This window comes from Carcharhinus amblyrhynchos, chromosome 9 (assembly GCF_965287045.1).
Source record: "Carcharhinus amblyrhynchos chromosome 9, sCarAmb.v2.hapA, whole genome shotgun sequence".
NCBI classification, from domain to species: domain Eukaryota; kingdom Metazoa; phylum Chordata; class Chondrichthyes; order Carcharhiniformes; family Carcharhinidae; genus Carcharhinus; species Carcharhinus amblyrhynchos.
In genome coordinates this window covers 110,795,869-110,867,957 of record NC_137332.1, presented here as the reverse complement: position 1 = coordinate 110,867,957, position 72,089 = coordinate 110,795,869, and the positions used below count along the sequence as shown (strand labels likewise).

The 72,089-nt window shown below is 45.2% G+C and overlaps 2 protein-coding genes across 2 annotated transcripts in view; both read left to right on the top strand.

Moving 5' to 3' along the window:
- LOC145348554 (allograft inflammatory factor 1-like) overlaps positions 1 to 6,773 on the top strand; it is a 22,699-nt gene extending 15,926 nt beyond the window's left edge. Inside the window, exons 3-6 of the mRNA XM_080196746.1 lie at positions 1,853 to 1,919; positions 3,207 to 3,248; positions 4,154 to 4,316; positions 5,899 to 6,773. Of these exons, the coding sequence (XP_080052872.1) occupies positions 1,853 to 1,919; positions 3,207 to 3,248; positions 4,154 to 4,316; positions 5,899 to 5,983 (357 nt within the window). The 3' untranslated portion in view covers positions 5,984 to 6,773. The remainder of the gene's footprint in view (positions 1 to 1,852; positions 1,920 to 3,206; positions 3,249 to 4,153; positions 4,317 to 5,898) is intronic.
- Positions 6,774 to 40,497: 33,724 nt separating this feature from the next.
- LOC145348693 (uncharacterized) lies at positions 40,498 to 55,585 on the top strand. The gene is made up of 6 exons (XM_080196850.1): positions 40,498 to 40,750; positions 42,753 to 42,875; positions 45,624 to 45,642; positions 47,094 to 47,128; positions 48,848 to 48,882; positions 55,227 to 55,585. Exons 1-6 carry the CDS (start codon positions 40,498 to 40,500, stop codon positions 55,332 to 55,334), a joined length of 573 nt encoding a protein of 190 aa, XP_080052976.1. The 3' UTR covers positions 55,335 to 55,585.
- The last annotated feature ends 16,504 nt before the right edge of the window (positions 55,586 to 72,089 follow it).

Sequence of the window (72,089 nt, the reverse complement as noted above, 5' to 3'; positions counted from 1 at the left end):
AATCCTGAGGCACAGAGTACAGACAATCCAGAGAATTTTAGGGGCCGGAAGAGGTTGCAGAGAAACAGGGAGAGAGTGAAGGTGAAGGGTGAAGTAGATTAAAGAGCTGTGGTTAGGTGAGGTCACACAGCAACTTCAAAAGCCTGTAGATTGTAGAAAGGCAGCAAGACTGAGGAACAGAAAGTGATCTTCAATTGGAGAATAATGGGATAAAATGAGTTAGAGAACGAGATAGCATAATGAGGCAGGTTAGAAGTCTGACTTTGGCGGTGGTACAAAACTTGCCTTATCTCATTGATGATCTGTATGTTCAATTGCCTGTGTTTGGTTGTGCGAGTCTGGTAACTTATCTATGCTCACTGTGCTCGATTAGTTAAGCCTGGGTGTTGACTCAGAGCAAAGTAAACAGAGTGAAACTACCAAAAGCTGGGCTGCAAGTGTGAGTGCAGACTATTTGAGACTGCAGATAGACACAAAAACACTGCAAATAAATATTCTTGCACACTAAGAAAGTTGTGTCATCTTTACGCTGCTGTAAGATATATAAAATATACAATGCATCCATCACATTTTATTGGATAATCACACGACTGAAGCAGCTTGGGACACTTTGCATTGAAGATGCTGCAAGATTTGTTTTCATTCATTAGTGGGACATGGGTGTCACTGGCTGGCCAGCATTTATTGCCCATCTCTAATTGCCTGAGGGCAGTTGAGAGTCAACTACATTGCTGTGGCTCTGGAGTCACATGTAGGCCAGACCAGGTAAGGCATAGTGAGGCAGATTTCCTTCCCTAAAGGACATTAGTGAACCAGATGGGTTTTTCCAACAATGGTTTCATGGTCATCAGTAGATTCTTAATTCCAGATTTTTTTTATTGATTTCAAATTGCACTATCTGCTGTGTGGGATTCGAACCTGGGTCCCCGGAATATTAGCCACATTTCTGGATTAATAGTCTGGCGATAATACCAGTAGACCATCACCTCTCCATACCGGTTGTTGTCGAGAGAATGTCCATCCAAAATGTCGTGTTCTACCCCTCAGCACTAACCACCCTGACATTGATGAGTACAGAATGAAAAAGTGGGAGGTCAACATCATGTCATAACTGAAATAATGTTGCTTCAACAATTCTGCTCCTCCAAATACTTTGCTACGGGTGGCCCAGTGGCACAGTGGTTAGCACTGCTGACTAACAGTGCCAGGGATCCTATTCCCAGCTAGGGCCACTGTCTGTGTGGAGTCTGCACATTCTCCCCGTGTCTGCGTGGGTTTCCTCCGGGTGCTCCGGTTTCCTCCCACAGTCCGAGAGACATGCTAGTTAGGTGCACTGGACGTGCTAAATTCTCCCTCAGCGTACCCGAACAGGCACTGGAGTATATGGACAGGGGGATTTTCACAGTAACTCCATTGCAGTGTTAATTTAAGCCCACTTATGACACTAATAAATAAACTTTAAAAACCTTAAATTGCCCGATAATATCCAAAACAGTCTGAAAGATGTGCTGGTTAGGGTGCATTGGCCATGCTAAATTCTCCCTCTGTGTACCCGAACAGGCGCTGGACTGTGGCGACAGGGGGATTTTCACATAACTCCATTGCAGCGTTAATTTAAGCCCACTTATGACACTAATAAATAAACTTTAAAAATCTTAAATTGCCCGATAATATCCAAAACAGTCTGAAAGATGTGCTGGTCATGGTGCATTGGCCATGCTAAATTCTGCCTCTGTGTACCCGAACAGGCGCTGGAGTGTGGCGACAGGGGGATTTTCACAGTAACTTCATTGCAGTGTTAATGTAAGCCTAACTGTGACAGTAAAATAAACTTAAATTTCTCCTTTTGTAGGATTTCTTGGTTAACCCGAAGTACAGCTCTGATGAAGATCTGGAAGATAAACTCAAAGCATTCAAACGTAAGGCTTTTGTTCACTGCTGGTTTGGTACAGATTGATGAGTGCGAGCTTTAAATGTGGGGCGGGCGGATTTTAGCTTGTTCAGTTTGGGGGAAGAAGGTGAGGTGGGGTAGAACTCACTAAATTGCTGCTCAGAAAGTTCAGGCAAAGAGTGATGGTCATCCTCATGCGTGGGCCTACCTTTGCCCTCCAACAACTGTATGACAGTCACTCAGGCACCTGCGCACCCAAGTCCCATGTGACCCACATTGACCAATACACACACACACACACACACACACACACACACAGAGCAATGCCTCAATTTTAGAGTTTTCATCCTCAATGTCAAATCCCTCCCAATGCCTCGTCCACAGCCTCTCCAAGGAACAGCCGTCAGTCTCCCATTACTTAGGGATCTCTGCAATCCTCCAAGTTTGGCAACTCGGGCATCCCTGACGATCGTCCTTTCTCCAATGATGGCCACGCCTTCATTGGGCTGCATGCTGGCGCAGTGGTTAGCACTGCTGCCTCACAGTGGAGGGACCCAGATTTGATCCCCAGCTTGGGTCACTGGCTCTGTGGAGTCTGCATGTTCACTCCGTGTCTGCGTGGGTTTCCTCCGGGTGCTCCGGTTTCCTCCCACTGTCCAAAGATGTGCGGGTTAGGTGGATCGGCCATGCCAAATTGCCGCTGAGTGTGAGGGGGGCTAGCTAGGGTAAATATGTGGGGTTACGGGGGTAGGGCCTGGGTGGGGTTCTGGTCAAGGCAGATTCGATGGGCTGAATGGCCTTCTTCTGCACTGTAGGGATTCTATGTAGGGATTCTTTGAAATCATGGGATGAGTTAAGGACATAATGAAGAAAGACATTGAAGAGGGTGGCCCAATGGTTAGCACTGCCGCCTCACAGTGCGAGGGATCTGGGTTCAATTCCAACCTCGGGTCACAGTCTGTGTGGAGTCTGCACCTTCTCCCCATGTCTGCATGGGTTTCCTCCAGGTTCCTCCCACAGTCCAAAGATGTATGGGTTATGTTGATTGGTCGTGCTAAATTGCTCCTGAGTGTCAGGGGAACCAACAGGGTAAATGCATGGGGTTACGGGGATAGGGATGGGGTGGGATTGTGGTCAGTGCAGAGTCGACGGGCCAATTCTACGATTGCCCTGGGCCGCAAGCGTTGGAATTCCTTCCCGAAATTCCTTCTCCTCTTTTATGGTGCACTTAAAATGTTTTTTATGAATTAATTTGTATTTATATTTAATTCCCATCGAATCTCAGCAAACACTCTTTTCTTCTATTGCTTTCCAGAGAAGTACATGGAGTTCGACCTCAATAACCAGGGAGAGATTGGTGAGTTTGACATTTCTCGGTGGTCGCCGGACATGGTGAAAGCGTTTTGTGATTCTTCTCCCATTACCCTACATTCTGCTCCCGTTACCGTAGACCCATAGAATGCCAACAGTGCAGAAGGAGGCCATTTGGCCCATCAAGTCTCTGAAAGAGCATCTTATCCAGGCGCTCTTGCATGCCCCATCATCTTAATCCCATGAGTTTACCATGGCTAATCAACCTAACCTTTCGATATTATTGGGCAAGTTAAAGTTTTTAAGCTTATTTAAAAGTAGGCTCACACTAACACTGCAACGCTGTGAAAATCCTCTACTCGCCACACTCCAGCGCCTGTTTGGGCACACTGCGGGAGAATTTAGCATGGCCAATGCACCTAACCCAGGTCCCTGGAGCTCTGAGACAACAAGTGCTAGCCATTGTGCGCACCGTGCCACCATGGGACTCTGATGGGAATTTCCGAGGAAGGCGATTGGGAGTGACGGCAGATGCCGAGGACTCAAGAGGTGGGTATTGGAGGTCGGATGTGAGCTAGGCTGTGTCATGTCGACGCATAGTCAGAAGATTTTTCCCATGGTGGAAGAGTCTAGGGAGTGTAAGTTTAAGGTGCGAGGGGCAAGGTTTAAAGGAGATGTACAAGGGGAGTTTTTTTACACAGAGGGTGGTGGGTGCCTGGAACTCACTGTGGGGGAGGTAGTGGAAGCAGATATGATGGTGACTTTTAAGGAGCGTCTTGTCAAACAGGATGGGAATAGAGGCATATGGTCCCCAGAAGGGTAGGGGGTTTTCGTTCAGTTGGGCATCATGGCTGGTACAGGCTTGGAGGGCTGAAGGGCCTGTTCCCGTGCTGTAATTTTCTTTGTCCTTCGGCACAATGTCAAAACTTTTCCTGTCCTCCTCTCACTCAGATATCATGGGGCTGAAGAGGATGCTGGAAAAACTGGGAGCAGCCAAGACCCACCTGGAACTGAAGAAAATGATCAAGGAGGTGGCGGGAGAGATGAGCGAGACCATCTCGTACTCGGACTTTGTGAAGATGATGCTGGGAAAACGGTCTGCCATTGCCAAGATGTAAGTCCAGCAATTCCGAGAGCGTGCAGTCGGCCGATTCCTGGGATGAGGGGGCTTTGTCTTAGAGGGCAGGTTGAGCAGGTTGGGCCTGTACTCATTGGAGTTTAACAGGTGATCTTATTGAAACATTAAAGATCCCGGGGGGGCTCGAGAGGGTGAATGCTATTTCCTTCCTCTGGACGTCTAGACAAGAGAGGACATGGTTTAAAATTTAGGGCTTCCAATTTAAGAGGGAGTTAAGAGGGAATTTTTTCATTTGGAATGTTGTAGCCATCTGGGGGTAATTGTTGGGGACAGTGTAGTGGGAAATCTAGTCTATATCTAACCCCGTGCTGTATCTGTCCTGGGAGTGTTTGTTGGGACAGTGTACCTGTCCTGGGAGTGTTTGATGGGACAGTGTAGAGGGAGCTTTACTCTGTATCTAACCCTGTGCTGTACCTGTCCTGGGAGTGTTTGATGGGACAGTGTAGAGGGAGCTTTACTCTGTATCTAACCCCGTGCTGTACCTGTCCTGGGAGTGTTTGATGGGGTCAGTATAGAGGGAGCTTTACTCTGTATCTAACCCCGTGCTGTATCTGTCCTTGGAGTGTTTGATGGGACAGTGTAGAAGGAGCTTTATTCTGTATTTAACCCCGCGCTATTCCAGTCCTGGGAGTGTTTGATGGGGTCAGTGTAGAGGGAGCTTTACTCTGTATCTAACCTTATGCTGTACCTGTCCTGGGAGTGTTTGATGGGGTCAGTGTAGAGGGAGCTTTACTCTGTATCTAACCTTATGCTGTACCTGTCCTGGGACTGTTTGATGGGGATAGTGTAGACGGAGCTTTATTCTGTATCTAACCCCGTGTTGTACCTGTCCTGGGAGTGTTTGATGGGACAATGTAGAGGGAGCTTTACTCTGTATTTAACCCCGTGCTATACCTCTCCTGGGAGTGTTTGATGGGGTCAGTGTAGAGGGAGCTTTACTCTGTATCTAACCTCATGCTGTACCTGTCCTGGGAGTGTGTGATGGGGTCAGTGTAGAGGGAGCTTTATTCTGTATCTAACCCCGTGCTGTACCTGTCCTGGGAGTGTGTGATGGGGACAGTGTAGAGGGAGCTTTGCTCTGTGTCTAACCCCGTGCTGTACCTGTCCTGGGAGTGTTTGAGGGGGGCAGTGTAGAGGGAGCTTTATTCTGTATCTAACCCCGTGTTGTACCTGTCCTGGGAGTGTTTGAGGGGCAAGTATAGAGGAATCTTTACTCTCCATCTACCGCTGTGCTGTATCTGTCCTGGGAGTGTTTGATGAGCACAGTGCAGAGGGAGCTTTACTCTGTATCTAACCCCGTGCTGTACCTGTCCTGGGAGGGCTTAATGGGACAGGATAGAGAGAGCTTTACTCTGTATCTAACTCCTTGCTGTATCTGTTCTGGAAGAATGTTTAATGTTGAAATAAGTTATTCAGAAGATAAAATCCCTTCTCACTTTTTAGGAATAATACATTCCTATAATACTTTCAGTGGCTGAAGTGAAGGTGTGTATTTGAGATTCAGTATGTACTGGATTAAGCGAAGATGATGATATTATTTCTGATTCTCTCCGCACAGAATTTTGTTGTATGAAGAGAAAGCAAAGGACCCCGAGAAGCCCACCGGCCCCCCGACAAAGAAAACCTTCAGCGACCTCCCATAATCCTTCTGTTTCGCCAGCGTTGACCTCAAGATGGAGCTTCTGACCCACACACGCCCTTCATCATCAAGATTGCCTAATTCCACCTCTGTAACATTGCTGGCCTCTGCTGGTCGCAACCGCCTCAGTCCATCTGATATTGAAACCCTCATTCACACTTTCTGTCCACACAGTGTTGTCCACTCTCATGCTCTCCTGGCCAGCCTCCAACATTTGGCCCTCTGTGAACTCCGACCCATTTAAACCCCTTCTGCCATCTTTCTCCATGTCCCATTTACCCCCTGCCCCGCTCTGCTCACTGGCCTACACTGGCGCCTAGTTGGGCACTGCCCTAATTTTTAATGCCCTGATCCTCCCTCTGGGACTTCTCCTGTTCTTAGATATTAGAGTCCTGATGGTGCAGAAGGAGGCCATTCGGCCCTTCGAGTCTGCACTGATACCAATTTCACCCAGGCACCATCGCCACATATTTACCTTGTTCAACCCTTGACATTAAGGGGCAATTTATCATGGCCAATCCACCTAACCTGCTCATCTTTGGACTGTGGGAGGAAACTGGAGCACCTGGAGGAAACCCACTCCGACATGGGGAGAACATGCAGAGTCCGCACAGTCATCCATAGCCGGAATCCTGGCTCCCTGGTGCTGTGAGGCAGCAGTACTTACCATTGTGCCACAATGCTGCCCACCTAATAGTCCAAGATCAATATTTTAAAATAAATTAAAACATAATTGATATTTCATTTAAAATGATGTAATAAGTAAACAGTGTGATTAAAATCTTCCACATGGCCATTGTCATAATGTCTTTAACTTTATAATTTGAACTATGTACAGTAGCTTCAAGGCTATTTTTATGCAGATATTAGGAGCAAGAGAGTAGCAAGTCGGAAAGTAGATTCACTCAAGGACTATGGAGGAAAGTGATGCGTGGAGCCAGAGGGAGTGGGTGAAATCCTTTATGAGTACTTTGCTTTGGTATTCACTGAGGAGAAGGGAGTGATGGATGTTGCAGTCAGGGATAGCTGTGTGAAAGCGCTAATGTCTATATATCAAAGGAGGAAGTGTTGAGCATCTGAAATTGCATTAGGGTAGACAAGTCCCCAGGGCCAGATGGAATCTATCCCAGGTTACTGTGGGAGGCAAGGGAGGAAATAGCTGGGACCTTAACAGATATCTTTAGATCCTCTTTTTGATCCTTGCCTCTGCTCTTCCTCTTTGACCACAGGTTCCAGAGGACTGGGGAATAGCCAGTGATGTTCTCTTCTTTAAGAAAGGTAGAAAGGATAATCCAGCAAATTATAGAGTGGTGAGCCTGACATCAGTGGTGGGAAACTATTGGAGAAGATACTGAGGGACAGGATCTATGTACACTTGGGAGAAAATGGACTAGTTAGTGACAGGAAGCATGGTTTTGAATGGGGAAGGTCATGTCTCACCAACTGGATTGAGTTTTTTGAACAAGTTAATTGCTGAGGGTAGGGCTGTGCATGTAGTTTATATGGATGATATAAGGCGTTTGACAAGGTCCCACATGGCAGATTGGTACAAAAGCTAAAATCATATGGCACTCTGGGTGGGCTAGTTAGATTGAAACAGGACTGGCTCGGTTATAGATGACAGAGTAGTGGTGGAAGGGTGTTTTTCAGAATAGAGATCAGTAGTTAGTGGTGTTCTGCAGGATCAGTGCTGGAACCCCTGTTATTTGTAGTGTATATATAAATGATTTGGAGGGTAATGTGGGTGGTCTGATTCGTAAGTTTGCAATGACACAAAGATTGGTGGAGTTGCTGATAGCACTGAGGATTGAGAGAGGATACAACAGGATATAGATAGATTGGAGATTTGGGGACAGAAATGGCAGATGAAGTTTAATCTGGACAAATGCAAAGTGATGCATTTTGGAGGATTAAATTTAGATGTGAATTATACTGTAAATGGCAGAACCCTTAAGAAGATTAACATACAGAGGGACCTGGGTGAGCAGGTCCACAGTTCCCTAAAAGTGGCGACAAGGGGACACAAATTCAAGGTGAAGAGGTAAGTTTAAGAGAGATATGTGGGGGACGTTTCTCATGCAAAGAGTGGTGCGTGCCTGGAACGCGACACCAGAGAAGCTGGATCAACACTAATAAAAGCTGATGATCTGGTCATGAACTGTTTATGGGAACTCGCTGGCATGGCATAGTGGCACAGTGGTCAGCACTGCTGCCTCACAGTGCCAAGAATCTGGGTTCGACCCCCGGCTTGGGTGACTGTATGTGTGGAGTCTGCACACTCTGCTCGTGTCTGCGTGGGTTTCCTCCGGATGCTCCTGTTTCCTCCCACGTTCCAAAGATGTGTGGGTCAGGTGGATTGGCGCTGCTAAATTGCCCTTCAGTGTCAGGGGGACTAGCTAGGGTGAATGCATTGGGCATAGGGTCTTGGGTGGGAGTGTGGTTGGTGCAGACTCGATGGCCTGAATGGCCTCCTTCTGCAATGTAGGATTCTATGATCGATGATTCTATAAATTGACTAGCATATTTTGCATTACAGCAGTCATTTCATTCGCTTTGAAGCTCTTTGGAGCATCCTGAGGTCTCAATCGGTGCTGATATTTCTTTGTGATGTGTTGAAACGCAAATTATATTCATGTGGGAGAGATTTCCATGGGTGGAATTCTCCCATCCCACCCACCACTGGAATTCTAGCGGGCAGGACGCAGATGATATAAAGATCCGTGGAAGTCGGGCGGGAATCTCTGGTTTTCAGGTGAGCACAGCCGGAGGATCCCACTATCTGATCATCACTGCAAATCCCTATCCAATAATTTCCTGTCTAAGCCCATCAGTTCCTAGAAAATGAGTCTGGACAGTTGGAGAATAAAAGAATGTTGGAAGCATTGTTGTTCATTTTCTTCCCCTCCTTGTTCAAACTCTTGCCAACTCACCCAAAGGACTCAATGGAAGGGTCACTTTAAATAGTTGGACAGTCCTGATAGTTTAGAGTCCCTTTAAGAAATTGTGACAGTTCTATTGGTATGTGGTCCCTTTAAGAATTTGGTACTGTTCTTGTGTATGGCCATAGAAACGTAGAAACTGGAAGCAGGAATAAGCCATTCAGCCCTTCGAGCCTGCTCCGCCATTCATTTTGATCATGGCTGATCATCAAATTCAATATCCTGATCTTGCTTCCCCCCATATCCCTTGATCCCTTTAGCCCCAAGAGCTTTATCTAATTTCTTCTCGAAATCACACGTTTTGGCCTCAGCTGCTTTCTGAATTCCAAGCATTCACCACCTTCTGGGCGAAGAAACTTTTCCTTGCCTAAAATGTTTACCCCTTATCCTCAAGTGATGACTCCCTACTTTTGGTCCCTTTAAGAGGTGCAGGCTAAACTCTCCCCTAACTTTGGGAGGAGGGGTGGGGGGCATGTGGGGTTACTGGGTGTTCAAGCTGCAGCTATCCTGAGGCTGGAGATGTCCGCCACCCCCTGACTCCAAGCTGGTGGGTAGAGAACAGCCAGTCATGACATAGGGAATGGTAGGGATTGCAACGTTGTAAGAGGGGGAGTTCAATAAAAAATATCTGGGGCTAAGAATCTACTAATGACCATGAAAGCATTGTCGATTGAAGGAAAAACCCATCCTGTTCACTAATGTCCATTTAGGGAAGGAAATCTACCGCCCTTACCTGGTCTGGTCTACATATGATTCCAGAGCCACAGTAATGTGGTTGACTCTCAACTGCCCTCTGAAAGGGCCTAGCAAGCCACTCAATTCAAGGGCAATTAAGGATGGGCATCAAATGCTGGCCCAGCCAGTGTTGCCCAGGTCTCATGAATGAATAAAGGGAAAGGATGCCAGAGGGTTAGAGGGTGGCAAGTGTGACACCATTATTCAAAGAAGGGTGTAAGACCAGTCTTGAAAACTACAGATCCGTCAGTTTAACATCGACAGGTGGGAAAGTTTTGGAAACAACATTCAGTAGAAAGAAATCAATAAAGACTTAGAGAGATTTAAGTTAATTAAGAAGAGCCAGCATGGATTTGTAAAAGGTAGACCAAGATTGACTAATCTAATTGAGTTTTAGATGAAGTAACAGAGAAGGTTGATGAAGGGAATGGGGTGGATATTGTCTATATGGATTTTAAGAAAGCTTTCAACAAAGTACCCCATGAAAGGCTGGTTCATCGAATCCCTACAGTGCAGAAGGAGGCCATTTGGCCCATTGAGCCTGCACTGACTGCGTTAGAACACTTTTACCCAGGTCCTATCCCCATGGCCCTTATTTATTGTGCTAATCATAGAACGAAATGGTCATAGAATGTTAACAGCACAGAATGAGGCCATTCGACCCATCGAGCCTGTAACGACCACAATCACACTCAGGTTCTGTTCCCATTTCCCCACAAATTTACCCTGCTGATCCTGACATTGCAGTCAATTTAGCATGGCCAATCAACCTAACCTGCACATCTTTGGACTCTGGAAGGAAACCAGAGCACCAGGAGGAAACCCACACAGACACAAGGAGAGAGTGCAAACACCACACAGTGACAGTGGAATTGAACCTGGGTCCCTGGTGGTGTGAGGCAGCAGTGCTAACCACTGTGCCGCTGTGCCACCCAATCCTCCTAAACTACAAATCTTGGGACACTAAGGGGGCAATTTACAATGCCAAACCACCTAACCTGCACATCTTTGGAGTGTGGGAGGAAACCGGAGCACCTGGAGGAAACCCCTGCAGGCATGGGGAGAATGTGCAAACTCCACACAGACAGTGACCCAAGGCCAGAATCAAACCTGGGTCCCTGGTGCTGTGAGGCAGTAGTGCTAACCACTATGCCACCTGTGGATCCTCCTGAGGGTGGAGAGGAGATTTACGGGAATGATTTTAAGGATGGGCGATCTATTTACAAGGTTAGGTAGCTCTCCTTGGAACATTAGAGATTGAGGGGAGGTTTGGCAGAGGTGTACAAGATTATGGCAGGTTTGGATGTGGTAGTCAAGGAAAAGCTATTCCCACTAGCCAATGGTACAAGGACTACGGAAGAGAGCAGTGGGGGTGATGGCTGGGAATTAAGGAACTGGGTGAGAGATACAGGGGAAATATTGAGGAGGCACTTTTTTACACAGTGAGTGGTAATAACCTGGAACTCAACACCCCGAGGGAGCTGCATGGGAACTCAAAAGGAACAAACCTGTGGGATGATGGGAAGCAAGCAGGAGAATGGGACTGGCTGGATTTCTCTGTGGAGAGCTAGTACAGAGCCAATGGGCTGAATGGACTCTACTGGAGCCCCAAATGACTCTTTGCCTCTATCAGCCAGCCACGATTATAAGACCATAAGATTATGGTCAGAATTAGGCCATTTGGCCCATTGAACCTGCTCTGCTATTCAATAATAGCTGATACGTTTCTCAACACCATTTTCCTGCCTTTTCCCTGTAACTTTTGATCCCCTTACTAATCAAGAACCTATCTATTGCTGCTTAAATACACTCAATGGCCTGGCCTCCACGGCCCTCTGTGGCAATGAATTCCACAGAGTCACCACCCTCTGGTTGAAGAAACTCTTTCCCATCTCAGTTCTAAAGGGTAGTCCCTTTACTCTGAGGCTGTGCCCTCGGATCCCAGTCTCCCCATTCAATCCAGGCCTTTCAGCATTCTGTAAATTTCAATGAGGTCCCCCCTCATCCTTCTAAACTCCATTGAGTACAGACCCAGAGTCCTCATACGTTTCCCATATGTTAAGCTTTTCATTCCTGGGATTGCGTGATTAAAGTCACCCAACACCTAATACAATTACAAAAAAGGATCGATGGATTTCAGAAGCGACTTTGGCTCCTGATTTGAACCTGGAAAATTGAGAGCTCTACTTGTGGAATTGTTAAAAATAAAAGGTCGCGTAATGTGTGTTGTGGTAATGTGCATGTGCACTGGGTTTTCATAGAGTGAAATGTAGGCTGTTATAGAAACACTAAATTCTCCACCATGAAGAAGCCACAATTGCTTTGATAAATGAAGCTCTTTTCCTCTTGCCTCTGCCTGCCTCTCTGTCCCAGTTTCATAGAATCAAAGGATCCCTACAGTGCAGGAGAAGGCCATTCGGCCCATCAAGCCTTCACTGACATCAATCCCATCCAGGCCAGACCCTGTAACCCCATATCGCCCTGTATTTATCCTGCAAATCCCCCAACACTAAAGGACAATTTAGCATGGCCAATAAAGTCTTTGGACTGCGGGAGGAAACCAGAGCACCTGGAGGAAACCCAGGGTAAGAACATACAAACTCCACACACTCAGTGACCCGAACCTGATTTGACACCAGGTCCCTGGCACTGTGAGGTAACAGTGCTTATCACTGTACCGCCCTCAAGTCTGAGGTTTGGAAAGGGCTCTCTTTGCAACAGTTATACCCACTGTGAACACAAAACTCTATTCTTTCATGAGTGCATTATAGCCTTCTTGTCTTGCAAATTTGATTGAGTTTTTTGAAGGGGTAACCAAGAAGATAGATAAGGGCAGTGCAGTTGATGTTGTCTACATAGACTTTAGCAAGGCCTTTGACAAGGTACCACAATGTAGGTTGTTGCAACGAGGCCTATGACTCTATGGGCAATGGACTCCAATGAGTCGCTGGTGATTTTTCCCTCCATTGGTGTAGTACTGCCAGTGCCCAGCAGGGGGTGGGGCTGCATCATTTGAAACCCTAGACCAATCATTGGGTTAATTTCCATTTCAGGAAGTGAGTGCTCCCGGTTACAATGGGTTATCTCCGGGACAACACAGGCCAAGAATGGATGTGTCAGAGAGGCAGTGGATTCTGAATGGAGCAACAGAGTCATTTTTTAAGAATGAATTGACAATCTCCATGCGGCTCCGGGTGAATGTGGCTTCACTTCTGTTCATCGGATTGGACAGCCATGGCTTGCTGGACACTACGACTGGACACCTGATGGGAAAAGACAATGGGGGAATTTTCCAGCCTCGCCCGCTACAATCCCTGGGGGTGGGGGTGGCGTGAACCATGCAAAGGTCGCTTGAATTCTGGCAGGATTTTACGGCTTTGGGGCGAGCTGTGGTTGGAAAATCCCGCCTTCTAATATGTGCATCCAAAGGTTGGTGGGAGGATCTGGAAGCTGAACCTGAATTGGTTCACTGTGGAAAGCCTGGGGGACTTCAAGTAGGATTACAAAGGTTGCATAATCGTGAAACCTCTCTCTCTGAGTCTACGTTGCGCCAGGGGAAAGAGATCATTTATTCCCTCATGCCGTGTAGTCCTGCTTCTGCTTGCGCTGCTCCTCTCGCCCCCGTTGCTGCTCCATTACCACCCTCTCCCCAATGCTGCTTCAAGTTTTTAGGTCTCCAGATCACCGACAACCTGTCCTGGTCACCCCCCATACCGACACTATCATTAAGAAAGCCCACCAACGCCTCTACTTTCTCAGAAGACTAAGGAAATTTGGCATGTCAGCTATGACTCACACCAACTTTTACAGCTACCATAGAAAGTGGTAACTGTCCGCCATAGGAAGCATTCTTTCTGGTTGTATCACAGCTTGGTATGGCTCCTGCTCTGCCCAAACCACAAGGAACCACAAAACGTCGTGAATGTAGCCCAGTCCATCACACAACCAAGCTCCCATCCATCAACTCTGCCTGCACTTCCTGCTGCCTCGGAAAAGCAGTCAGAGTAATTAAGGAACTCACGAACCAGGAATTCTCTCTTCCACCTCTTCCATCAGGAAAAAGATACAAAAATCTGAGGTCATGCACCAACCGACTCAAGAACAGCTTCTTCTCTGCTGCCATCAGACTTTTGAATGGACCTACCTCACACTAAGTTAATCATTCTCTACACCCTAGCTATGACTATAACGCTACATTCTGCATTCTGTCGTTTCCTTCTCTATGAACGGTATGCTTGTCTGTATTTTGCGCAAGGAACAATATTTTTCACTGTATACTAATATGAGACAATAACAAATTGAATCAAAGCAAATCCTTTCCCCCTCCTGCTGCCCCTCTCCCCCCTCTGCTGCTGCCTCTCCTCCACTACTGCTCCCTCTCTCCCTCTGCTGCTCTCTCTCTCTCCCCACTACTGCTCCTCTCGCCCCACACGCCCCCCCCCCCCGCTGCTGCTCCTCTCCCTCCCACTGCTGCTCCTCTCTGTCCGCCCCCCCCTCCGCTGCTCCATATGAAGGCATCATCCACCCAGAGTCCACCTACCCAAATGAATTTAGGGACCTGAAACTTCTGGACCCTGATGGGCAGCTCCAAGAGCAACAAACCTGAACATTACACTGCCATCATAGCTGGGAACTCTGGTGCCACACAGTGACATTGCCATCCTGAGCGAGATCCAACTGGCAGGAGAAGGTCAGCTTAAAGAAAAAAGTCTTTACATTGAGGGTAACCTTCATCGTGTTGTGTGGCATGTTAAATGGAATAGGTTTCAAACAGATCTAGCAACACAAAACTACACACCCATGAGGTGCTTGTGGGCCACCAGCAGCAGCAGACCCACCTCCTGACTCCTCAAAGCCTGTCCACCATCTACAAGGCACAAATCAGGAGTGTGATGGAATGCCCCCCACTTGCCTGGAAGGGTGCAGCTCCAACTGCACTCAAGAAGCTCAACACCATCCAGGACAAAGCAGCCCCGCTTGATAGGCACCACATCCACAAACATCCACTCCCTCCACCACCGATGCCCAGTAGCAGCAGTGTGTACCACCTACAAGATGCACTGCAGCAATTCATCAAAGCTCCTTAGACAGCACCTTCCAAACTCACGACCACTTCCATCTAGAAGGACAAGGGCAGCAAACACATGGGAACACCACTACCTACAAGCTCCCTCCAAACCACTCACCAATCTGACGTGGAAATATATAGAACATAGAACATAGAACACTACAGCACAAACAGGCCCTTCGGCCCACAAGTTGCGCCGACCACATCACCTACCAACCTACAGACCTATCTATAACCCTCAATCTCATTAAACCCCATATACTCATCCAGAAGTCTTTTAAAAGACCCCAGCGAGTTCGCCTCCACCACCACTGACGGCAGCCGATTCCATTCACTCACCACCCTCTGAGTGAAAAACTTACCCCTAACATCACTTCTGAACCTCCCTCCCCGCACCTTAAATCTGTGTCCTCTCGTAGCGACCATTTCAAACCGGGGAAATAGCCTCTGAGAGTCCACCCTATCTATTCCTCTCAACATTTTGTAAACTTCTATCAGGTCGCCTCTCAACCTTCGTCTCTCCAGGGAAAAGAGTCCCAGCTCCCTCAACCTAACTTCATAAGGCATGCCTCCCAGTCCAGGCAACATCCTTGTAAATCTCCTCTGCACCCTTTCAATAGCTTCTACATCTTTCCTATAGTGAGGCGACCAGAACTGCGCACAATACTCCAAATGAGGCCTGACAAGGGTCTTATAAAGTTCCAGCATTACCTCCCGACTCCTAAACTCAATCCCTCGATTAATGAAGGCCAGTACACCATACGCCTTCTTGACCACCTCCTCCACCTGCGAGGCCGATTTAAGAGTCCTGTGGACCCGGACCCCAAGATCCTTCTGCTCCTCAACACTACTCAGACTTCTGCCCTTAATAGTGTACTCGTTCATCCCGTTGGTTCTGCCAAAATGGACGACAACACATTTATCCGCGTTGAAGTCCATCTGCCACTTCTCCGCCCAGTCCTGCATCCTATCTATGTCCTGCTGCAACTTTTGCCATCCTTCCAGATCATCCACAACACCACCGACCTTCGTGTCATCAGCGAACTTACTTACCCATCCCTCCACTTCCTCATCCAGGTCATTTATGAAAATGACAAACAACAGCCGTTGTTGACAAATAGCCGTTGACATATATCAGCCGTTCCTTCCCTGGAATTCCCTCCATAATGGCATTCCAACACCACGTGGGCTGCAATGATTCAAAAAGACAGTTCACCACCACCTTCTCAAGGGCAACAAGGGATGGGCAATAAATGCTGGCCAGCCAGCGATGCCCTGTCCCATGAATGAATAAAATATAGTCGGGGAGATTGAGCTGGAAAAACCGAGATTGCAGATCTTAGAGCCTGCAGAGGACAACCCCTGCACTAAGGGACTCCAAACAGTAAAGGTTGGCAGTTTTGGAACAAAAGAAGTCTTTTAGCCACTAAAAAAAGGAAAATAAAATTCAAGTTAAAATAAGATAATGGTGCTGAAAGGACAGCTCCGATCTCAATGAGTGAAATTGACAAATTTCACCCCCGCAGCCAAAAGGAATGAGAAAATCTGCAGAAATCGTTGAAGAATTCTTTCACCGGCTAAAAAGGGAAGTCCAACAGTTTAAAAAGGATCCAACAGAAGGAGCTGAGCCAAAACTCCAAAAGCGTGAGAAAAGCACAGACACAAACAGAAAGAAACAGCAGCTGTGGCAGCACCAAAAAAACAGACAGACTTCAAGCGGTCATGCATTTAAAGGTGTACAACTTATAATAAAACAATCGCAGGAAGGAACAAAGGACAAGAGACAGAAAAATCGAGAAGATCCCAGTGAGAGAGCAACGTTAAAAAGGGAATCTATGAGCAATGCAAGATTTCCGAGGAGGAAATTCAGACCTCAAGAAAGAGCCAATGCTGAAGATTAGAGGAGATAATCAGTCTTCAAGCGGGAGGCAGAGTAGGCAGTGAAAGACTTTCCAAAAGGAGGGCACCGATGGGCCCCAGAAAGAGGGCACTGATGAACCCCACAAGGAGGGCACTGATGAATCATCCCAGGAAGAGGACACAGAAAGACCTAAATGACTAAATGAAGAGCCGAAGCAAGACTCAGTTGTGTTCCATCCTTTTACACTGTAATGGGAGGTTCCCTGAAAGTTTTAACAATTGACTACAAGCAAATGATAAAGCTGTAATCAGTCAGAAAGTAAGACAAGCCACGGCGTAATGCTGAAGAAAAAATAAGCTGTATAGACTTCACCGAAGACTACGACAAATAGAAAAATGAGGTAAAGGTTTGTGACCCTAATCTAAATGAGAAGGGGCCCTTCCCATTTAGCTAAAAATAAAACACCACGAGAAAGGTGGAAGTAGCTAGGAAATCTATTAAGGCCAGTAAGAAACATTTACCATCAAGAAATTGAAGTTAGACTGTTTAAGAAGGTTAAAGGGAGAGGTATGTGGCGTCTGTCCTTTAAGACAGTACAGCAGAAGTCTCTCTTGACTTGAGGGACAAATGGAAGCTGAGAATGAGTGATCACCCCAGACTGTGGAGTCCCCTCTCAGGAGAGAATCTTCTTGCAGTTATGGAGCTAACATTATAATAATTGGAGTTCTGCTTCATTGCAGCCTAGAGCTGCAAACCTTCTCTGCCAATTTCACTTATCAATAAATACTTCTTGATCTTAACCTAGCCTGCAATCTCTTGGCGACACTAGATTACCACAACGTAACAACATATCATCCTCTTGTTAGGATTTCTTTGATGCAGGGAAATGGGTAGAATCTCGATGATGACAGGGCCTAAGTGGCTCCTCTGGGATGCACAGAGAATGCTCTATGGCGCACATTCACATATCTTTTGTTCTACGTATAAGAGTGGTAAGTATTCTTGGCTTATCAGCCCTTATTTCGTTGTGTCATTGATTGGAGTTTAGCTCAATTGAAGAGGTTAGGATGGTAGTAACTGCATTTATGCGGGTCGGGTGGGAGGTGGGGGGGAGAACATTGGGTGGGGGATTATGTCACCTTCCTCTGACATGTCCCCTTTTTGTGGTTTCTGACTACTCTCCTTCTTGAGACTTGGTTCCCCTGGCCATATAATATCCTGTTGGCTGGATGGCTTGAGTGTGAGTCTGAGTGCTTTGATTCAACGTTGTTAGGGTCTTTCTTCAGTTGACGATTAGGGGAGGGAGGAGTAAGTCACCTTCCTCCAAGTGGTCTTATATAGGGACTTCCATACAGTCCTCCTTCTTGAGGTTTGGGCTCCCCTGAGGGGGAAGTGTCCTGCTGCTCAGGATGTTATGTTCCTTGCATCCTTTTTGCAAAAGTGTACACCGTTAGACCAGGTTTGGCATCTTTTGGTTAATTCTGGTATTCCTCTCTCTCTGGGATCTCTTTTCGTGCCGATAAAGACTCCAGTTTGTTAGTGTGGCTGGAAGAGCAGGCCAGAGGCTGGGAATTCTTCAGTGAGGAACTCACCTTCTGACTTTACAAAGCCTGTCCACCATCCACAAGGCACAAGTCGAGAGTGTGAAGGAATACTCTCCACTTGCCTGGATGAGTGCATCTCCAACAACACTCAAGGAACTCAACACCATCCAGGACAAAGTAACCTGCTAAATTACCTTTATCATCCACTCCTACTGTCACTGATGCACAGCGCCCATCATCTACGAGGTGCCCTGCAGTAACTCGTCAAGGCTCCATTGACAGTATCTTCCAAACCCATGATCTCTCCAGCCTCAAAGGACATAACTAGCAGATGCATGGAAGCATCAAGTTCCCCTCCAAGTCCCAAAACTTCCTGGATTAGAGCTATATACTTCACTGTTACTACATTGAAATCCTGAAGCTCCCATTCATTTCAGCAGTTCAAGAAGGTGGCCCAGCACCACCTTCCCAAAGGCACTTAATGTGATGCTACTGTGCCTTTAAGAAATGCAGTTTAATCATGTTTTTCTGCAGGTCTTTTAAGAAGGCCTTTTGTGCTTGTTGCCGACCTGTCTGGCTGATGCCCTTTTATTGTTGTAAGAGTCATATCATAGGCTTTTTAATTATTTTTAATTTGAGCCTAATGCATTGCTCTGGTTTTATGACCCTTTTGAATTGTTGGGGGAAGAATGATTGAAATTACAACGTGGGACAGTTTTTTTTCTCTCTCACAAGAGTTCTTACTTTCAATTTTGGTTGCTGGCTAGTTGGAAGGTATTTGGACTCCAGGCTGGATTAAGTTTGCTTGTCTCTGTCCCTGGTATTAGAAATAATGCTGGCTAGTTGGAAACAGCCTTTCTTAGCCTTCTGGAGTGAAGATTTTACTGTAGGTGGTTTGCTAGCTGGAGGCAAGCAGTGGTTCTATCTCTACCTTCAAGGTTTGTTGGAAATTCCAGGGCTGGGAAGTCAGGGTTTCAATTATCCATCCAAAGGACTAAGCAGGTATTACAGAGCTAGAAAATCCAGTACTATGTGAGCATTCTTATTTTCTGTGCCGTATGTTTGTAAGAAGGTTTGTTTGGTTGGAACAGTGCATTGAGCTGATGAGGTTTATAGAATATCTTGGCTGTTTGTTTTCTTGCTAATCTTCTTTCTATGTCTTAACTAAAGTACTATGTATTACTAAACAAATCTTGTTTGATAAAAGCTCCCTAGTAGGTCATTAGAATCATACCTGGTGTGAAACATCTTATGCTTATCCATGCCAAAACTTCAAAATGCAAAACTTATGATCTAGGCTGACTTCATAAAACGCCTTGGAGTTCCTAGGCAGCAATGTCCACATCTGGTGGATGAATTAATAAAAAGTTCCAACCCTGACATTGTTATCAAGTCAGTGGACAAGTGTTGTGCTGTTATCTGGAGTTCTAACCTCTAAGTTGCAGAGGTTGAGCACTGTTAGGGCCCTGGACCAGAAGTGCAAGGTGTATTGTGAAGCCAGTCTAGGTCCCAACAATTCTTCTATTTTAAAATGAATGTGAGGAAAGGATGCTTTGCTCAAGCTGTAATTCCACTGACAAATTAGGAATTTTTTTTATCAAAACAAGCTTTATTCATAACACAGTTTTACAAAATGAAGCAGCTGAACTTGGAACAGTTAACAATCCTTAAACATGAAAAGAAACAACTCTAATTTCGAACTTGTCATTATTTCAGTTCCAAATAAGCAGCATTTCTTACAGACTTAAAACCCACTTTAAATTGAGTTAGCAATTACAAGTATACTTGCTATAATGAGTGTGGACGGTCTTGGAGCTTTCAGGGAGACACAGAGCTTTCAGAACCCTGCAAATCTCTCCTAACATCAACAAGAATGGCCAAACTCCAAATCTTTTCAGCAAAAGCTCCTTTCCTTTTTTGCTGCAGATCCAGGACTGCACATAAGCTGCCACATGACCCTGTCAATCGCTCTAATATGAAATCCCAGGAGAGCGTATGTAAACAAAAGCCCATTAACTCAAATTAACATAATCACTTGCAATGTTGAAATGAGTAATTTTTCTGCTCTTCCATCATGTGAGCTACATTTACTCCAGACATATTGACTAGCAGTAGAAAAAGCTGAACTTTAAAACATAACTTGAAACATAAAAAATGCACATACATTTCATTTGCATATTTTCATCAGAGTGCCAACACCCAGACATTTCTTCCTACCTCCTCCTGGACAATGATCCCACCAAAGAACATTAAGCCATTGTTCCCAAGATTGCTGTTGTCCTCATCTTCCATCCATAGTCTCCTACTACATAGATTTGACTTCTGTCTCTTTTCTAAATCCTACTAACAGAATTGTCCTGGACGATACATTGCTCTAACCTACTGAGCCCTAGTGAACTGATTTCTTCCTGTCTTGTTTTCTCATCTACACTGATGATTCTTTGGTCCCCTACAACATTTCAAAATTTCCAGTTTCTTGATCTTAACAGCCTTGTCTTCACAATGGATATTACAATGGGACCATGACCCCTTTTATTTTGAAAACTTGATTTTTCAGCTTTCAACCCACTGAAAATTTACTGATTTGAAGTGAGACAGGACAAACCGTTTACAAATGCAAGATCATCTTCCAAGGTGAAGATGAAAAACAAAATAAAATCACCCTTGAGGGATTTAAAGTGAGAGGTATTTACTATAATTCAGTGATCGATCAAAGCTCGCTACTGTCTAAGGTAGAGACTTTAAAATCCAAAGTACTGGATATTGAAACAATGGTTGCAATAAAAAGACCCACCCCAAACTCCCTTGGAAATACACAATGGGTGAAGTATTTCAGGGCAAGACTTTGAGCCACTCCATGGAGAGATTGCAAGAATGTTGTCAACAGAGGAAACAGGTTGGAAGCTGGACTGTCTCCCTCTCTCCCTTATGAAACAAGTTTCGAAGCCAACTTCACAAGAAATCTAACAAGAAAACTGAGATCTCATAATCATTTCAACATCTTCTACTTCTACATCAATGAAACTAGCTAATCCAAATTAGCTGCAATGATAGAAAGTCTGTGCCTCAAAGACAATCAAATGACATTTAACCCTATAGTATTTTAACATTTTCATGGGGGACGTTTAATCCTTAATAATTTTTCTCTTCCTCTAACTTCTTATTGCTCTCTGCTTGTAACTGGTTTCAGAAAAGAGCGTGTCCTCATGAAAAAGAAACTTAAAACATTGTTTTGATCAATAGAGGATGATAAATAAAGGAGAGCCAGTTCCCCTTTCCTCATCTGGTTGTAGCCTGGGGAGGTGGTGGTCTAGTGGTATTATCACTAGACTTTCCAGAAACTCAGCTAATGTTCTGGGAACACAGGTTCGAATCCCACCACGGCAGATAGTGGAATTTGAATTCAATTTGAAAAAAAATCTGGAATTAAGAATCTACTGATGACCATGAAACATTGCTGGTTGTTAGGGAAAAAACCCATCTGAATCACTAATGCCCCTTTGGGAAGGAAATCCGCCTTCCTTACCTGGTCTGACCTACATGTGACTCCAGAGCCACAGCAATTTAATTGATTCTCACCTGCCCTCGGGATGGGCAACAAATACAGGCCCATGCCTCACGGATAAATAAAAAACATCTCGCTACACCTTTATCCCTGCCAATGCTGTAATAGTGCCTCTCTGTTTCTTTCTTGAAGTGGCCTGAAATCAAAGGCAGTTCCAGACACTAGCTAAAAAGCTCCTTTGAAGTTGAACAGCCTAAAAGAGATAGCTTTAGCTTTGTGAAGATAATGTAATAGAAGGTTTACAGCAAAGTGCAACATTACTTCAGTTCCTGCAAGAAATATACAAATATAGGTCAGCAGAGACTGCAAATAGAAAGTCTTGTAAATGGCAACAGAAACTGCAGATCATCAGGAATCAGAAATTAAATCTCGTGAGGAACAAAGTAAGAGGAACTGAGACATGCAACTGCTTGGATAATAGCCAAGATGTATAATACTGCAGGGGCAAAAGAGGCTTAGAATAGAAGATATTCTGGGTTATTTTCAGACATGGGTGGAAAGCAATGAGTCAATATCTGAATCTATGTAAAAATGAGAAATGAATGATGAAGAAATAAAAGAGAGCTGTCGCAATGCGGTGAGAACGGGAATGAGAAATGAAGGGTCTATGCGACAAGATGTACATCTAAAGAGCTGAAACATTATTATTAGCAGGGTAGGGGGAAACGATGACCTAGTGGTATTATTGTTAGACTATCCATCCAGGAAACTCAACTAATGTTCTGGGATCTGGATTCGATTCCCATTACAACAGCTGATGAAATTTGAATTCACTAAAAAAAATCGGGAATTAAGAATCTAGAAATGACAATTGTCTATTGTTGGAAAAAAACCCATCTGGTTCACTAATGTAAGTTAGAGAAGGAAATCTGCCATCCTTACTTGGGCTGGTCTACATGTGACTCCAGAGCCACAGCAACTGCCCTCGGGCAACTAGGGATGGGCAATAAATGCTGGCCAGCCAGCGATACCCACGTGCCACGAATGAATAAAGAATCTTAGGTTGTTTACGTCGCCACTTGTCTGGATGAGTGCAGCTCCAACAACGTTCATGAAGCTTGACACCATCCAGGACAAAGCAGCCCACTTGATCACTATTCTTCCACTGTCGCTGGGTCAAAATCCAGGGGTTTCTTCCCCAACAGCAACAGGTGCTGGGGCCTCAGCTATTCACCATTCATATAGATGATCTGGAGGAGGGAACCGAGTGTATGGTGTCGAAATTTGCTGATGACACCAAGATTGGCGGAAGGGCAAAGTGCGCGGAGGGTGTGGAGAGTCGACAGAAGGATCTAGATAGGCTGGGCGAATGGGCCAGGAACTGGCAAATGGAATTTAATGTTGGCAAGTGCGAGGTGGTCCACTTTGGTAGGAATAATTATTTGGTAGGAAGGATTATTACTTACGTGGCGAAAAACTGCAGCAGGCGACGGTGCAGAGGGACCTCGGGGTCCTTGTGCATGAGTCGCAAAAACCCAGCTTGCAGGTGCAGCAGGTGGTCAGGAAGGCAAATGGGATGCTGGCCTTCATAGCGAGGGGGATTGAATATAAAAGTAGGGAGGTCTTGCTGCGGCTATATAGGGCATTGGTGAGGCCGCAGCTGGAGTACTGTGTGCAGTTTTGGGCGCCATACTTACGCAAGAATATTTTGGCCTTGGAGGGAGTGCACAGGATTTTTACTAGGCTGATTCCGGAGTTGAGGGGGTTGAGCTATGAGGAGAGGCTGAATAAACTAGGCTTGTACTCGTTAGAGTTTAGAAGAATGAGGGGAGATCTCATTGAGATGTATAAGATGATGAATGGGATGGATAGGATAGAGGTGGAGAGACTCTTCCCGCTCAGAAAGGACAGTAGGACTAGAGGGCACAGCCTCAAGATAAAGGGGGGGGCAGTTTAGAACGGAGTTGAGGAAGAACTTCTTCACTCAAAGGGTGGTGAATCTCTGGAATTCTCTGCCCGTTGAAGTGGTGGAGGCTGCCTCGCTAAATATTTTTAAGACGCGGGTTGATGGGTTTTTGATAAGAGAGGGGATTAAGGGTTATGGGGAGAGGGCGGGAATGTGGAACTGAGCCACGACAGATCAGCCATGATCTTATTGAATGGCGGGGCAGGCTCGAAGGGCTAGATGGCCTACTCCTGCTCCTATTTCTCATGTTCTTATGTTCTAAGTGTGCCCACACCACATGGACGGCAGTGGTTGAAGAAGACAGCTCACCAGCATCTTCTCAAGGGCAACTAGGGATGGGTAATAAATGCTGACCTTGCCAGAGATGCCCACATTCTGCAAATGAATTAAAAAGAAAGCCAGGCTGCCCTTATAAAATGTTTCAAAAAAAAAACAACCAATTGTCCTAATCATGTATGGTTTGTCAGAAGTGAACATAACAAAGTCACAGGAAGTCAGGTGACTCAAGTGACCATTTCAAAATCTCTATATGCATTTGGGAACCGAAACTGCTGTTTTAACAAAAACTGCAGAAGTCACCAGCTGGCAAGCTGAGTCAGCTACCACCTCTCAACTCCACAAACCCAGCTTGATTTGAAAAGACTCTGACCAAAGCCAGTCAAGTGTCTAAGCACACAGAAAGTTCAGTGTGCTGCAGTGTTGCCTCAAGGGTTAACAAGTTTCTCTTAGTGGTATATTTATATCCTTGTCTATGTTTCTTTTGAAGAGAATAAAATTTGATATTCTACGTGAGGCATCTGGAAAGATGTTGAAAAATGAACAATAGTTCTGAGACCGTCTGATAAGATCACAAAAAAATTCAAGAAGCTGCCGCTTGACACTAAGGGCAACATGTGAAAGGGTTAATGATCACATCAGTTTAAAACTTACAAAGGCTGCTGTGAAAAACAGTCTTCACAGATAAGCACCAAGGCCATTCACCCGAAAAGACTCATTAAATTAGATATCTGGAACCGGAAAAGGGTGTTGTAGCCAAATAGCCCATCTAAAATGGCGTTTTATAAAGCACTCTGGGACAATTGGGCAAGATACTAAACCGACAGGCTGCAGTTTAAAGACAGAGACAAACAGACTGCAACCCTGATGAGTGAATGAACAGGATATGCGTCATCTCCAGGATGAAAGAAACTTTCTGGTCGCGCTGGGTTGTGTACCAGATTTAATGGCACCGTGAACCCTTATTTAGGAGGAAGGTATGTGACCTACGTGCCTCCAACACCTAGAGGCATGGCCGCTGGGGATACAGCCAGAGATCGGTGTGGTAGCACCTGATTGGACTCTTATCGATCAGGGTGATCAAGTCCTGATCGATTGATTGGCAATGGCCAAAAGAAGGCTTGAAACCAAATGGGGTATAAAAGGTGCTGCACAACCAGGAATTGCTCTCTCACTCTGACCCCATGAACAAGCTACAACAATGGTGAACATTGCCAGCAAGAGGAGAGCCACCACACCCGACAAGGAAGAAAGACCAGAGCCAGAACGCCAAACCAGACTAAAGGACCAGGCTACGCAGATGACTACCGAGACCAGGGCACAGATGAAGGTCAATATCGGCTTGGGTACTTGCCAGTCACGCAACGTTAAATCAAGGTCTTGTATTGTACATGAATTCTAGTATTTTTCCTGTAAGATAACTGACAGTTGGTTGGGTGGGTGATTATTGATTGTGAGGGTTTAAATAAATATTGGATGTACTAACAAGACGTCTACTCGTAGTTATTTGTCCACCGTATAAGGGTTAAAACAGACTGTGTGGCAGACAACAGTGTTGTTGTACATAGATTCAGGCACTGTTTGGGAGTGTGATAACTTGTAACATGATTAAATCTTCAAGCTAATTGGATATTATAATTAAGCAAGTGTAAGGCAATTGTAATTGCTTTAATATCTGAATGATGTAACCTGAATCAGTAACTGAGTGGATCGAGATTAACTCCTATGCCATGATTGGTACAGGCTAATTACTTATAATTGAACGTGAAGCTATAATTGCTTGTGAATTTCTGAATTCTGCATCCTGGCTGGTTACATCCTGTGACCAGTGACTTTGCAAAGTCCGAGATATCTACCTTGGTTGAATAGCTGTTTAAGAGAACTCTGTGACTTGGTCTGGTTACTTGAAGGGTAAATTTGTGATCAATTAAAAGGCTGACATCAAAGCCTGCAACACTGTGTAAATGTGCAGGTTACTTACATGAAGTAAAGAATGTACAGGGAAATCAGTTCAAAATGGACCCATTCAAGGTACTTGCGATAATTGCATTGAAGAGCAGGTCTCAAGCATGTACACTACTTGACAAAGAACATGCCATTGAATGGTTAATGGCGCCAGAAGTGTGAATCACAAATGCCATAGAGAAACCACTTTTAAAACAATTGGGATAGTTTTAAACACACTAACTGTTAAAATGAGCAATATTAAAGTGAATGGGTAAATAATTTGGAGGAGAACAATTAAAGCCCTTGTGGCAAGTTGTTCTGGTGAGGAGTACACCCCAAGATGGGTACAGATGAATGGAGAACTGGAGATTATATTAAGTCTATACATGGTGTTGTTTTGAAATTATATTGAATGAGGTTGTCTGAAAGTGTCAGAGGGGAAGGAACATTAACCTAATTTGGCATCATCCACAGATCACATGCAAGTTACAATTGAATATAGAATATAATGGAATTTAATTTTCTTTGGGCGCAGATCCTCACTCAAGGGTTACAGAAAACTAACAAAGTGATCAATAATAATTAGGCATGGCGTGGAGGTCCTACCTTGCTGTAACTGAAACCTTTTTATATGTGACTCAGATATTGGAATGATATGTAATCCACATAGGAATCAATGAACGACTTTAATAACATAACAAATGGTCAAATTTAATATTTTAAAAATGATAGGATGCGTAAATGGTTTATGAGTTGCAAGGAAACTGGCAATGTATTTACACACAGTTATAGGAGAAAACACAACGTAATAAATATGACAAACAGCGGTAAGGTTACATGTGGGGCATTATATGCCCAGCCAGTCTCAGCCTCAAGCTGATGTTCAATAATTAATTTTATTTTAATTAAAGCACAACCTATGTCAGTATGGTTTTATACTGAATTCTGGGACACACACTCATCACATGGCTGGGTCTTTTTTATTCATTTGTGGGACATGGGCATCACTGACTGGCCAGCATTTATTACCCATCCCTAGTTGCACTTATTTAGAGGACAGTTGGGAGTCACATGTAGGCCAGACCAGGCAAGGACAGCAGGTGTTCTTCCCTAAAGGGCATTAGTAAGCCAGATGAGTTTTTCTGACAACTGACCATGATTTCATGGTCATTGATAGGTTCTTAATTCCAGATTTCTTTTATTGAATTCAGGTTCCACCATCTGCCATGGTGGGATTTGAACCTGGGTCCCCAGAACATTAGCTGAGTTTCTGGATTAATTGTCTAGCAATAATATCACTAGGCCATCATCTCTTGGCATCCTACCCAAAATTGACAAGGGCGAAAGAACACATCGCCTTAAGATAGTGAATCAAGACCTCAATATTGAACAATGACTCGTATAAAGCATCCACCCCCCCCTTACTATTGAAATGATCAGCTCTGCTGTCTCAGCTCAAAGTCCATTGTGCAAAGAAAGCAAAGTAGCAAGACATTCAGCCTTGCACATCAACTTAGTGCAATTCAACTTGTTCAGTAGGAATCACTTTATTTCACACTATTCTGGAATTTTAGAATTAACTTTGTAATTAACTTTTGGTTCTTTTACATTTTAATATTTGTTAGTTGTATGTGCTGTGTTATGTTTAGCAAACCAATCACTTTTAAACAATTTCACTGTAAGATAACCCATTCCAAAGTGAATTGTAGCAGTAACCCTGAAACAGTTGGACCAAAATATAGAGTCACTGATGAGGGTCAGATTTAATACAAGTGAAATGAGGTTTTGAGACAATGTGTTGAAGATGTCAAGCACGTGGACATGGCAGTATCTTTCTGGAATGCTTGCTCTACCCGATAATTCTAAAAGGATCATAAAACTTCAGGACACCGCATTAGGCCCAATTAAAAATAAACAAGGCATTCAATACATTCCTTCAGTAACAATTAGAGGGCACCGGCTACTGGCAAAATGGTGCCAATTCATAAGAACATAAGAAATAGGAGCAGGAGTAGGCCATCTAGCCCCTCGAGCCTGCCCCGCCATTCAATAAGATCATGGCTGATCTGTCGTGGCTCAGTTCCACATTCCCGCCCTCTCCCCATAACCCTTAATCCCCTCTCTTATCAAAAACCCATCAACCCGCTTCTTAAAAATATTTAGCAAGGTAGCCTCCACCACTTCAACGGGCAGAGAATTCCAGAGATTCACCACCCTTTGAGTGAAGAAGTTCCTCCTCAACTCTGTTCTAAACCGACCCCCCTTTATCTTGAGGCTGTGCCCCCTAGTCCTACTATCCTTTCTGAGTGGGAAGAGTCTCTCCACCTCTATCCTATCCATCCCATTCATCATCTTATACGTCTCAATGAGATCTTCCCTCACTCTTCTAAACTCTAATGAGTACAAGCCTAGTTTATTCAGCCTCTCCTCATAGCTCAACCCCCTCAACTCCGGCATCAGCCTAGTAAACCTCCTCTCCAACCCCTCCAAGGCCAAAATATCCTTGCGTAAGTACGGCGCCCAAAACTGCACACAGTACTCCAGCTGCGGCCTCACCAATGCCCTATACAGCTGCAGCAAGACCTCCCTACTTTTATATTCAATCCCCCTCGCTATGAAGGCTAGCATCCCATTCGCCTTCCTGACCACCTGCTGCACCTGCAAGCTGGGTTTTTGCGACTCATGCACAAGGACCCCGAGGTCCCTCTGCACCATCGCCTGCTGCAGTTTTTCTCCACGTAAGTAATAATTCAATCTTGCAAAAAAACAGCTTGTAAAACCTGCAAAGAAACATGATTAAGATACATTTCTTAAAGGCACAGCATCATCACACATGGAGCATGGGACGACTATCAAATGACACGACCTCATGCTACTTAGGTAGAGACCTGGGTAGATGATCAAACATTTAGGTTTGTTGGAGTATTTTGCTGGGAGAGTGAGGAGTGGAGAAGAAGAGCTATTTTAGTGAGAGAATTACACAGTTTGGGGCTCAGTTAATCATAGAAATCCTAAAGTGCAGAAAGAGAGCATTGGGCCCATTGAGTCTGCACCGACCACAATCCCACCCAGGCCCTACCCCCATATCCCTACATATTTACCCACTAATCCCTCTAACCTACACATCTCAGGACCCTAAGGGGCAATTTTAGCATAGCCAATCAACCTAACACGCACACCTTTGGACTGTGGGAGGAAACCAGAGCGCCCAAAGGAAACCCACACAGGCACAAGGAGCATGTGCAAACTCCACACAGACAGTGATCCAAGCTGGGAATCGAACCCAGGTCCTTGGAGCTGTGAAGCAGCAGTGCTAACCACTGTGCTACTGTGCTGCCCATGGACCTGGGTTTGATTCCCGGCTTGAGTCACTGTCTGTGTGTAGTTTGTACATTCTCCTTGTTTCTGCGTGGGTTTCCTCCGGGTGGTCCGGTTTCCTCCCACAGTCCAAAGATGTGCGGGTTAGGTTGATTGGCTATGCTAAAATTGCCCCTTAGTGTCCTGAGATGTGTAGTTTAGTGGGATTAGTGTAAATATGTAGAGATATGGGGGTAGGGCCTGGGAGATTGTGATCGGTGCAGACTCGATTGTCCCAGTGGCCTCTCACTACACTGTAGGTTATCTATGATCTCTCTGACGTGCTTTGAACAGATAGATGAGGCCATGGTCGCCAATGGTAAATCAATTTAAAACAAACCTGGGCGAGAGCCTAGAACTGAAAGATCACAGAAATGTGAATATTTTTTGGGGCTGGAGGCAGCCTGCGGATGGAGGTGTGGTAGAATGGAGGGTGTTGGGGGTGATAAATACAACACTTGGAGGGTGAGGCAGTGGAGGGAGTTGTAAACAATGGTGAGGATTTTAAAATTGAGACATTACCAACCAAGGAGTCCCACACAACCATAGAAATCTGGTGAACTGGTGTGGGTGGGAGGTGGTGGGGGGGGGGGGAGGGGGGGTGCGTGGGGAGGTCAGTCTCAGCCATCAATATGAAACATCAAGTCATAACCAGTGATAATTACCTTTTAAAAATTACAGACTGCATTCGCTCTGAAGTTAAGCGCAAAGCCCAACTCGCCTTTGTCTTCAGACTCTCTCCTGAGAAACGAAGGTGGCTACTTGTTACAAATTACAGCGATGGAGAAGTGGATTAAAAAAAACCCCACAAAATCCATTACAAGAAATAGAAACTGGTTCAATTTTTCTAAAAAAAAACCCTTTACAAAGCGGCGCTGAAATGAGGGCGAGGATTAAAGTCAGGGTATTTTAGAATATAACAAAAGCAGGATGTGGTCTTGCAGGCTACACCGAGTTGCTAAGGAGATAATGTCACCATGGATAACTTCGTTTGTCTAAGGCAGCGCATCACCGTCATACTAGTGATAGGATTACATTCAACCCGTCAACAAGTCTTTCAACCAGGTACATGCAGTTTCTCAAACTGGTAAGCCCTTGTTAAAACGTTCTCTTATGCAGGTAATGACTCCAAAAATGTGCGGGTTAGACAGATTAGCCATGCTAAATTGCCCCTTAGTGTCGGGGGATTAACAGGGTAGATACATGGGGGTTACAGGTAGGCTTACACTGCAATGAACTTGCTGTGAAAATCCCCAAGCTACTGTGGAAAATCCCCTTGTCGCCACGCTGACGGGGAATTCAGCATGGCCAATGCACCTAACGAGCACATATTTCTGTGGGAGGAAACCCACGCAGATACGGGGAGAACGTGCAGGCTCCACACAGACACTTGACCCAAGCTGGGAATCGAACCCCGGTCCCTCGTTCTGTGTGGCAGCAGTGCTAACCACGGTGCCACTCTGTTGCCGGTGCCGGCTCAGTGCCGCAGTGAGCGCTGAACGCGCTAATTTGCCCTTCCAGAATGGGGAGCAGTGGGCTCAGCGTGTTCCAATTCCCGGGCCAGCTGAAAGAGAAAAGAGCTATTTTCTTCTGAACTGCAATCTGCAACAGCAAAAAAAAACACAGCAACAACGGGGGTGGCGGGAAATATCACCTTCGTCTGCCTTGTTCGCATTGTAAGGTCACGGGAGTTGTAAATATTTCGCAAATAAAATTTCGCAACACAAAGTGTGACTAATGTTTTGCTCAATTGCAAACTAGATGGACACCCCCTCCCATGCAGAAAGCAGCTTCGCCCCTGTAACACAGGCCTCACAACAGAAAAGTAATCTGAATGAGAACTCTCCAATTAGTCTCCCCCCCAACCCCACCCTATACTCACTCTCCAAATTAACGTGTATTAAATCATTGTTATCGGGATTGAGGTTTGTTTGTATGGTAGGACTGGGAGCTTGAGGTATCAAAGGTGGGTCTACAGAGATTATTCCTCTTTCTTCTCTCCAGGTGACTGTGCCAATCAGTTTGAGAACATTTCCATTCCCGATTCTTGTCATTTCTTCAATAAATACGTTTAGAGTTTCTGGATAATGCAGAAGGAATCTCCCCTGCCAGAACTCCCGGGTGTTAGTGATGGAAAGATGGTAGGAGTGGAGGGCCTGAATGACATTATTGTTACTAGAGAGGCAGTGCTCGACAGACTGGAGGGACTGATTGTGGACAAGTCCCCAGGACCGGATGGAATGCATCCAAGGGTTCTGAAGGAAATGGCGGAGGTGATAGTGGATGCCTTGGTGACTATTTCCAAATGTCGCTTGATTTCGGGGAAGTGCCGGAAGATTGGAAAACGGCTAATGTTACGCCATTGTTTAAGAAGGGTGGCAGGCATAAAGTGGGGAATTATAGGCCGGTTAGTTTAACATCTGTTGTAGGAAAAATGTTAGAATCCGTGATCAAGGAGAAAATAGCGAGGCATCTTGAGGAGAATTGTTTGGTAGAGCAGACGCAGCACAGTTTCGTTAAGGGGAAGTCGTGTCTGATGAATTTTTTGGAGTTCTATGAGGATGTGTCGAGGGCGGTGGATAGAGGAGAGCCGGTAGATGTGGTGTTTCTTGATTTTCAGAAGGCGTTTGACAAGATGCCTCACAAGAGGTTATTGCAGAAGGTCAGGGGGCATGGAGTTGGGGGTAGGGTGTTAGTGTGGATAGAGGATTGGCTGTCAAATAGGAGGCAGAGAGTGGGGGTCAATGGGTGCTATTCGGATTGGCGGTTGGTGACTAGTGGAGTGCCCCAGGGGTCGGTGCTGGGGCGTCAGCTATTCACCATTTATATAGATGATCTGGAGGAGGGAACAGAGTGTATGGTGTTGAAATTTGCTGATGACACCAAGATTGGTGGAATGACAAATTGTGCGGAGGGTGTGGAGAGTCTGCAGAAGGATCTAGATAGGCTGGGCGAATGGGCCAGGAACTGGCAAATGGAATTTAATGTTGGCAAATGTGAGGTTGTCCACTTTGGTAGGAATAATGGTAGGAAGGACTATTACTTGCGTGGCGAAAAACTGCAGCATGCGACGGTGCAGAGGGACCTCGGGGTCCTTGTGCATGAGTCGCAAAAACCCAGCTTGCAGGTGCAGCAGGTGGTCAGGAAGGTGAATGGGATGCTGGCCTTCATAGCGAGGGGGATTGAATATAAAAGTAGGGAGGTCTTGCTGCAGCTGTATAGGGCATTGGTGAGGCCGCAGCTGGAGTACTGTGTGCAGTTTTGGTCGCTGCACTTACGCAAGGATATTTTGGCCTTGGAGGGAGTGCAGAGGAGGTTTACTAGGCTGATTCCGGAGTTGAGGGGGTTGAACGATGAGGAGAGGCTGAATAAACTAGGCTTGTACTTGTTAGAGTTTAGAAGAGTGAGGGGAGATCTCATTGAGACGTATAAGATGTTGAATGGGATGGATAGGATAGAGGTGGAGAGGCTCTTCCCGCTCAGAAAGGACAGTAAGACTAGAGGGCACAGCCTCAGGATAAAGGGGGGGCGGTTTAGAACGGAGTTGAGGAGGAACTTTTTCACTCAAAGGGTGGTGAATCTCTGGAATTCTCTGCCCGTTGAAGTGGTGGAGGCTGCCTCGCTCAATATTTTTAAGACGCGGGTTGATAGGTTTTTGATAGGCAAGGGGATTAAGGGTTATGGGGAGAGGGCGGGAATGTGGAACTGAGCCACGACAGATCAGCCATGATCTTATTGAATGGTGGGGCAGGCTCGAAGGGCCAGATGGCCTACTCCTGCTCCTATTTCTTATGTTCTTATGTTCTTAGAACTCCAGTGCTGTCCCACAAAGAAGCGGGAACAATTCTTGCATCGTTTGTCTGTAGTTTATTAACTAAGGTGGGGTAAGGTGCATTTCGCGACAGGCATGCTAATCAAGGTAAATTTTATTTTCTCTCTCCGTCCTGCAGTCTCCCCACTGCCCTTCCGTAGAACCACAGAAAATTACGGCTCAGAAACAGGCCTTTTGGCCCTTCTTGTCTATGCCGAACCATTTTTTTTGCCTAGTCCCCCTGACCTGCACCTGGACCATTTCCCTCCACACCCCTCTCACCCATGAACCCGTCCCTCTCCCCTCCCTCTCTCTTACCCCTTAAATGTTAAAAGTGACCCCGCATTTACCACTTTATCCGGTAGCTCATTCCACACTCCCACCACTCTCTGCGTGAAGAAGCTCCCCTCCACCCCCAGTATTCCCGTTAAACTTTTCTTCTGTTACCCTTAACCCACACCCTCTGTTTTTTTTCTCCCCTAGCCTCAGTGGAAAAAGCCTGCTTGCATTCGCTCTGTCTATACCCATCAAAATCTTATACACCTCTATCAAATCTCTCCTCATTCTTCTACGCTCCAGGGAATGAAGTCCTAACCTATTCAATCTCTCTCTGTAACTCAGCTTCTCAAGTCCTGGCAACATCCTTGTGAACCTTTTCTGCACTCTTTCAACCTTACTTACATCCTTCCTGTAATTAGCTAACCAAAACTGTACACAATACTCTAAATTCAGCCTCACCAATGCCTTATATAACCTAACCATAACACTCCAACTTTTATACTCGAATGATCTCAATGATCTAATGATCATTCCAATGATCCCTTCCCTCCCCAGCTCCTTCCATCTCTTCCCCACCCTCCGCCCTCCCCTGACTCCCCTCCTCTTCTGCCCCTCCACGCATTCCCTTTCTCCCCCTTCTCCGCCCTTTCCTCTCTCTCCCCTCTTGCCACCCCTCCCTACCTTTCCTCCTTCCTGTTGGCCCCTCCACTCCCTTCCCGTCCCTTCTTCACTCCCCCCTTCCCTCTCCCCTCCCTCTCTCCTACCCCTTTCCCTCCCTCTCCTCTCCCCTCCCTCTCACCGTGTCTCCTCCCTCCCAACCCTCCCTCCCATCCCCCCTCCATCCCCTCTCCCCTGTATTCGCTCTCTCTCCTCTTCCCTCCCTCTCTCCTGCCTCCGTCCTACCTCCCTCGCCTTCCCCGCCCTCCCTCCCTCTCTCTCCCCTCTCCTCCTCCCTCCAACTCTTCCCTTTTTCCCCTTCATTCCCCTCTCTCCCTCCTCACTCCAGCCTTCTCCACTCCATCCCATGCCAGTCCCCTTCCTTCATTTCTCTCCTTCCCCCTCCCTCTGCTCTCTTCCTCTGTCCTGCCTCCCTCCCCTTCCCCTCCTTCGCCCCATCCCCACCAACCCTCCACATCCCCTCTCCCCCTTCCACCCCTCTCATCCTATCCCCCCTCCATCACCCCTCCCCTCCCACTACTGTCTCTCCCCTTTTAATCCCCTCCCTTCTTCCTCCACTCACCCCCTCCCCTTCTCCTCTACTCTCGTCCTCCCTCCTGTGGTCCCACACTCTCCCTCCCCTTCCAACTCTTCTCCGGTCTCCTCCCCAACACCCTCCATCCCATTCCTCTCGCCTCATTCCCCTATCTCCTCATTACCCCCCTCCTCCTCACCTCTTCCCTCCTCTTCTCCTGCTCCACCCATTCACTCGTTCCCTCTCTGCCCCACTCTCCCTCCCCCGCCAACTGTCTCCTTCCGGAGTATGTGACTCATACCTTTTGGAAGACACTTCTGCATTAACCTATCCCACACCTCCTCCCACATCCGTTAAAGAGACACCCAAACCACAGTAAAACCTCATTTAAAACATTATGTGTTTCTCTCAAACCGTTGATTCTGTTCCCCTCTTTCCACAGAAGCTTCCAGACCTGCTGAGTTTATCCAGCGTATTCTGACTTTGATTCAAGCTACAATATATATAAGACCCTTGTCAGACCCCACTTGGAGTACTGTGCGCAGTTCTAGGGGGTCGCCACACTGCAGGAAGGATGTGGAAGCTATTGGGAGGGTGCAGAGGAGATTTACAAGGATGTTGCCTGGATTGGGAGGCATGCCTTATGAAGATAGGTTGAGGGAGCTAGGTCTCTTCTCCCTGGAGAGACGAAGGTTGAGAGGTGACCTGATAGAGGTTTATAAGATGTTGAGAGGTATAGATAGAGTGGATTCTCGGAGGCTATTTCTCAGGGCTGAAATGGTCGCTACGAGAGGACACAGGTTTAAGGTACTGGGGAGCAAATACAGAGGAGATGTTAGGGGTAAGTTTTTCACTCAGAGGGTGGTGAATGAGTGGAATCGGCTGCGGTCGGTGGTGGTAGAGGCGAACTCGCTGGGGTCTTTTAAAAGACTTCTGGAGATTTAATGGGATTGGGAGTTACAGATAGTTCTATGGCCTGGTAGGTGTGGATATGATCGCCGCAACTTGTGGGCCGACGGGCCTCTTTGTACTGCAGTGTTCTATGTTCTATGTACAATAGCTTGTTGAGAGAACTAGCTGCTCTGACTGTGTCAATAGGCGAATCATTAACATGTCACAGTCTTCAAACTGAAATGGGGACTAGATCAGTTTGCAAAAGGCAAACAAGTTTGAGAATCAATGCATCCTTAAAGGTCGGTGTGCGTGTGTGTTTTGCTCTTTGCGAGGCAGTGAGCATGGGCTGACTGTAAAGCAGGATATCCACCCCCATGAAACCAGACAGTGGGTGATACAGCTCTGCTGTAACCGCGACGGAATGGCATGTGAACTGCTAACAATGAGGAAGAACTTGCACTTTATCTGAGCCTGAACGATGTGTAGCTCCCCCCCGCCCCCACCACCACTTACCCCCACACCACACACGCACCCTCAGCCAGTTCCAAAATCCACCGGAATTCTCAGAAGTTGCAAAGGCAGGAATTGCTGCTCAGTTCAATTTCGGCAAGGTTCTCCGTCCTCGTCCGCGGCTGGAATTCCCCGGTCCCGCTGCTGCCGAGGGAGATTTGGCTGAGCGCCAAATTCTTCATTCCGTGGTGGAGGGGGAGGGGAGGGGGGGGGGCTGCGAGAACGGAGAATCCCCAGAGTCTATTCACTGTGGCGGGGACCGGAGAAACCCAGCCACTAGCGAGGACGGAAAACCCCGGCCATTCATGTCTCACTTCTGAGGCATGCTGCCAAACCTGGCATTCCTACTGGGATTGATTAGTTCATATATTTCTTGGATTACAGGTCAGGAATGCTAGAAGGGTGACATGGGATCATTTTCCCCGTCAGACGGAGCAATCGGATTAAAGTCCGACGGGAGCTCCCCTGACAGTGCGGCGCGCCCTCAGTACTGCATTCAAATGCTTTGCTGTCTGTGTGGGGCTTAAACACAGCGGCTCCAGTTCCAGGCATGTTACAATTCACATGTGATCTATAGAAGATGGTAGATCTACATTCTACCACTCTGAGAGCGTCCCATTTGGAAAGGAGCAGATGTGACACCCACTATTCCGGAAAGGAGGGGGTAGAGAGAGAGAAAAAATAGTTTACAGTCAACATGGCATCCTTCACGGGAAAAATGCTGAAATCCGGGATCAGAACAAGGACCTTGGAAATCATATCAATGTTTACCTCCGAGGATACCAGGTAGGAGCAGAAGTAGGCCATTCGGCCCCTCAGCCGCCTCTGCCAGTCAGTCAGATGGTGGTTGATTTGTTTGCGTTTTTAATTCATTATTTCCCATCTATCCTGGACAATCTTTGAATCCGAAGATAAATGCAAAATACTGCGGATGCTGAAACCTGAATCAAAACCCTGATGAATCATAGAACCCCGACAGTGCAGAGGGAGGCTGTTGAGCCCATCGAGTCTGCATCGACAACAATCCCACCCAGGCGCTATCCCCGTCACACTTACCCCGTTAACCTCTCTAATACACATCCCAGGACACTAAGGGACACTTTAGCATGGCCAGTCAATAACATGCACATCTTTGGACTCAGCCTTACTTGAAACGTTAACTCTATTCTCTCTCCACAAATGCGGTCTTTGAACTTCTCCAGCATTTTCTGTCTGTGCACCCTTTGATTCCCTTGCCGAATCTATCTACAGCCCCACCACCTTAGAAATATTCAGTGACCCCGCCTTCAACACATTCTGAGGCAGAATGTTCCAAAGGCACATGCCCCTCAGAGAAACAAACATCTCCTAATCTCTGTCCTTTGGTGAGCACCGCTGCCTCATAGCGCCAGGGTTCGCATCCCAGTTCGGCTCAAAAGATCCTAAGAAATAGGAGCAGGAGTAGGCCATCTAGCCCTTCGAGCCTGCCCCGCCATTCAATAAGGTCATGGCTGATCTGAAGTGGCTCAGTGCCACTTTCCCGCTTTCTCCCCATAACCCTTAATCCCCTTGCCTACCAAAAACCTATCCACCCGTGTCTTAAATATATTTAGCGAGGTAGCCTCTGCCACATCAACGGGCAGAGGATTCCAGAGATCTATAGAATTCCAGGCTCACTCTCCGTGCGAGTCTGCACGTTCTCCCCGTGTCTGCGTGGGATTCCTCCGGGTGCTCTAGTTTCTTCCCACAGTCCAAAAGACGTGCTGGTTAGGGTGCATTGACCACACTAAATTCTCTCTCAGTGTACCCGAACGGGTGCTGAAGTGTGGTGACTAGGGGATTTTCACAGTAACTTCATTGCAGTGTTAATTTAAGCCTACTTGTAGCACTAATGAATAAACTTAGAACTTAAACTCAAAGGGAAGGCCCTAATTTTAAAACCGAACCCCTTTGTTCTAGACTCACCCAGGAGGGAAACTTTCCACATCCTCCTTGCCAAGACCGTTCAGGATCTTATCTACTTCAATCAAGTTATTCCTCACTCTTCTAAACGCCATTGGATACAAGCTCAGCCTGACTAACCTTTCCTCATTAGAGGTGTCGTGATAGGGGAATTGTGTTTGACAAGTACATTAGAATTCTTTCGTAATTAGCAGTGTAGTATAAAGTTTATTTATTCGTGTCACAAGTAGACTTACATTGACACTGCAATTAAGTTATTGTGAAAATCCCTGATTCGCCACACTCCAGTTTGGGTACACCGAGGGAAAATTTAACACGGCCAATGCACCTAACCAGCATGTCTTTTAGGCTGTGGCAGGAAACCAGTGCACCCATGGGAGGAAACCCATGAAGACATGGGGAGAATGTGCAGACTGGCACAGACAGTGACCCGAGCCTGGAATCGAAACCAGATCCTTGGAGCTGTGATGCAGTGTTAACAACCGTGCCATCCTCTGTGTGTTTTGATTTTTTGAAGATATTCAACAAATATCCATATTGTTACACCAGATATGGGTGCATGGAGTCAGGAGTAATATATTAAGAAGGTTGTGTAATAAGAGAGGTCACACGAGGCATTTCCAGGGGCCGGTGTTAACACTGCAGCTGTTTACAATCTGGATGAAGGGGCTGGGAATGAGCAGAGTTTAGCAGAGACACACACAGCTCAGTGGGAAAGCAGGTTGTGAGCAGGAGGTGAACAGTCATGCGACAGGACTTAAGTAAGCTCAGCAAGTGGGTAAGAAAGTGGCAGAGACAGGATGTGTTGAAACATAGGACTGGAGCACAAGGCATGGCCGAAGCAGCAGATTACATTGCTTTCTTCTGCTTTTGAGAATAAAGGCTGCAGAGGAGTTGCGCCCAGATTATAATGGGCAACACGGTGGCACCGTGATTAGCACTGCTGCATCACAGCACCAGTGACCTGGGTTCGATTCCTGGCTCGGGTCACTGTCTGTGCGGAGTCTGCATGTTCTCCCTCGTGTCTGCGTGGGTTTTCTCGGGGTGCTCCTGTTTCCTCCACAGTCTGAAAAACGTGCTGGTTAGGTACATTGCCCGTGCTGAATTGCCCCTCAGTGTACCCGGACAGGCGCCGAAGTGTGGTGACGAGGGAATTTTCACAGCAACTTCATTGCAGCGTTAATCTAAGCCAATTTGTGACACTAATAAATAAAACTTTGCACAATACAGCAGGATACAGATATATACATTACAGCAACTTCAACCTGGAGATACACCGACAAAGAGCTTCAGATGAGCTGAATTTCAACTTAGTTACAAACCGCACCAGCTTGAAAGGAGAACTATCTGAAGTGAAGTTTTGGTAAGTGAGGGGGAGGGTTGGGGGTAGGTGCTGTGTATGTATGTTGGGGGGCGGAGGAGGTGGAGCAAAGGAGTTGTTTTGAAGCTTTGCCCTGTTGGCGGAATGATGTGCCCCCCCCCCCTTCACTCACATCCTGTCGTCAATCTCGTCCTGATTTGCAGACAGCGGCGTCTTCCTGTCCGCTTTGGCTGTCAGTGAGCGGTGGTCCCAGCGTCCTACACTTGGGCTGGTAAATGTAGCCGGATTCCGGCGGTCCTGAGATCGCTCCAGTGAGAGCACTTTCCCCCGCTGACCGGAAAATGCCAGTGAATCTGTGTCTTCTGCCTGCCTTTATTCTGACCTCCTGTCTCTTCGCCGCAGGTAAGACAACGCTCCTGTTCTGAGGAGGTCTGCTAAACTGTGTAGAATTAACCGTGTGGGGCGGCTGGGCGCGCCCGAAAGTGAATCTCTTAAATGTATGTAAGCTGGAAAGAAAAGAGAGGGTCGGTGTGTGTGTGTGTGTGTGTGTTTGGGGAAAGGTGGGGAGGGGGGGTTACCTTATCCTTTTCAGTGGAGTTCCAAACTCCCAACCCCCACCCCCCCTCCCCATCCTGCCCTCCCCCCCCAACTCCCGCCCCATCCACATACTGCCGGATTCTCCAACCTCGCCCGCGGCAGGAATTCTCCGGTCCGGCTGCAGTGAACGGTTAATGCACCAAATTTCCCGTTCTTGCGGGCGGGGCTTGAACCCCTCCGGCTGTGTTGGAGGGGTCGCGGGAGATTTTAGTTTGGGGAATTGGGGGGGGGGGGGCGGGGGGTGTGCCAGAGCTGATTAATTGGCCGCCCTTCTGTGATGATGGGAGACTCGCACGATTGCATGGGGTTAATATCGAGAGGGGCGACGGCTGATGTGACACTGTCCCGTCCCGTCCCCCCCCCCACTTTTTTTACTTCTCCTTCGCCTGCCCAACAATATTTGCCTTCGGGAAGGTATACAAGGCATGTCCAGTTCTGTTCAGGATCCTTCTCCACTCCCATCTCCCCCACTCCCCAGTAAGGTTCTGAAAACTAGCGGTCCCCACAACAGGGAACGAACACGCGTGCAAATAGGAGAAGCTGATATATTCACTTGGGTTCAATTCCTTTCGGAGGAGAAGTTCAAGGAAAGGGAATCGAAAGGGGGAAAATAGCTCAAGTCTTGATCACGTTAATTAATGTATCAAAGCGGCAAGGAAGAACAACGAGTGATGACTAACTGAAGGCTTTATTCCCCATAGGAGTTCACTCAGGTCAGCCAAGTGTACAGCAGGAACCTCCGACAGTGAACCTGACTGAAGGCGATTCCGCTACTATGGACTGTACCATCAATGCCGCCGGGGCTAAGGCTTACACATGGCTGAAAAATAATCTGGAAGTAAAGCAGGCTTTCCCGACGTACAAGATAAGAGTAACTGAAAAGAAACCAACTTCCAATGATCCTAACGTGTTATGGACAAGCCTAGAGATCAGAAATGTCACAGAATGCGATTCGGCAACGTACTATTGCAAAGTGGACAACGTAGGCAAAATAGTACAGGGTGGAGGCACCATCCTAACCGTAACCCGTAAGCACATTGTGTTAACTTTGAGTGTGTGTGTGTGTGTCGCTTTATGTACCTGTCTGTGTTAGTGAAAATTTCCCTGTGTAAGTGTACGCATGTGAGCGTCTGTGCGAGGGCGTGTGGGTATATCTGTAGTTTTTTTTTACTATTCATTCGTGGGACTTGGGCGTCGCTGGCTGGCAAGCGTTTATTGCCCGTCCCTAGTTGCCCTTGGAGGGCAGTTGAGAAGCAATGACATTGTTGTGGCTCTGGAATGTTGGCTAGACCAAGTAAGGATGGCAGAGTTCCTTCCCTGGAGGACATTAGCATACATGTGGATCTGTCTCAGTGTGAAGGCACATGTGCTTATGAGGCTAAAGCGTTGTGTAATTTCAAGAAGTTTGACATAGCTCTTTGGGGCTAAAGGGATCAAGGGTTATGGCGAGGGGGGGGGAAATCAGGATATTGAATTTGATGATCAGCCGTGATCAAAAGGAGTGGCGGGGCAGGCTCAAAGGGCCGAATGGCCTACTCCTGCTTCTAGTTTCTATGTTTCTATGTATTTGGTCTTAATTTGTGAGCGTTCAAATGTGTTTGTCTTGCGATTACGCATGTCTGTGTAAGAATGTATGTGTGTGAAACACGCACATGCATTCTCAAACAGACAGTCCCACATAAATATGCGTGTCTGCACCTGTGAGAGTTTATGTGTGTCTCTGTATCACAGTGTGAGTAGGTGTGCGTGGCTGTGTCTCTGTAAGGGGGTGTATCTGTGTGCGTGTGGATTGGAGTATCTATACAGAAACATAGAAAATGGAAGCAGCAGTAGGCCATTCGGCCCTTCGAGCCTCCTCCGTCATTCATTTTGATTATGGCTGTTCATCAAACTCAATATCATGATTGCTCCCTTCCCCATATCCCTTGATCCCTTTAGCCCCTAGAATTATATCTAATTTCTTATTGAAATCAGACAATGTTTTAGCGTCAGCTTTTTTCTGTGGTAGTGAACTCCACACATTCACTACTCTCTGGGTGAAGAAATGTCTCCTCATCTCAGTCCTAAGGGTTTTACCCCTTATCCTCAAATTATGACCCTTACTATTTTTATTGTTCATTCATGGGACACAGGCGTCACTGGCTGGCCAGCAGTTCTTTATTTTCCATCCCGAGTAGTCCTTGACACTGACTTGCTCGGCCATTTCAGAGGGCAGCTGGGGGTCAACAACATTGCTGTGGCTCTGGAGTCACATGTAGGCCAGACCAAGCAAGGACGGCGGACATCTGTCCTAAATGACATTCATGAACCAGATGAGTTTTTCCAAAAATTGACAATGCTTTTCATGGTCATCAGTCGTTCTGGGCTCCCCTACCATCAGGAACATTCTTTCTGAATTTACCCTGTCTTACCCTGTTAGAATTTTATACGTTTCTATGAGATCCCCTCTCACTCTTTTAAAGTCCAGTGAATATAATCCTAACCAAATTAGTCTCTTCTCATATGACAGACCTGCCATCCCAGGAATCAACCTTGGCCACCCTTTTTTGAGGACCTCTTTTTCAGTTAAGGAGACCAAAACTGCACACAATACTCCAGGTCTGGCCTCACAAGCAACCTATACAAAGCTTATGAGAGCGAGTGCGTATGTCTGCATGAGAATATGTGTGTATGTGTGCCTGTGTGGGACTGTTTGTATGTATGTCTGCGTCGGTGGGATATGTATATATGTCTCTGGGAGTATGTGTATGCCTCGAGGTGATAATCTGTTTGCCTCAGCCTACCCGAGAGTATGACTGCCAAAATATGTCAGTAAGTGTGTGTCTGTGAGTGTGCACGCCTGTCTGTCACTGTTTGTGTGTGTCTGCGAATGTTGCAGGCAATGTGCATGCATGCACCAAGGAGGACTGTTGCTGCGACCGCCATCACTTAATGTGAAACAACCATATTTAATATTAACGGAAAAAAAATTACTATTCTTTTGTTGAGGTGCCAGTGCTTGTCTAACTTATCTTCCCCCTATCATTTTAGGAGTTAAAGAAAAAGTAAAATGCTCGATCAATTCTGTGCTTATTGGAGTGTCGGCTGCAGTGATAGCATTGCTTTGTATTTCACTAATTGTAGTGTCACTGCTTCTCCAGCAGAGAAAAAAAGGTATTTTCATGCACTTAATCGATTACTATTATTGCTATTAGTATGACGGTGACCCTATTGTCCGACTTACATTTTCAATACACCCCTTTCTTGTTCCTCATTGTTATTCTTTATTCATTTTATGAGGTGGGAGCATCACTGGTCGTCTAGCATTTATTATCCATCTGTAACATTGGAGAATCAACCACGTTATTGTGGGTCTGGAGTCACAAGTCGGCCAGACCTGACAACAGATTTCCTTCCCTAAAAGACATTTCTGAACCAAACGAATTTTTACAAGAATCGACAATGGTTTCATGGTCATCCGTCGATTTTTAATTCCAGATTTTTATTAAACTTAAATTTCACCATCTGCTGTGGCGGGATTTGAACCTGGATTCCTAGATCTTACCCTGGATTTCGAGTCCAGTGACAATACTACTATGCCACTGCCTCCCTTTTTCTCTATACGCTCCTATTTAAATTTTGTGGAATTCCAAACCCTATCTCAGCTTTTTTTTTCTGAAATATAACCGCTATTTAGTTATTTACGCTATCATTCTCACATTGACATTGACAACGAGGAAAGAGAATTGATATTGCTTTGCCGGTGATTTACACACCCAGTACTGTCTGAGGTTATTCATGAAGGTCCTGCCTTCTCAACGTCGCATTAGATGTGATGATCCTCAGGTTAAATCACCACCAGTCAACTCTCCCCTTCAAAGGGAGAGCAGCCTGGTCATCTGCGGCCAAGACGACTTTACCTTTAACACTGCTTCAAGAATAGGTAAAAATAACTTGTTATACTAAAGTGACAGGCTTTCTTTTCATGAATCAAAGCAACAATAATTAAAAATATTTTCAATCATGTTAAACAGTACGACTGTATGTTTCATGAGTCAGGGAATGTGGACATCGTTGGCTTGGCCAGCATTTACTGCCCATATTGAATTACCCCTGAAAAGGTGGTGGTGAGCTGCCGCGTTGAACCTCTATAGCCCATAGGTACATCTGCAGTGCTGTTAGTGAAGGAGCTCCAGGATTTTGACCCAGCCACAGCGAAGGAACGACGATCTATATCCAAGTCAGGACGATGAGTGGCTTGGAGGGGAACCTTCAGCTGATAGTTTTCTCAGATATTTGTTGCCTTTGTCCCTCTCGCTGATAGTGGTCATGGGTTTGTAAGGTGCGGCCTAAGGATCCTGGTTGAGTTGCTGCAGTGCATCTTGTAGATGGTACACACTGCTGTCATCCTGCGCCAGTGGTGGAGGAAATGAATTTTGTGGATAGGGTACCAATCAAGTGGCCTACCTTGTCTTGGGTGGTACCAAGCATCTTGAGTGTTGTTGGAGCTGTACTCATCCAGGCAAGTGGAGAGTATTCCATCACACTCCTGCTTTGTGCCTTGTAAGTGATGGATACGTTTTGGAGAGCAGAGATGAGTTATTCACCACAGGATTCCTAGCCTTTGATCTGCTCTTAATGTATTAAAAAATTATTCTGTTAAGGCCCATACCAGAAACTCCAGGGTGTTTTATGAAGTTAGCCTAGAGTCTAATTGTTTATATTTGATTTTGGCATTAGGGTGAGCATAAAGTGTTTCACTGCAGGTATGATTCAAGTGATCCACTAGGAACCTTTTATCAAAACAAATTTTATTTAAGGACAGAGATATAATACAACAAAAAATTAACATAACCTTTAGCAATTAATATACTTAGACATGATAAAGTTTAATCTTTAAGAGCTAGCTTCTGAGGCCAGAACTCTCCATTCACCTGACGAAGAGGGTGTCCCTCGAAAGCTTGTGAGTATATTATCAAATAAATAGGTTGGACTAAAACCTGGTGTTGTCAGACTTTTTACTGTGTTTACGCCAGTCCAACGCCGGCATACCCACATCATCGTTTCAATTTAAAGCATGGACATATACCCTTCTTCGGAATTAGATAGCTCAAAAAACAATTATGCTCACATGATTCTGGATTTTCAGCTTTTAACACTTCTGGACAGAGATGCAGACAAGTTTCCAAAAGAGCAACTCTCAGAGAAAGATCCCACAACAGACTCCCCAAGACAGAAACTTATCTCCTGCCAGATTCCAGTCTCCAACTTTAGAGAGGAGTCAAGGAAGACACTTCTCTCCCTCAATTCCAAAATAGCACCTAAGCTTGAATATTCTGTGTATTCCAGCCACCCTGTCACCTGACCATCACCCGCCAAAGATCCCAATTAATCCCCATTCTGCAATGGAGGACAGGAGAATAGCATTAGTTCATATTAATTCCAACATTAGAAGTAGTTATGCTGTTACTGCAACAATACAGAATGCCAGTAGACAGAGTGACTCCGAGTGCATACAACCGCTCCACCACATCTTGCACAAGCAGGTGGCTCAAATACATTTTTAAAGACACACGATTCCCAAACATGTTTAAGAATTAGGAATTTTTTATATTCATTACCTATTCCAGGTAATAGCTGAAAAGTCAAAGGAAGGTTAAAAAAAGGGGGAGGGGTGGTGTAATCATTCTGTTATTTACTCATGAAGTTCAACTTATAATTTGTTCATTAAATTGAGCCACATTTGCACAAGAGTCAGTACTTAGCAGAGTTACATGCTTGCCTGGACATGACATGTTCATATTTATTGCTGATTACTCAATTACACTTAGATATAATTGATTTGGTTTGAAATTGTAAATGAAATATTCAGATTTAATTTAATCAGTTTATGATTGAATGTCTTTTGTTCCTTTTTTGCAGTTTGTATTGCCCTTCAGAGGTAAGTTAATATATTACTTTGAGAATCATAGAATCCCTAAAGGGCAGACCGTTTGGCCCATCAAGTCTGCACTGACACTCTGATAGACCATCCCACCCTGACCATATTCACGTATCCACAAATACTAATCCCGCTAGTCTCTCTGAAGTACACATTTTAGGACATTAAAGAGCAATTTAGCATAGCCAATCCACCTAATCTACACATCCTTGGAGTGTGGGAGGAAACCTGACCACCCGGAGGAAACCCACGCAGACACGAGGAGAACGTGCAAACTACACACAGACAGTTACCCAGGACCAGAATTGAACGTGTGGATTTGAGTCCCTGTTGCTTTGAGGAGGCAGTGTTAACCACTGTGCCACCGTGCCACCCCATGTGTAACTTAGCTTTCTGCTTCCTCCTGAACTGTAGCTGGTCCATCTCACTCAATTTCCATTAAGTTCTTTTTCATTCCTTTATGCTTTGATGGAGTGTAAGTATTGCTGGCAAGGCCAACATTTGTTGCCCACCCCTAAATGCCCTTGAACCCAATGGCTTATTATTACATCATTTCAGAGCACATGTAATACTCAAACCCATTGCTATGGATCTGGAGTCACATGTAGGCCAGTCTGGGTGAAGATGACAGATTTCCATCATGAAAGGTCATCAGACAATATGACAACCGATGAGAGTTTCATGGTCACCATGGCAGAAGCTGCTCTTATTTCCATATTTAGATAAAACATTTAAATTAAATGCCATGTTGCAATTTGAATTTAGGGTATCTAATTTGGCCACTGGATTACCAGACCAGTAACATTACCACTAAGCCACACTCTGCCCCACAACTCCCCTGCTGACCCCTATCTGCACTGGAATGAAAAGCTGTCATGAATGTTCCTGACGGTGGGGGAGTCCAGAACTCTAGGTCCTAGTTTGAAGATAAGGGGTCAACCATTTAGAACTGGGTTGAGGGGACATTTCTTCACCCAGAGATTGGTGAATGTGTGGAATTCACTACCACAGAAAGTAGTTGAGGCCAAAATGCTAAGTGATTTTAAGAAGATAGAGACCAAAGATGTGCGCGTTAGGTTGATTGGCCATGCTAAAAATTTCCCTTAGTATCCTGAGATGCGTAGGTTAGAGGGATTAGTGGGTAAATATGTAGGAATATGGGGGAAGGGACAGGGTGGGATTGTGGTCGGTACAGACTCAATGGACCGAATGGCCTCTTTCTGTACTGTATGGTTTCTATGCTTTCTGTGATTTCTCTGAAGAAAGTAGATATAGCTCTTGGGGCTAAAGAGATCAAGGGATATGGGGGAGAGGTGGGATCAGGATATTGAATTTGATGATCAGCCATGATCAAAATGAATGGTAGAGTATGCTTGAAGGTATGAATGGCGTATTTCTGTTTCTAGTTTCTATGGTTCCATGTTTCTAACCATGTGCTTTCATCTCCATAGGCAGTTTGTGGCATACATCACAGAGAAGTCAACAGGTAACTGATTTCTAACTTGTAGAAGGGAATTCAGACGATCGCACGTGGATTTGAATGAGAAGTTCCTTTATCCCATTCTACCTCATGATTTGAGACATCCCACTCTCCCACTTTCTCTGCCTCTGCTGCACCTGTACTTCACTCCCTCCCAGAAAACTGATAAGTTCGTTCTTTTCCTTATTTTTTTTTACCATTACCTTCCACTCGCAAAAGTTCGTAGAATCCCTGCAGTGCAGAAGCGGGCCGCTCAGCCCACTAACTCTGCAGCAGAGCATCCCACCCAAACCCTACCCATGTAAGCCCACATTCTGGCCCCGCTAATCCCTCCAGCCTACACATTTTGGGACACTAAGGGGCAATTTAGCATGGCCAATCCACCTAATCTGCATATCTTTGAACTGCGGGAGGAAACCAGAGCACTCAAAGGAAACCCACATAGGCAGGGGAGAACATGCAAACTTCACGTAGACAGTTTCCCAAGGCTGGAATTGAACTCGGGTCCCCGGAGCTGTGAGGCAGCAGTGCTAACCAAGATCCACCATCATATTAACAAACCAGAGAAGCTAAAATCGGAGGGTAAACTGTGACATATGAAAATGTGGGGTGGGGGGGGGTGGGGTGTGGGGGGAGGAGAGGGGCGGAGAAAAGGGTAGGAGAGAGGTAAAAGTTAGAAAAAGAGGAAAGGGAGTTCCAGGTTAAACAGCGTTACACTTGCACCTCTTTCAATTTGGTCCACTGCATCCACTGCTCCCAATGTGGTCTCCTCCACATCAGGGAGACCAAATGTAGATTAGGTGATCACTTTGCTGAGCACTTTTGGACTGTGCACAATCGGGACACTGACCTTTCGGTTGCTATGCCATTTTAACATACGATCCTGCTCCCATGCCCACATATCTGTCCTTGACCTGCTGCAATGTTCCAGCGAAGCTCAACCCAAACTGGAGGAAGAGCATCCTATCTTCCGGCTGGGCACTTTATAGCCTTCCAGTCTCAACATCGAATTCAACAACTTCAGGTGATCAGCTCTGCCCCACCTCGGCCCCTTTGTTTTCATCTCATTTAAATTTTGACTGTCCTCTACCTTTTCGTTCTTTATTTCTTCCTTTGCTTATCTTCCCCCATTCTTTCCCCCTATTTTATTCCCCTTTCCTTAGCATTTCTCTCCCTTTGCTTTTCCATTTTTCTAACTTTTATCTCTCTCCCACCCATTCCTCACGTCCTCTACACCCACCCACACACAGACACAGACACACAAACACACACACACAAACACAAACACACACACACACAAACACACACACACACGCACAAACAAACACACATCTTCATTTGTCACAGTTTACCCTCTGATTTCACCTTCTCTGCTGTTTGACCATTCACATCCTTTAATCTCTCTATGGGATGCCATTAGCAGCCTTTCCCCTTATTTTTGTGGTTATGACTCATTTTCCATTCCTTCATCCCCGCAGTATAAATATCTCCCATTCCCTACGCCTTTTAGCTTTGATAAAGTGTCATCTGGACTGGAAACGTCAGCTCTTTTCTCTCCTTACAGGTGCTGCCAGACCTGCTGAGATTTTCTTTTTGGTTTCAGAATAACATTAAATGTTAATTACACTATGAATAGATTGTTACATTTGTGATGTTCTGAATTTTTAATTTCTCGTGAAATTCGATTTTTTCTTTGCCAAACAAAATGTTATTTATTTCCAATAGAATCTCTCCCATTAAAGACCAAAGGGCGTCATAAGGTAAGCTGAACCTTGATAGAATTTTCTACCATTCATATATGCATTGAGTTGTTGACTTGAGTCTCAGCTGCGCAGTGTTAATACTTACAGAAAACAATAGATGTATTTCAGTACTGTTCTAGGTTATACATGTGAGAAAGTGAGCAATTGATTCAGATCTCCCTGAATTCGAAAGCATTAAAGGATTGGGCACTTTAAAATGCGCGCGCATTCGGACCTCATTCAGTGCAGCTGAATGGTGCATTTAATTTTTGCTTAAAGATGTTCATTAGAGGTTAACGTGCAGTTTTTAAGGATAACTGAGTTTAATGTGAAAGATCGGCTGCCCACAGTGCTGATGTCCATGAAATGTGATAATATTTTGGTAGGAATTCACCACTTAGAACGGGTACTTTATGCGAATGTTTCAATGAGTGTGTTGGACCCAATGAAAGTGAAACTATATAATGCGGCACAAGATCTTATGATTACAATGCTTATGATTACAGAGAGGCTTAACATATAGAGGTTGCATTACTGATAGATTGGGAACTGGGTTTTAATATAGGCTATTCGCAATGGAAACCGATTATTTAATTTGAACTATTTGAAACTGGCGTCACTGGTAATTAATAGTAAATGACTGACCTTTAAGACTCTGCACACTGACAACAAATAGAAAAGAATGCAGAAGATTGGACTGCACATAAGATTGGACCAGACACGGCTGGGTTTAGTGAAATTGGGAGTTTGGAGTGACTAATATTGGATTGACTGGAGTTGATGTTGGTAGATTGTAAATCTCTGGAAGAAGACTTCCTGTTTGACGTTCTATACAATGGGAGCTCTGTCATTCCTTAAAAAGTCATAACTAAAAACTCTTTTGGCAAATAGTTTGAAGTGACATGCAGGAAGAAAATGTATGCAGCATTTGTTATGACCTGAAATGTCCTCTCCGGAAGGCTATCTGCAGCAGCCTGAAATACAACGTTGCAGTGTTAATGTAGGTCTACTGTGACACTAATGACTGAACTTGAAATATACTCCAGTGTCCCCCCTTCATGTGAAGTCTAATCAGAAATCAACCTATTCTTCATTAGGCCACATTGCAGCCTGACAAAATCCAGCGGGGAGTAAATTATGGGCGTTAAACAATACAAGCAAGCAAATAATGGGGAGTTCTTACAATCAATTTCATATCCTTTCTAGCTATATTAGAACAAAGAACAGTACAGCATAGGAACAGACCATTCGATCAACAAAGCCTGCGTCAACACATGGCGCCTTTTTAAACTAAAGAACTTTTGACTCTATACAGTCCATAATTCTCTACTTCCTGCCTATTCACGTGTCTGTCAAGATGACTCTTAAACATTGCTATTCTGTGTGCTTCTATTACCTTCTCTGTCAACGCATTCCAGGCAGTTGCAACCGTCTGAGTAAAAAAAATGCCTCTCATATCTTATTTCAACTGCACTCCCCCACATTTACCTTAAGCCTACATCGCCTAGTAGTTTACATTTCCATCCCAGGGAAAGAAAACTCCGACTACCCATCCTATCCTCTCATAATTTTGCAAGCTTCTATCAGGTCGCCCCTGAGCTTCAGGTGGTCAAGTGGGAAGAAAGTTTGCCCAATCTCTCCTCATGACTCGTATCCTCCAAACCAGACAACATCCTGATAAACCTTCTCTGTAACCTCTCCAAAATCTCCACAACCTTCAGGTAGTGTGGTGACCAGAACTGTGTGTGCTGTTCCAGTCATGGCCTAACTAAAGTTCTGTACAGCTGCAAAATAACATGCCAATTTTTATACTTTATTCATCGACCGATGAAAACAAGAATGCCTTGACTATCTTATCCACTTGTGCTGTAACTTTTCGGAAACTGTCTGGTACACCTAGATCCCTCTGTAAGTTAATGTTTCTAAGATTCTGCGATTTACTGTATATTTCCCTACTGCATTATACCTTCCAAAGTGCAACACCTTAAATTACATGGCTTTAACTCCCATCTGCCCTTTCTCCACCCAAGTATCCAACCTATATTTGTGGGACTGGTCGACTGAAGAACTGTCAATACTGTCCTATTAGTTAAAAAGGGAGAAGTGGGTAGACACATTTAATGTAGACCATTATCAGAACCTCGTTGGTGGACAATTTATTGCAAACTGTTTGCATTCTAAGGAGAGGTTGGATAGGCTGGGACTTTTTTCACTGTAGCATAGGAGGATGAGGGTAACCTTATGGAGATTTATAAAATTATGACGGTATAGATAAGGCGAATAGCCCAGAACTTTTCTCCAGGGTAGGGGAGTCCAAAAATGAAGGGCATAGGTTTAAGGTGAGAGGGGATTGATTAAAAAGGGACCTGAGGGGCAATTTTTTCACACAGAGGGTAATATGTGCATGGAATAAGTACTAGAGGAGGTAGTAGAGGCAGGTACATTTATAACATTTTAAAGACAGTTGGACAGCTACATGGATAGGAAAGGTTCAGAGTGACATGGGTCAAACACAGACGAAGGGAACTAGTCACTTCATTGCAATGTGAGTGTAAGCCTACCCGTGACTAATAAATAAACTTTAACTTTAACTTAGTTAAGTTTAAGAAGCCAACATGAATGAGTTGGGTCGGAGGGCCTGTTTCCGTACTGTATGCCCGTATGACTTTCTCCATGACTCTGAACCAGTCCCGAGGATACCATTAATTGACGTTGGAAAAGCACAATTCTTCAAGGAGGGTCAATGTGGATTTGTGAAGGGAAGGTCATATCTATTGATGTTTTTTTGAACAGGTAGCAAGGAAGGTCGATGACAGATAGCGCGGTTTTTCAGTCTACTTGGACTTTAGCAATAATTTTAACAGGGTCAAACAGAGCAGATGTTCAGAAAGTTCAAAGTTCATGGGACCTAAGAGAAAGCAATATCCAAAATTGGCTCAGTAAAAACAAGCAAGGAGCAATGGTTGATAAGTGTTTTATGGCTGGAAGGCTGTTTCCAGAGAAGATGCATGTAGTTTAATAGAAGGGCGCTTGTGGCATGTAGCGATGATTTAAATTTAGATGCCGAAAGCATGGTTAAATAAACTTGCAAATGACACACGAGTTGGCTGTGTGCTTGGTAGTGCTGGAGAAATCTTCTGAAAGATGGACAGAAGTGCCAAATGGAATGCAATCCAGAGAAGTATGAGCTTATGCCTTTGAGAAGTCCTAACAGGCAAAGAATTACACATCGAATAGAAGGATACTAAGAAGTGTAGGGAAATAAAGGAATCTTGAAGAACATTTTAACCACTCCCACGAGTGTTATCATGGATTGTGAGGAGAATTAAACATAAACTTGTACAGGTCTTTGGTGAGACCACATCTGGACTATTGTATACAGCATTAGTCACCCTATTTAAGGAAGGGTGTGAATTTGTTGGAAAGAGTTCAGAGTAGATTTTCTAGATCAATACCTGGAATTGGCAGGTTGTCTTAAAAGGAAAGCTTGGATAGAGCGAGGCTTTTATCCATCGGTGGGGGAGGGGAATGGGTATGGAGATGAAGGGTACACTTTTGTTCTTTTCATTTCTCAATGTGCTAACGTTTACTCCAAGATCTGTTGTCCATTCTGAGCGTTTTCTCGGAAATTCTACCTCTAGCTCAAGTTATGTGAATCTTGCAGCCTTTGGTAAATGGTGAGGAATTTGGAGTTTTTTCAATTTGGGCCCAAGTTACTTGTGTGGTGAAATATATCCAACCTCTCTGTTTCTGATGTCCCTTCAGACTGACCTCACTGCTCTTCCATTCAATAACATCCAGGCTGATCTGATCTCTCCACACCCATTCTTACCCCTATAATCCTTCACCCCCTTACTATTCAAGAATCTGTCCACTTCTGCCTTTAAAATATTCAAAAACTATGTTTCCACTGCATTTTGAGGAAGAAGGCTTCATGGTTTCAAAAACTTTTGTGAGGAAAATAATTCAGATAAATAAAATCCTATAAGTTGATACTATAATATTTTCCCAAGGACAGTACCTTCAAAAAGCCTTTCTGCAGGCAAAGGTGAATCACACAGGTCTCATATCCAGGAAGTCAATTAGTTATCCTCTAGCCTCCCTATTTCATTCTTTCTTGACATTGAATATACAGTCAATGTACAATAATGTACACACCTGGCATTTGTAAAATCTTCCAGCATCTATGAAGAGTATGTCCATGACAAGCACATATGCTTCATCCATTGTCTACAGGTGTCAAAAACATGCACCTTCTTCCTAGTAAGACAACCCTTCAATATTGAACAACTAAACCGCCCAAGTGTGTTGTCAGCAGAATTCAGAATATGTTACATGACCCTTTTCATTCATCCATTTTATCTGGTTGTAAAACATGGCAATCTTTTAAAACTTCGCATTTATATCACCTCCCTAGAGCCTGGTGATCTGAACTGATTGAAGTGCCCCAGCTCAGACCTAACCACTGATATATAAAAGTTGGTGGGTGGCACGGTTGCACATTGGTTAACACTGTTGCCTCACAGTGCCAGGAAACCAGCTTCAATTCCTGTTTTGGTCACTATCTGTGCAGAGCCTGTATACACTCCCTGTGTAGGTTTCCTCCGGGAGCTCCGAAAAGATGTGCTTTGGCCATTGCAAAATTTGAACAAAGAACAAAGAACAAACCAGCCCGGGAAACAGGCCCTTCGGCCCAACGAGCCTGCGCCGCCATTTTAACATTACGAGTCCCCCCTCCACCCATGACCCTTGTCTATGCTTATGGCATTCCACATTGAGGGAAGACTAATTTAGGGACAATTTGTTACACCAATCAGCCTAACAGCACATCTTTGGGGTGTGGGAGGAAACCGGAGCACCCGGAGAAAACCCACGCAAGCACGGGGAGAATGTGCAAACTCCCACAGACACTGGCCGAAATCCATGTGTCTGCGCAGCAAACAGTGATAGTCGCTGAGCTGTCGTGTTGCCCAGCATCTGGTCCAGTTTAGCGTACACTAACGACATGAAGTACTAGGCTATTCTCGAAAAAACCAAGAGCAGCCCTTGTACGACCCATCGCGTGTATGCCCCTCGTTGGACAACAAGGCGGACCGAAGCACCTGTGAATTAAAAGAGAAAAACATCAGTATCATCCACATCCTTATACATTACCAGGGACGTCCCAAGGCTCCTGAACCTTATTTAAAACAATCTCCTACATCCCTCCATCTCCAACCCGCTCATGTGCTTGTCTAAGTAACTCTTAAACAACTCCAGTGTGCCTGCCTCCACCACCTTGCTTGGCAGAGCATTCCATACCCCCACTGCCCTCTAAGTATACGCAAACAGAAATGTAGTGACTGAGGGATTGTCACCATAATTTCACTGCAGTGTTAAAGCCAACCTGCAATAACTAATAGACAATAATAAATAAACTTTGAGCACAAATTCCTTCCTTTGTATTTTATTTATGAAGCGAAATGATTCCTGTTATGCCATTTGCAAACATTCGTGTGTGCACACGCTCAAGACTGTCTCCTTTTAAAAATTGCACTGTGTCGTTCATATTGCCTCACTTTGCTTTTTCTACCAATGTGCATTTCTTGTGGCTCTCTGCAATCAATAATAGGGTATGTTCATGTGTAGGTCGTTAATAAACTCCTCATGGTTTAGTGCATTTTTGACCTAGCAACTGATTATACTGTGCAACGAATACAATTTTTACATGTCTTAAAACAACATATGAATTTATGCTGTATTCTTGAGCATAGTTATCTGACAAATGAGAGGTGAGACCAATTTCCTTTATCCTGTTACGGTTCGTTTGCAAATACCGCTTAGATGTGCCTGGTTAGTAACCGTGGTTACTGTGGTTATGAGACGTCTTGTACGTTGCAAATAATTATTTCCCTTGCTCTTAAGTTAAATTAATAATACTAGCGTGAGTTCTTTGCGAGTTGCATTGCCTATTACTGTGTACATAATTCATCTCTGGAGGCGGGCGAGGCTCGTAGAACGGTATTCTCCGTTGGCCTGGCGGGAGGGGTGGGGGGTGGTTTACTAGCCTCGAGCAAGGCCGTCAAATAGCCTCTATCTATTAACTTATTGGTCTTTGTATCTACCTCCGTGTCTTTCTGATTTATTTGGGAGATGTTCTCTGGGCTCCCTGCGGCGGGTTTCTAGGCGGCGGGAGGTGGCCCACCATTAGCCAGCGGCGGGAACTTCTCTTCCCGTCGCTGTCAAGGGGATTTCTAATTGAATCCACCCCACGCCGCCGAGAAACTCCGGGCGCGCCGTCGGCGGGAACGGAAAATCCCGCTGGTGAACAATGCACCTAAGTGACTGGGACTGAAGTTTCACTGCATTCTTTATTTTCAAAGCGCCGAGAGGAAAGTGCTTCGAGCTCCGGCCAGGCAGGGAAGAAGAAGAAAAGGAAGGTGAAAGAGCTTCCCACTTCCTCGGATTACGTCCAGGGAGCAAGACCCTAATCTCAAGAACACAGGACTGCTCAGAGGGACATTTATTTAAGCTTCTCAGTCATCCCCATTTGCGAGACGGTAGAAATTATTTCATGTTTTTTTCTATATTGTTTCAATACTTTACACGTGCAGCCACGTAAATCCTGAACAGGGGAGTTACTCATCAGACACGGAACAGAATTCCAACACCTTTCCGTCGTTGTATTCATTAGTTGCACAAATCACGTGAGAATGAGAAGTAAAATGGTTGCAAGTTGAAATGTAATAAGCTATTTCATTTCGAACAGTTAAATCACCAGACATGAGACCATCTGCTGATTCCACAATTTCCGGTCTCACACCGACACCGCTGCAGGCCAGAACGGAGGATTTGGTTTGGTTTTCATGCTTTGCCTCTCTCTCTCTCCCTGCTGCTGTTGCACTAGCCTCTCGCTATTTGTGCAACATCAGACACCCCTATCGCCCCAGCCTTTCGCACAGAAGTTTGATGGAAACTCTGACGCGCTGGCTACTGCGGATATTTGGTTTATTTTAAGCCGGGCACATGGCCAGAGGAACAAAAGTCACTCGCCCATCTTAACCGCCGTGCAATGTTGTGAAAGCTCCAACGAGTGAGCGGAATGGGTGCCGTGGATGTGTGTCGGAGGGTGTTTGTTGGACATTTCTTGCTCCGCATCCACCTGATGACGCTTTTACAATACCCCTGATCAGAATTCCTCATTAACGCCCAAACGCAACCACAGTCAGATCAACACATGAAGATCAAAACAGAATTATTCACCAGCATTCAACAAGTGTAAGGCCATAAGACAATAAGACATAGGAGCAGAATTAGGCCACTCGGTCCATCGAGTCTGCTCCATCATTCGATCATGGCTGATATTTTTCTCATCCCCATTCCCCTGCCTTTTTCCCATAACCTTTGACCTCCTTATTAATCTGTCTGTGTCTTAAACATACTCAATGATCTGGCCTCCACAGCCGCCTGCGGCAAAGAGTTCCACAGATTCATCACTCTGTTTTATTCCTCCTCATCTCTGTTGTGCCCTCTGGTTCTAGTTGTTCCTGCTAGTGAAAACATCTTCTCCACGTCCACTCTATCCAGGCATCGTAATATCCTGTAAGTTTCAATAAGATCCTTCCTCATCCTTCTAAACTTAGCTGCTTTTATACCAGGTGGGAAAATGTGTGGGCCACATTTGCAGGAGCTCTGAGCAAAATGGACCATCTTTTGAGTATCAGTTAAAATTGACAAATAAACACACAATCATGACTATTAATCGTTGCCTTTCATTATATGTTCCACTTTTGCCATCACACCCCAAGATTTTGAAGAAATACGAGCCATTTGCTGGGCGACACCATCCTTCCGGGAATTGAACTAAAACAAGGTATATGTGTACCCTTTAAGAAGTATAACGCCCCACTATGTGATGTAAGCCCAGTTTAGAAACAGAATGCACCGTAAGAAAGAGATGGGGTATCAAATCAGGAGCCTCCTCCAGGAAGTGTGCAACCATGACCACTGGAAGAGAACAATTAATAGGGACAATAGTAGACAAACTTGGGGCAACTTGAAACTCCCCCCCCTCCATAATACAACTAATCAGATCGGATTCCCCACTGGGGTCACATCCTATTTTGTTATTCATTCGTGGGACATGGGGCGTCGGTGTCTGGCCAGCAGTTATGACCAGGCGTAGTTGCCCTTGGAGGGCAGCTGAGAATCACTGCTGTGGCTCTGGCAAGGTAAGGTCGACATTTCCTTCCTTAAATGATATTAGTGAACCAGGGTGGTGGGGACTGGGGGCGGAATTTGGAGAGAAAGTTTTTTTAAAATTCATTCATGGGCGTCACTGGTTGGCCAGCATTTATTGCCCATCCCTCATTGCTTGAGGGCAGTTGAGAGTTAACCACGTTACTGTGGCTCTGGAGTCACATGTAGTCCAGACCAGGCAAGGGCGACAGTTCCTTCCCAAAAGTGCACCAGATGGGTTTTCCCGACAATGGTCGTCAGTAGATTCTTCCAGATAGTTTTATTGCCGTGGCCAGATTCGAACCCGGGTCTCCAGAACATTAGCTGAGTTTCTGGATTAATAGTCTAGCAATATTACTAGACCATTTCCTCCCTTCATTTACCATTGAAGTGGTTGAAGGGGAGGGGGAAGAGGTGGGTCAGGCTACAGTGTAATCCAACAATCAGCTGGTGACCTCAAGGCTGCTCCTGCAACTCATTCTAAAAACAGGATACCCAATTTTCCTGTGGTTCCCCCCCCCCCTCCCCTACTTGATGCTGGCGACTGGCGCTCGTAAGGATAGTTGTGCGCAAAACTTCCCAAACGCTACTGGCGGCGATAACTTGGGAATCAGTCGTGTAACACTGAACATTAGTGAGGCAGGGACAGCAGTGTTTATTAGTGTCAGTAAAACAGTGAGTGGGCGACAGTGAGATGATTACGGGGAGGGTGGGGTGGGGGCAATTCTAAGAGAAAGGCCGATAGAGTAGGCGAGAAAGGGAGAGAAAGAGACCGAGTGAGAGTGGAAGGAAAGCCGAATAGGTGAAGGAGATGAAAAAAAAATCTTCAAGAAGGACGAGGGGGAGAGAAATTTGGGGGAATGCGTGTGGCTGAGAGAATTAAACAATCAAATCCGACAAATGACTCATTTCTGTCCCTCACAATAGCGCTTTGTTCCTCCAAACGCGTTAGCTTGCAAAGTAATTGCAATTTGTTTCTTCAGTTTGACCAATAGTGTGGGTTGATTACGCTGTTTGATGAATAGTGTGAGCTGCGCTCACCAATGACCTGTTTGTGGGTGGCAGCAGTGCAGCTAAGCGTGACTTTGCAACCAAATGGCTGTTACACTGAAAGCGGTGCAGAATTAACGGGGGAGCGGGAGGGGGCGCGTGGGGGTGGGGGGGGGGGAGTCTGAAATGATAGACGCGCCTTTACAATAGAGAATGCAAATCCTTGATCTCCCCCAGCAGAAAATGCTGTCGGTTGCCCCATATTCCCCTAGTTTCCGATTGCCGGCTTTGCTAGCATCACTTCATTTGCAAACAGTGTGAGCACTCGCACAGATTGTGTAACTATAGGCGGAGGAGGTCAATAATAATCGTGCCTTTAAGTACTTCCCATTTTTATTTGTCTAATATTGACTGTACAATCACCATAGCTACACAGCTTTACCACTAACTAATTTCAACGCTCGGCTCCAAAGCTTTGTGGCCACAAATCCTGGATGTCTCTTTGACTGCTTTGTTAAATCAAAATCGGAGACTCCTGGGCGGCACCCTTGCCCAGTGGTCAGCGCTGCTGCCTCACAGCGGCAGGAAGCTGGGTTCGATTCTGGCCTTGGGTGACTGTGCGGATTCTACACGTTCTCCCCTGCATAGATTTCCTCCCACAGTCCGATGTGGGCTTTAGATGGATTAGTCGTGTTAAATTGTCCCTAGGTGTTTATAGACGCGGAGGTTAGGTAAATTGCCTCTTAGAGTTCGAATAGGTGGATTGGCCACGGTTAAATGCACGGGGGTGACAGGGGAGAGCAGAGGGCCTGGCTGCTATGCTCTTTCAGAGAGTCGGTGCAGACTCGATGGGCCAAATGGCCTCTTCTGCTCTATTGCTATTCTATTCTATAAACTCGGGGTCATGTTGATGATTTTGCGAAGCAGATCGGGCAAAGTTAACTGAATAGAAATAGAAAATTCTGGAAACTCTCAGCCCCGTTGCAGTATGTGCAAAATGTGCGAGAGGGAGAGCATGATCTTTCAGAATTATGGAGAAATCGGAGCCATTCAGCCCTTCGAACATGTTCTGTCGTTCAATTCTATCAAAGATGCTCTGCTCCTTGTCTCCATTTAGCCGGCTGGCTCCCATATCTCTCAATCGTTGGAGCATAGAATTGGACAGCACAGGAGGAAATCCCAGAGAAGGTCACGGGGCTGAAACAGAGGGCTGAAATTTACGAGCGGTGGGGGGAGGTGGGAGGAGGGTGGGCAATCTGAACCCTGACATGAGCCTGAAGAACAGCCTTTGTCGGCAGTGGGGCCACAGTTTAACCAGTGACGCTCCCCTCCCCTCTCATTGGCCGCCTGACGTCCAATGAAGGCTGACGAACAGGCTGCCAACCCAATCAGAGGGTCAGCAAGCATTGACGTCTTCCCTGCGTCATCGGGTGACGTTGTCCCTCTGGGGGAATTCTGGAGAACTGGGGGCCACAGCAATTAATTGAAAACTAAAGAATAAAAAGAGTTTAAGGCGAGAGGGGAAAGATTTAAAACGGAGCTTGAGGGGCAACTTCTTCATGCATAAGGTGGTACATATATGGAATGAACTGCCAGAGAAAGTGTTTCAGGCAGGTACAATGGCAAAGTTTAAGAAGCATTTGCATAAGTAAGTGGATGGGAAAAGATTAGGGGGAAATGTGCCAAGCAGGAGAAATTGGGGCTAGCTGGGAGGGCACCATGATTGGCATGAGCTGGTTGAGCCTGTCTCCGCGCTCTATGACTCTAAAACATTCTTTATTCAATAACAGAGGGGAAACTCCTCATGGCAAATTTTTGGGGCCCTCTTTTGTCTCTAACTCCCTACTTCTCTCCCGAGGTGGGAGAGGCTGACTCCTTTTAACTTCCTTCCAGTAGGTAATTTGACCTGTGAGCATTATTTTACCCCTTTCCAGAACTACTTGCAACCTTATCATATTATGATCATCATTACCTAGATGCTCTCCCACACCCAACATCATTTCATTGAACAAGATTCAGCACCACTTCATTCCTGGTTGGGCTAGAAAAGTACTAATGGAAGAGGTTTTCCTGTGCCTATTTAAATGTTTTTTTTCATCCTCCTTCCCTCAGCTATTAGATAGCGTATGGAAGATTAGTGGTTAGATCGGGGCACGGTAGCACAGTAGCTAGCACTGCAGCCTCACAGCTGCAGGGACGTGGGTTCGATGCCCGCCTTGGGTCACTGTCTGTGTGGAGTTTGCTCGTTCTTCCCATGTCTGCATGGGTGCTCCGGTTTCCTCCCACAGTCCAACGATGTGCAGGTTAGGTGCATTGGCCATGCTAAATTACTCCTTTGTGTCCAGCATGCGTAGGTAAGAGGGATTAGCGGGGTAAATATGTGGGATTACGGGGCAAGGGCCTGGGTGGGATTGTTGTCAGGGCCTCCTTCTGCTGTGTAGCTTTTCTATAGTGGACTAGCAATTCTGAGGCTTGAACTACTTTTAGAAATTTGCTGATGACACCAAGATTGGGGGAACGGCAAATTGTACGGAGGGTGTGGAGAGTCTGCAGAAGGATCTAGATAGGCTGGGCGAATGGGCCAGGAAATGGGAAATGGAATTTAATGTTGGCAAGTGTGAGGTGGTCCACTTTGGTAGGAAGAATGGTAGGAAGGACTATTACTTACGGGGCGAAAAACTGCAGCAGGCGACGGTGCAGAGGGACCTCGGGGTCCTTGTGCATGAGTCGCAAAAACCCAGCTTGCAGGTGCAGCAGGTGGTCAGGAAGGCGAATGGGATGCTGGCCTTCATAGTGAAGGGGATTGAATATAAAAGTAGGGAGGTCTTGCTGCAGCTGTATAGGGCATTGATGAGGCCGCAGCTGGAGTACTGTGTGCAGTTTTGGGCGCCGCACCTGCGCAAAGATATTTTGGCCTTGGAGGGAGTGCAGAGGAGGTTTACTAGGCTGATACCGGAATTGAGGGGGTTGAGCTATGAGGAGAGGCTGAATAAACTAGGCTTGTACTCGTTAGAGTTTAGAAGAATGAGGGGAGATCTCATTGAGACGTATAAGGTGATGAATGGGATGGATAGGATAGAGGTGGAGAGACTCTTCCCGCTCAAAAAAGACAGTAGGACTAGGGGGCACAGCCTCAAGATAAAAGGGGGGCGGTTTAGAACGGAGTTGAGGAAGAACTTCTTCACTCAAAGGGTGGTGAATCTCTGGAATTCTCTGCCCGTTGAAGTGGTGGAGGCTGCCTCGCTAAATATTTTTAAGACGCGGGTTGATGGGTTTTTGATAAGAGAGGGGATTAAGGGTTATGGGGAGAGGGCGGGAAAGTGGAACTGAGCAGCGACAGATCAGCCATGATCTTATTGAATGGCGGGGCAGGCTCGAAGGGCCAGATGGCCTACTCCTGCTCCTATTTCTTATGTTCTTATGTTCTTCTACGGCCAATGCAACACCTGATCAAATATTACCAAGGTATCTGGGGAATCTGAATTCAGTTAATTAAATTAAAAAAGGAATAGAAAACAATGGACCATCGGGATTGGCACTGAAGTCCATTTGGTTCATTAAGATACATAATGGTAAAAATGTTTCCAGCCTTGCCCTGTATGATCTATTATGTGACTTTAAGTCTACTGTAATGTGGTGGATGTTGACCCATAATTCCCCTTTGAAATGGTGGAGCATCAAAGCTCCACAAGGAACAATTGGACTGGCCGTCTGATATCAACCCAGGCACTGCGCATGTCAAAGGCACAGCCGGCCCAGCCGGCAATGCTACTCAGTTACATCTGGAGCATGGTGTTGAAATTGTGAGAGATCAGTTCCGCAGCGAAGACAAGCAACAGTCTGTCATAGCTATACTCATGGAACCAAAATTCCAGCCAAGCTCCCAGGTTGCTCTATCACCATCTCTGGGAGTATTTTGTCCCACAAGCAGGAAAAGTGGACAAGAATTGGTGGAGCAGTGGTACAAATATACACAGGGAAGATGGAACTATATGAGGTCTGAAGTCAAAATTGAGTGCAAATGTAGAGACGGAGGATATACGCTTTGGAGCTCTCAATATTGACTTTGGACGCCATGTAGTCCGATGGTTTCAGCTCAAATATGCGGAAGAAAACTCTGTTTATCGTCCTCACTCAGGCAATAGTCAGTACCCTTCCATGTTGAACATCACTTGGTAGATGCGACGAGGGTCGCAAGGGAAGAGAATTTACTCCTGGCGACCTCTTCAACATTGCAACACTACTCCTTACTGAGTTGGCCGAGCCTTGAAGGACATATTTGCCAACGGCTGGTAGTGAGAGACTCATGCTGAGCTAAAAAAAACTTCTTAATGGCCGCAAGTAACACCATTCTGAGCCATAATCACCACCGTTTACATTCTCTTTTTTTTTGTCTATGTTGTATTTGTTAATCCCACTCCCTCTTCACCATAACAGTATAAATATCCTATTTTCTATTGGCTTCAGCTCTGTCAAAGGATCATGCAGACTGGAAAAGTTGGCTCTCTTCTCTCTTCACAGACGCTGCCAGACCTGCTGAGATTTTCCAGCATTTTGTGTGTTTGTTTCAGATTCCAGCATCCGCAGTAATTTAAGTTCATTAAAAGGAAACTATTTAACCAGATGCGACCTTTTGCAAATCTACCTATTCTTAACAGAAAAGCCCACCACAAAGCCCTTGAGGATATAAAGTCCTGTCTTTGAAATGAAACAGAAGGTGTTGCGTGGCACCACCTACCAACCTGCTAAACTGGACAGGTATGGAATAGATCTAAACGTGCAGAACTTGGCAACCATGAGTTACCAAAGCAATCAGCAGCTGTAAATCGGCACTTTCTTACACTCTAACATAACCACAAAGCAACCAATCTTGGCCCAATGAGGAGTGTAGGAAAGCATGACAGGAACTGTCCCAGGCAAAAGTGGAATCGAATTGTCACTGCAGTTACAGTGCAGGAGTGAAAACTGGTTACAATCAAAGCTAAGCAACTAGTTAATCAGATCTAATAAAATTTCCCTACAGTCTTATCCAGTCATGAATTGTGTTGAACTATTCAACATCTAATGGGAGTTGCAGACTCCACTGATGACGCCATCCTGAATGATGGCATGGATAAGCACAAAAGTGCTGCAGAGAAGGCTGAGTATTTTTAACCATTTTCAATCTGAAGTGAAGAATGGATTGTTCATTTAAGTCTATTCTGGTGATATCCTATTATATCACCGTGGATGACACGAACACAATCATAATTGTAATAGAAAATGCACTGGTTGTAGAAAGGGAGGATTTTAGAACCATCATCGTCACTAGGGAAAAGGTACTGAGCAAACTATTGGGATTGAAGGCAGGCAAGTTCCCAGTGCTTGATAGCCTAGATCCTATGGTTTTAAGACAAGTGGTGTTCTAGATAGTGGATCAATTGGTACAATATTCCAAAATTCTCTGCCTGCAGGAATGGTTCTAGTGGATTGAAAAGATGCTAATATTCAAAAAGGGTGAAAAAAGGAAAGTATAGGCCAATTAGTTTTACATCCATCGTTGTTAAATTGTTAGAATCCATTAGCAAAACAGGACATTAAGAAAGTCAAAATGCAATCCATCAGAGCCAGCGTGGTTTTATGAAGGGTAAGTCATGCTTACTAATTTGCTTGAGTTACTCGAAGTTGCAACAAGCAAGGTGGATAATGGTGATCTTGTAGATCTGGACTTCCAGAAGACACTTGAGATGGTGCCACACAAAAGCTAAATGCACATGGATAGTTCAATGCAGTTAGGGGTAATTTATCAGCTTGGATAGAGAATTGGCTAACCAACAGAAAACAGAGAGTCAGGATAAATGGGTCTTTTTTTGTTTGGGGGGATGCAACTAGTGGGATGCCACAGGGTTCGTTCCTCAGACCCCATCCATATACCATCTATATTAATCAGCTTGATTCAGGGATAGTAGGTACCATAGGCAATCTGCAGATGGCGCTAAAGTAGGTAGAATAGCAGGTTGCTTTAATGAAATAAGAAATGTGCAAATGGATATGGATAGGTTGCCCTTCAGAAAGTCGTGGTGAACAGCTTTCTTGAAATGATGAAGGTTTCCAAGGCAGTGCCTGAAGCTCAGCCTGTTTCCATTGTCCATCAATGACAATCCCTGTTTCAAGATATCTGAAGTTAGCATTTTTGCTGACTGCACAATCTGCAGAAGGATCTAGATAGGCTGGGCGAATGGGCCAGGAAATGGCAAATGGAATTTAATGTTGGCAAGTGCGAGGTGGTCCACTTTGGTAGGAATAATGGTAGGAAGGATTATTACTTACGTGGAGAAAAACTGCAGCAGGCGACGGTGCAGAGGGACCTCGGGGTCCTTGTGCATGAGTCGCAAAAACCCAGCTTGCAGGTGCAGCAGGTGGTCAGGAAGGCGAATGGGATGCTGGCCTTCATAGCGAGGGGGATTGAATATAAAAGTAGGGAAGTCTTGCTGCGGCTATATAGGGCATTGGTGAGGCCGCAGCTGGAGTACTGTGTGCAATTTTGGGCGCCGTACTTACGCAAGGATATTTTGGCCTTGGAGGGAGTGCAGAGGAGGTTTACTAGGCTGATGCCGGAGTTGAGGGGGTTGAGCTATGAGGAGAGGCTGAATAAACTAGGCTTGTACTCGTTAGAGTTTAAAAGAATGAGGGGAGATCTCATTGAGACGTATAAGATGATGAATGGGATGGATAGGATAGAGGTGGAGAGACTCTTCCCGCTCAGAAAGGACAGTAGGACTAGGGGGCACAGCCTCAAGATAAAGGGGGGGGGGGGCGGTTTAGAACGGAGTTGAGGAAGAACTTCTTCACTCAAAGGGTGGTGAATCTCTGGAATTCTCTGCCCGTTGAAGTGGTGGAGGCTGCCTCGCTAAATATTTTTAAGACGCGGGTTGATGGGTTTTTGATAAGAGAGGGGATTAAGGGTTATGGGGAGAGGGCGGGAATATGGAACTGAGCCACTACAGATCAGCCATGATCTTATTGAATGGCGGGGCAGGCTCGAAGGGCCAGATGGCCTACTCCTGCTCCTATTTCTTATGTTCTTATGTTCTTATGTTCTTATGTTAGGTTCATAGAATGATAGAATCGCTATAATGCAGAAGAGGCCATTTGGCCCAGCAGGTCTGCACCAACTCTCCAACAAACCCTCTCCTCCGCCCTAAACCCATCATCCTGCACGTGTTTCATGGCTAATCCACTAAACCTGCCATCTTCGGACAATGATGGGTAATTTAGCATGGCCAATCCATCTGAAGTGCTCATCTTTGGAGTGTTGGACGAAACGGGAACACCCGGAGGAAACCCACGCAGACGCGGGGAGAATGTGAAAACTCCGCACAGAGAGTCACCCAAGGCCAGAATTGAAAACAGATTCCTGGTGCTGTGAGGCAACAGTGTTAACCACTGTGCCACCGTGCTGCCCCACTTTTATTTTTAACTCCTCAGCCAATAATGCTGTCAGTGACTAGGTGCAGCAAAACAAGGATGACACTCAGGCTTGGGCTGATACATGGCAATTAACGTTCATGCCAGGTGCCAGGCAATAACTACTCCAACAAGCGAGTCTAACCAGCTGCATTTCATAGTCAATGACATCATCATGTCCTTAACCATTAACCTGCTGGTGGAACCATTATTGAAAATACATTCAACTGGGCTGTCCATATCAGTGTGGTGGCTAGAGGGGTAGATTAATTGCTGGAAATTCCGCAGCGAGTAAATCCACAAAGGCTGCCCTCTATCTACAAGTTATAAGTGTGATCCTGTTCTTACATGAAGAAACAGACTCAAGGAGAAGCAGCACCTTTTCTCGACCACCCACCATCTTAAACATTCATTCCCTTCACCATCAGCGTACAGAGAGAGAGCATTGTGCACTGTCTGTAAGATGCACTGCAGCAACTCGCCAGGACAACCTCAGCAGGCACCGTGCCACAGTGCAGCCTCACAGCGCCAGAGACCCCGGGTTCAATTTCCGGCTTGGGTCATTGTCAGTGTTGAGTTTGTGCATTCTCCTTGTGTTTGCCTGGGTTTCCTCCAGGTGCTCCGATTTCTTCCCAAAATCCAAAGGTGGGCGGGTTAGGGGGGTTGGCCATGCTAAATTGCCCATTAGTGTCAGGGGACTAGCCAGAATAAATGCATGGGGTTAAGGGGATTGGGCCTGGGTGCAAACTCGATGGGCGGAATGGCCTACTTCTGCATTGTAGGATTCTATGAGCAGCATCTGCCAAACCCGCGACCGCTAGCAGTTAGCAGAGAAGGAAACAGACACATGGGAACACGATCACTAACAAGTTTCCTCCAAGTCCATACCCTGATTTGGAATTAATTGCTATTCCTTTATTATCATCGGGTCAAGCGATCCGATTCGCTTAATCTTCAACACATTGACTACAGAACTTGAAGAAAGCAACTGGCTATCATCCTCCAAAGGACCATTAGGGATGGACAATACTCAAAGCCCTTGAAAGAAGTTTTAAAAAATCAAGTCCCTGCAATAATTTTCTTTCTTTTTACAAATCTCTGAATTTTAATTACAAATTTTGTTTTGAAGTGTTAAGGGCGCCACCAAAGCAGCGATTAATTAACATCGCTAGTAAAATTACCGGGTTTAAGTAAAGCCTGGTGCTCGCCAGAACTGCCTCGTTTCCCTTTAATTCTATCTCCTTTCCTGCAGGTTACATGTGGATGCATCCAATCGCTCTATCTTGGACTTTTTATTCTACCTTGTCGTTTTCGTCCGCGCTGCAACTGGCGCCATCTAGTGGCCGACGAAGGAAGTTTCAATGGCACATGTCTGCGCCTTTCATGTTGGTATGTAAAGCCACTAAGAAGTCTCACAACACCAGGTTAATGTCCAACAGTTCTATTCACAAACTATTCTATTTGTGAATAGAACTCCCACTCACCTGACGAAGGGGCAGCGCTCCGAAAGCTAGTGGCTTTTGCGACCAAATAAACCTGTTGGATTTTAACCTGGTGTTGTGAGACTTCTTACTGTATTCACCCCAGTCCAACGCCGGCATCTCCACATCATGGTATGTAAAGCGTCAACCAGAAGCTAATTTTATGGGACACTCACAGCAAGGATAACAATCGCTAATTGTTTTCACAGATAGGCTAAGTCCCGTACCCTGGTAAATTTGAAAGGGATCTTTCCCCCTTGTTGCTAGCCAAATGCTTAATCTAATTGTCCGTTGACTCAAGGCCCACCTCAATCTATTAAAATCGGTGCAATAGATTTACTGCGATAAACAAGGCGAAAAATAAAGTTATGCGATGGCTAAAGGTTTGACGTGACATGGTTTTTTTTTGTGTCACAATACAAGGGAGGCGGGGGGAGGGGGGTGTAGAAGTTTCTGAATGTGCATGGATGGTATCACCCCGCGCTTAAATTTAAGAATGTTTTTAATTGCAGCTCTCGTTTCTGACGCATAATTGCCCACTTATTTTGAGAGCACAAAACTCTCTGAGGTCATGAATGGTCTTACTTTGGGACGTTAATTATGACGGAGAGTTTCATTTAAGAGAAAACTTGTGATTTATCAGTTGGAGCAACGCTGCATTTCAAACAGTTATTCCAGTAGCGAATGTGAGACGCCTAGGTGTGATGGGTAGATAATTATTCCCAGAGCATCCTTTTATAAAATTAATAGAAACAAGAAGTTCGCGCGAAATAATTAAGAAAAAAGTCATCACCCGATGAAGATAGATTGCTCAACCCATGGCACTGAGTTGAAGTGTCCCATTAGCTAGCAACTAAGCTAGCTGAACTATATAGAAGCTACCTCTACAAAGTCTTCCCAGCTGTCAGGTACGCTAATAGACGGGGTCAGAGTAAGGGTGAAATCGAAGTCAGGGTTAAAGCGCATGTGCGTGAGTACACGTGGAAGGCGATTATTGTCACTGGACTAACAATTCAGAAACCCAGATAATGCTCTGGGAACCTCACAAGGGCGGACGATGCAATTTCAATAAAAAATAAAGAAATATCTGTAAATAAAAGTCTAATGATGATCGTTGTCGTTTGTCATAAAAACCCACCTGGTGCTCCCCAAGTCAGGCGTACATTTGATCCAGATCCACAGCAATGTGATTGACTCTCGAATGCCCTCTGAAATGGCCCAGTAGTACACTCATTGCAAGGATAATTATGAATGGGCAATAAATGCTGATCCATTCAGTGATGTCCACAATCCATGAGCGAATAAAAAAAATTAAAGTGGGTGAATACTGCCATCTGGAATTACGAAGTTGTGGCTTTAACAGGGACCTGGTTCCAGGTAGGGCAATTTTGGGTGCTGAATATTCCTGAATGCATTCTATAGACCACCAGCAAGTTGGAAAAATGTAGAGGAATAAATCATCAAGGGTGTGGTGCAAAAATTATAGAGTAGGTGTAATTAATTATCTGAACGCCGATTTGGATAGCGGTAGTGTAAAGCGTAGAGAGAGGTAAGAGAACATCGAATTCCCGATAGCAGTATGCGTTCATTCTAACGACAAAGGAGACATTGCTTGACTAGATTATCCAGAGTAAGGTGGGCCATGTAGGTCAAGTATCATTGGGAGGACATTTAGGAACAGTGATCATTGCATAATAAGGTTTAGAAAAGGTTTGGAAAATGACAATAACCAATCCAAATTAAGAATAATTAACTGGGTGAAGGCCAACTTGAATGGGCTAAGAATGAATCTGGACCAAATAAAGTGAAGCCAATGGTTGATAGGAAAAACATAGCTGACAATGAAGGGGCAGAAAAGATGCTTCTGGCACGATCCAGGTACGTTCCCTCAAAATGGAAATGTGGAATAAACAAGTGTAGAATCATAGAACGTTTATGGCCACATTGGCCCACTCTGAGCGCCAGCTGACAAACAGGTCAACCAGCCTGATCTCACTTTCCAGCATTCGGCCCATAGCTCTACAGGTTACCGCGCTTGGGATGAATATCCAGTCACGCTTTAAATTTGTTGACGATTTCTTCCTCTACTGCCCTTTTGGGCAGTGAGTTACAGCCACCTATTATCCTCAGGCTGAAGAATTGTTCCCTCAACGTCTCTGTAGCCTCTCAATCAGTCACTTCTGTGCCTCGTGCTTGCTGACCCCTCTGCTAAGGTAAACAGGCTCCTCCAACCAACTCTATCCGAGCCCCTCACCACTTTCTACATCCTAATCAAGCCTCCCCCACCCTCCTCTATTCCAGTCAGAACAACCCGAGTCTAGTTAATCTTTCCTCACAGCTGCAATCTTCCGGCCCTGGCAAAATCCACGGAAATCTCTTGTGTAAGCCCTCCAATGCAATTGCATTCTTTGTCTAATGAGGTGACCAGTGCTGCACACAATAACGCAAATTGTGGTCTAATTATTAGTTCATATAGTTGCAGCAGAAACTTGGAGGTTCTTATATCCCTTACCTTGGCTAATAAAGGAAATGATTCCATATGCCTTACTAACAACCTTCTCGGCCTATCCTATTACCTTCAGGAGTCTGAGACATTCACTCACTTCCTTGATATTCGCCGATTTATTGTGCAATCCTTTGCCTTGTTTGATTTGCTCAGTTAAGTCACATCATTCTTCTCCAGGTGAAATATTCCATTTGCCACTTTTCTTCCCAACTACCAGCCCAATAATATCTTCAATAATCAAGTCTACAGTTGCCAGAGACATGGATGAGAGGTTGGGCAGCAGTTGAATTTGACCAAAGCTCCAAGGGATGGCTCCAAGGAGAGATTGAATACATTTAGCTCATGTTCCTTGGAATGTAGTAGTTCATGAGTTGATTTGAATGTGCTTCTTTAATGATCTTAACAGGATCTATTTAGTGTGGTTAGAGAGAAAATGTTCACTCTACTGAAGGTGTGTAAGAAACAGGGAGGTAACTTTTAAAACGGATACAGGTCATTCAGAAGAGATGCTGTGAAACACTTCATGCAATAACTGGTGTAGTAAGACCATAATGATGTAGAACGTAGGATGTAGATATAGGCAATTCAGCCCATCTAGTCCACGCCACCATTAACTGAGATCATGATAGTATAGTGCCTTTGCACCATTGATATTTATTGTATTTATCACCCCCTCTTTCCCCTCATTATTTAGTAGTTTTGGATTGCTACTAGTGTCTTCCATCATGAAGACTGACACAATATTAAAATAACTCCGTTCCAATTTCCCCAGTTTCATTCTCCAATGGGACTACGCTCACTTTTGACTTTTCTTTTTTTTTGCGCAATTAAATAAGCTCTTATTCTTTGTGTTTTATGTTACTTGCTAATTGATTCTCATAGTTTACCTTCTCTCTCTGCATTATATTGCTGGTCCCCCTTCGTTGGTTTTTAAAACTTTCCCAGTTCCCTGTTTTAGCACGAAGCACTGTACGTTTTTTCCCCCCAGTTAACGCTACCCTTAATTCCTTTCATTAACCATGATGTGGAAATGCCGGCGTTAGACTGGGGTGGGAACAGTAAGAAGTCTCACAACACCCGTTTAAAGTCCAACATTTGGAATCACGAGCTTTCGGAGCGCTGCTCCTTCTTCAGGTGAGCCACTCACCTTGTGGAGAAGCAGCGGTCTGAAAACTGGCGATTCCAAATGAACCTTTAATCTGGTGTTGAGAGACTTCTTACTGTGTTCATTAACCATGGCTGATTTATCCTCTTCCTAGACTCCATATTCCTGACTGTTGTGAGTCATGAACTATGCCAAAGTGTCTCCCATAAAATATAATTTGTTAAGTACAATCTGAGATGGACTGATGTTTTGAATACCACTGGCTATTAAGGGATATGGAGCTGTGTCAGGTCCATATGGTGAAACTGCAGATTTCTGAAAGGATATGATAATATAAAAAGGCCGTATTAATCCATAGGATATACTCGAAAGTTTGAAATACCGCCTTATTTTCCATTTTTCCCTGCGATATATTATAGGAAACTATTTATTCCAAATGACACTGAGCCCTACCTCCGCTTGCATGCATGACTCGGGATACTGAATCTGAGAAAATGTCAAGCACAGAATTGCAGGGTTTATTGCAAATTTAATAGGATACTATGAGCTGCGACACAGAGTTAAGTATTTTAATTTTAATTGGAAACTGAAAGCAGTTAACTGTAACTCACACATTTTCATTTTGGGATAGTACTTGGATTATTATTTCTTATCAATAATGGAATAAATTTGGGAAGATTACTTGAATCAAATACCAAGGGAGATAGGAAATAACCCTTTCTCGTGAATTTAGCAGAAATGTTCACGTAATGACATTTTCACCGATTGATTTACACTTTTTCTGCAAGTAGTGACCCAGTAGATCTCCTTCTCCCCATTCTTCTGTTTCCTAATGTTGGTAACATATACAATTTGTTCATGAGAATGAAGATCTGATTATAAGTTCTTGAAGAGGCAATTCAGCAATTCGGAAACACTTTCATAGTCACACATATTCATAGTTAACTTCGAACAAGTTTAGCAGTATAATAGAGAACAAGGCAATCAGTGTGCCAGATACGGCTCAGTGCGAAGCAGGGTTTATGGAGGATCGGCATATTGCAGTGTTTCAAGTTTCGTCCCACAGCTTCAGCGGATGATGGCGTATTCGACATGATTTGTGCAATCGTTCACTTTCCTTGCCTTCTCCTGTTGCTTGATTTTCACTTCGGCGTAATGTTGGGAAATACTGCCACGATTAGAGTGAACCTGATAATCATCGCAGTAAGATAAAAAAGTTTCATCCGCAGTGCGCAGAATTACATCATTTTACACGTTTGCAGCATCCTTAAGTTAGAAAAAAACGTCAAAGGAATTAGAGTAAGGTGTAATCAGGGAAAGAAAAGCTGCAGTGTTAAGACGGAGAGAGAGTTTTGCATTGCAAGTAGTGGCCCATGTTGGTGTAGATGAGTTGAGACAAGTAAATAGTTTGTAAACGTCGCCATAGTCCCAGACGGCCATACTCTCCCTCTTGAGAGTTGACTGGTGGCGCTTTGTCTAC

Bases quoted from the DNA above. Each gene is read 5' to 3' on its own strand.
- LOC145348693 (XM_080196850.1), top strand. From the start codon at position 40,498: ATGGACTGTACCATCAATGCCGCCGGGGCTAAGGCTTACACATGGCTG. The intron at 40,751-42,752 runs GTAAGCACATTG...CTATCATTTTAG, and splicing joins CACCATCCTAACCGTAACCC to GAGTTAAAGAAAAAGTAAAA. The intron at 48,883-55,226 runs GTAAGCTGAACC...TTATTTTCAAAG, and splicing joins AGACCAAAGGGCGTCATAAG to CGCCGAGAGGAAAGTGCTTC.